The sequence below is a fragment of the Papaver somniferum genome, unplaced genomic scaffold, assembly GCF_003573695.1.
Source record: "Papaver somniferum cultivar HN1 unplaced genomic scaffold, ASM357369v1 unplaced-scaffold_117, whole genome shotgun sequence".
NCBI lineage: Eukaryota > Viridiplantae > Streptophyta > Magnoliopsida > Ranunculales > Papaveraceae > Papaver > Papaver somniferum.
The window spans coordinates 1,449,329-1,521,417 of record NW_020620714.1 but is presented as its reverse complement, the minus strand read 5'-3'; the positions used below and the strand labels follow the sequence as shown (position 1 = coordinate 1,521,417).

General features: G+C 35.6%; 1 protein-coding gene, 1 long non-coding RNA gene and 1 pseudogene across 2 annotated transcripts; all 3 read left to right on the top strand.

The window, feature by feature from the left end:
• Nucleotides 1-32,035: 32,035 nt before the first annotated feature.
• Nucleotides 32,036-32,135, top strand: LOC113330270 (annotated as a pseudogene).
• A 9,257-nt stretch (nt 32,136-41,392) lies between these two features.
• On the top strand, nt 41,393-42,283 carry LOC113329888. The gene is made up of 3 exons (XR_003349980.1): nt 41,393-41,460; nt 41,593-41,630; nt 42,236-42,283. It is a non-coding gene; the product is annotated as an uncharacterized LOC113329888 (long non-coding RNA).
• Nucleotides 42,284-51,489: 9,206 nt separating this feature from the next.
• LOC113329555 (codeine O-demethylase-like) lies at nt 51,490-53,010 on the top strand. The gene is made up of 4 exons (XM_026576419.1): nt 51,490-51,753; nt 51,850-52,085; nt 52,261-52,588; nt 52,694-53,010. Exons 1-4 carry the CDS (start codon nt 51,490-51,492, stop codon nt 52,967-52,969), a joined length of 1,104 nt encoding a protein of 367 aa, XP_026432204.1. The 3' UTR covers nt 52,970-53,010.
• Nucleotides 53,011-72,089: the final 19,079 nt, after the last annotated feature.

The window sequence follows — 72,089 nt, the reverse complement described above, 5'->3', positions numbered from 1 at the left end:
AATTCCTACTAAAAATGATCATAATTCGAAACGTATAACACAATCTTCTCAGATAGTTGCACTATGGACATCATACTCGGTGTCAAACTAACCACATGAAAAGATCAAGAAGATGGATATAGAGAAAAATGTAAATGGTTTAAAGGTGAAAGGTGTTTCCCATATTTGTCTGAAGGCCTCTGCCAAGATGAACATAACCTAATGGACTGAAATACCGGTCTGACTAATATCAACACACTGGCATATAGAAGGGAACCAGTGGTCAATAATCCTAACTCTAGGTCAACACAACTGGCATATACAAGGGTACCAGTGGTCGAATTTATTGAACACACATTTATTTAAGAACTAACAACATGATTAGATCTTGTGGATCCAAGCGCATGCTTCTTTTCAGCAAATTACATGGTAATTCCAGTGGATCCTGCATTCCACGCTTGTATAGGCGACGGAGACAGGGAGAACACACACACATATTGCTATCCAAGTGTTAATATTTATTCCGATTGGTCTATTGGTATGGTCTTTTTTTTTTTTTTTTTTTTGGGGGGGGGGGGGGTATCTCAATCACTCTATGTCACCCTAGCAGTGGTAAAAACTTGAATGGTGTGCCCCACCAAATCACTTAAAAAAAAAAGAAAAAAAAAAGTGAAAAGGACTCAACGAGATATGGCGAAACTATCATGTTATTTCTAACACCTGAGCTCTTTGCTTTTATGAATAGACTCTATATATGTTTCCATCTAGTCAGATTGGTTCCTCAACTTCTAAAACCAAAATTCTTCCATCCACTTAGATTGGTTAGTGCTATCCTTAATAGGCATAAAATTCTAGGCTCTGGAGTTTATTTATTTCAACTAAAAGCTAACAAAAAGTTTCTTCCCCACCTCCAAACTTAAATATAACATTGTCCTCAATGTTTATAATGAAAGAGCAATACCAAAAGAACAATAACATGAGGAAAAGGTAAAGAGTGAAATCCGAAAGATGGTACATGGGAAAAGCGTAGCAATTGTTCTACGGAGATTAAGGAAGAAAGTAATATACAACATACAAACCGCCTCGATGGTCAATCAAGGGTAAACAGGGTCCTCCAGAGGGACCTCCTCAACATCACCTGTAGGCAAGGGTTTCAATATCTGACCGTTAACCTTCGAAGAATTACTACCATCCGGTGACTCAATTTCAACATCTCCATGAGGAAAAACAGTGCGAACAATAAAAGGACCCGTCCACCGAGAACGCAACTTCGCAAGGAAAAGATCTAAGCGGGTATCATACAGAAGAAATTTTTGACTTAGAGAAAATGAATTTCTTAAAATATTTCTATCGTGCACAAGTTTCATTTTATTCTTATACTCCTCCGCACTATCGTACACATCTCTACGAATCTCTTCTAACTGATTGAGTTGGAGTTTCCTATGGGCTTCTGCCTTGTCAAGTGAAAAATTTAGCTGTTGAATAACCCAATAAGCTCTATAGGTAAATGACATGCCTTTCCATAAACAAGACGATAAGTCTACATTCCAATGGGAGTCTTAAACGCAGTACGGTAAGCCCATAAGGCATCAGTAAGCCTATAAGACCAGACTTTCCGATTAGGATTATCTGTTGTCTCTAATATACATTTTATCTCTCTATTGGAAACCTCAACCTGACCACTAGTCTGTGGATGATACGTGGTAGCTACCTTATGTGTAATACCATATTTCTTCATCAAAATCCTAAAAGGTCCATTACAAAAGTGCGACCCTCCATCACTAATTATAGCTCGCGGTGTACCAAAACGTGTAAGTATATTTTCTTTCAAGAACTCTATCACAACCCTTTGGTCATTTGTTTTACATGCAACCGCCTCAATCCACTTAGAAACGTAGTCTACAGCGACAAGGATGTATAGATTACCAAAAGAATTAGGAAGCAGACCCATAAGTTCAATACCCCACACATCAAAGAATTCAAAAATTAAAATAGGGTTCAATGACATAATGTTCCTACGGGAAATGGTTCCTAATTTCTGGCAACGTTCACAAGTAACACATGTGGGAGTCTTTAAACAACAACGGCCAATAGAATCCACACTTCAATATCTTATCAACAGTCTTCTTAGCACTAAAGTGACCCCCACAAGCATGATCATGACAAAAGGAAATAATACTGGACTGGTCAATCTTAGGTATAAATGTCCTAATAATCTGGTCTGGACAATACTTAAACAAATAAGGATCATCCCAAAATAAATGCTTAACCTCGTCTAAAAACCTAGAACGATCTTCTTTACCCCAATGTTGGGGCATTCGACCAGTAACAAGACAGTTCACTATATTCGCATACCAAGGTGATTGGGTAACAAAGAACAGTTGTTCATCAGGAAAACTATCCCTAACAGGAGGAGAATCATCAGAGGTATCCACAACAAGCCTAGACAAGTGGTCTGCTACTACATTTTCTGCTCCTTTTTTGCCTCTAATGTATAATAAAAATTCCTGTAACAATAGGATACATTTAATAAATATAGGTTTAGTATCCTTCTTAGAAAGAAGATACTTTAAAGCAGCATGATCAGTGAAGATAATGACCTTAGAACCTAAGAGATAGGGTCTAAACTTGTCTAAGGCAAACACAATGGCTAAAAGTTCCTTCTATGTAGTGGTATAGTTCAAGCGGGCATCGTTCAGAGTTTTTCTAGCATAGTAAATCACATGAAGTAATTTGGTTTCTCGTTGACCTAACACAACACCAATAGCATAATCTGAAGCATCACACATGATCTCAAAGGGTAGGTTCCAGTTGAGTGCCTGGACTATCGGGGTAGTAGTGAGTAAAGTCTTAAGCTTCTCAAAAGCCTTTAAACAAGCACCATCAAAGACAAACTTAACATCTTTTGCAAGCAAATTGCAAAGAGGTCTAGAAATTAAGCTAAAATCCTTAATGAATCGACGATAAAAACCTGCATGCCCTAAGAATGACCTAATATCTCTTACGGTTTTTAGGTCCTGTAAAGTTTTAATAAGGTCAACTTTGGCTTTATCTACCTTTATACCCTTGGAAGATACAATATTCCATAAGACAATTCCTGAACGAACCATGAAATGACATTTCTCCCAATTAAGCACTAAATTTTTCTCCTTACACCTAGTCAAAGCTAATGACAAATGATGCAAGCACTCATTGAAAGACGAACCAAACACTGAAAAGTCATCCATAAAGACCTCTAAGAACCGTTCTACCATGTCAGAAAATATGCTCATCATACAACGTTGAAAAGTCGCAGGGTCATTACAAATCCCAAAAGGCATCCGTCTATACGCAAAGTTACCAAAGGGACAGGTAAAAGTGGTTTTTTCTTGGTCTTATGGGGCAATCATGATATGATTATAGCCAGAATAGCCATCTAAAAAGCAATAGTGACTATGTACATCCGATCTCTCTAGCATTTGGTCGATGAAGGAAAGGGGAAAGTGGTCATTCCCAGTGACCTTGTTCAATTTCCTATAGTCAATACAAACACGCCAACTCGTGGTCACTCGGGTTGGGATTAACTCATTGTTATCATTCTGGACTACAGTAATACCGGATTTCTTGGGGACAACCTGAACGGAGCTGACCCACTTACTGTCTGAAATGGGATAGATAATGTCAGCATCTAACAACTTAAGAACCTCAGATCGAACTACTTCTTTCATATTAAGGTTCAGTCGACGTTGAATCTCTCTAGAAGGTTTGGTGTCACTCTCTAAATAGATCTGATGCATACGAAAAGTAGGACTTATACCCTTAATGTCTTCTATGGTCCACCCTAAATCTTCTTTGTTGTTTTGAAGGAAGGTTGCTAGCCTACTTTCCTGATCACTATCCAAGTCGGATGATACAATTACAGGTAAAGTTTCAGATGGGCCTAAAAACTCATACTTCAGAGTATCTGGCAATATTTAAGGTACAACTTAGGAGGCTCTTCTAACGAAGGAACTAGGGTAGACTTAGAAACTGGTAGTGGTTCGAACCTAGGCTTTCATCCATTACTAGTACCTAACAAAGTGGATGAATCTAACAAAGCATTCACCTCATTAATCACATTGTCATCATCAAAATCAATCCCAAAGTGAGCTAGGAATTTATCTAATGCATCTTCTAATAAAGTGTTTAGTAATGACTCCTCGACTAAAGTTCCTATCATTTTTACCTCTTCTACGCTTGATTCATCTAGCTCGGAGGGTAGCTTACTAATATTAAAAATGTTCATCTCAATAATCATATTACCAAAAGAAAAATTCATTATACCATTTCAACAGTTAATGATCGCATTGGATGTAGCTAAAAATGGGCGACCTAAAATCACCGGTATTTGGTTCTCTAGGTCAGGGAAAGGTTGGGTATCTAGGATAACAAAATCCACAGGATATATATAAACCTGTCGACCTCAATAAGAACATCCTCGATAACACCACGAGGAATTTTAACATACCTATCAACTAACTGGAGTGTTATCTGGGTAGGTTTCATCTCACCAATTCCTATATTAAGGTACACATGATATGGTAGTAAGTTCACACTGGCTCCTAAGTCGAGCAATGCTTTCTCGACACGGTACTTACCTATTGTACAAGCAGTGATAGGGCACCCTGGGTCTTTATACTTAGGAGTAGTGGTATTATGAATAATAGAACTCACATTACTAGCTATGAAGGCTTTCTTCTGGACATTGATCTTACTCTTTCGCGTACACAAGTCCTTAAGGAACTTGGCGTAAGAGGGAATCTGCTTAATTGCAACTAATAATGGAAGGTTGATAGTGACCTGATTAACCACTTCCAATATATCATTAAAGTTGTACTCCCTATTAGTTGGAACTAGCAGTTGTAGGAATGGGGCTATGGGAACAAAGTCGGCTCAACAAGACCCTCGTTAGTCTCTTTAGAGACTCTATCAATCTCTTCATTATCTGGATTAGAAGGGTGAACTACAGTGTGTTCACTATCAGGAATGGAAACCTTATTGTCTATTTACCTACCACTCCTAAGGATTTTGATTGCATTTACATGATCAGATGATTTTCCTCCTATTTCATGAACTCCTCTCGGATTAGGTTGCGTCTGACTAGGAAACTTGCCTCTCAAAGTCTCGTTTATCTGGATAACCTGGGTTATTAACTCAGAAATATCTTTGGATTTAGCATAACCTATATTCTTACTATCTTCTATTACTTGAGTAATCACTTGGTTGTTTTATTCAGAGTTTTTAATAAACGAGAAGAGAACGTCTTCTAAACTTGTGATCTTTTTATCTGAAGGGTTCTGAAACTGGGTTTGACCTGAAGAGTTTTTAAAACCAAAACCTGGGGGAGGCTGAGAATTACTAGATTGGCCTTGACTCTGTCCCTTAGACCAAGAGAAATTATGATGGTTTCTCCAACCAGGATTGTAGGTTTCTGAGTACGGGTCAAACTTTTGATGGTTTTCAAACCTAGAGTTGTTATAGATAGCACTGGCTTTCTCCTCACTAACCTGACCTTCCCAAAAAGACTTATTGGGTTCTGTTTCACAAATAGATATTTGGGAGGTTCTATTCCTATCATCAAGTTCCACACGAGACCTACTTTTGGACTGATTTAATTCCAGGGCTTATAACCTTCTAGACAAAGCAACAAACTTAGCATCTGATCCAAAGCTAGTATCCACCACATTAGTGCTACTATTATTGACCAAGAGTCTTTTAGGGCGTTCAACACTAGACTCCCACTGTTGGTATATGCATCTTCAACATTTTTATTTGTGAATCCACCAACACACAAAGATTCGACCATGACTTTGGTCGAATAGTCTAAACCTTCATAAAGAATCCCTACTAGTTTCATTTTATCAAACCCATGGTGAGGACATTGTGACAAGAGATCATTGAATCCCTCTAAAAACCTATAAAGAGATTCTCCTTCCTGTTGCATACTAGAACTAATTTTCTGCCTAACAGATGCAGTTCTATGCTTAGGGTAAAATTTCAGGTAGAACGCAGCAGTAAGTTCATCCCAAGTTTCTATTGATTCATACGGTAGGTTATGCAACCATGACTTAGCCTTATCTCTTAAGTAAAAAGGAAACGTCCTAAGTTTTAGGATTTCATCACTAAGGTCTTTAATCTTAATTGTTACGCAAATTTCCTCAAAGTCCCTAATATGAAAATAAGAGTTCTCATCGTATTTTTTTAGAAATATAGGAACCATACGAATTGTAATAGGTTTCAACTAATAATTTGCCTTAGTGGCAGGCAATTTAATGCATGAGGGTCGGTTGGTCCTAGGTGGAAACATGTAATCTTTAAAAGTTGCCATTGTTGGCACAACTGAAGTACTAGGGGTACTTTCATCATTCAGAGATAAGTTTTCAAAAACAAAGCTCTCAAAAGAAGAATCTTCGAGCTCCCTACTTCCACAAGAAGAACTACTAGGTTTTTCACTAATTAAACGACCTAGAGTATCTCTTTTCCAAGCCCGTTCTTTTAGAAAGTTGGGCATACACTAAAAAAATCAAAAAGAAATAAAAATCCTAACAAGGAAGGTTGTTCTAACAAACACACAGCAGGCTGACTCCACCAAAGAAAACCAAAAGATTTCTAGCAAACAAAAAGCATGATGGCTCCACTTAGATTGTTTCTAGAAAATCTTCTATCTTTCGAAAGGGAATTCGTTGCAATTTAAGCAAACCCCTCTGGAATCAATCCGAGCTAACGTAAGTGAAACAGAGACGAGGGAAGCTCAATGGAGATTTGATACCCAAGGTCTCACCGGCATTACAAGGAGGAATGTTTCAACTTACAGAAACCTTCATGAACTTCGAAGAATGCTTAAAGAGAAACCAATATTTTTCGAACGAGTTTCTTATTAAGCTCGTTACCCTATCGGTCTCGTTCTATTCCAAATTTTAAAGCTTAGGTTCGCGTTAAGTATCGTTTTCCTAAGGCGGGCAAGAAAAGAACAGTGATGAAATCCGAACCCTTATCTTGTATTGTCCAGGCCTTGCCCTTTACTAGGAAATTAAAACATCCGGTTCAGTCCTCAACAAATATTCACCTTAAGGCAGACAGTAAACCCGCTGACAGGGGATTCGCGGGTGTTTCGAAAGACTTACCTCTAGTACCAGACGGGCGAAGAACCGCTATAGTCGACTCGGGCCACTGACTCCGCTGTCAGTGTGCGAACCCGAGGGGCCGAGACGATATCGTAATCGCCATCCTTCCCTGCAAACAGTTTAATAATTTCTTTTTTTTTTATTAAATAACCCTTTCGTAGGGTTTTTAAAAGAAATTAAGTCCATGGCCAAACTAAATGCAAAAAGAAAAAATTACAAGTATTTACTAATACAATTCTAAAAAAAATATCTAAAAAAAAATTAAAATAATAAAATTAAATCCTAAAAAAATTATTTATTTGTCTTCTTTTTTTCTTCTTTTTTAGCTTTAAGCTTTGTTCCAAGTCCTTAGTATCCAACTTCAAACCTGTAAATCAAAGACACACACAAAGAAACATAAAAAGGAACAAATGAAAATAAATAATAATAAAAATATAAACCTAAAAATTCTACCTAAAGAAGAATCTGCGTCGGCGGTGCCAAAATTTTGATTGTTTTTCAAAGTGTTGTAGTAATAGTGGTAAAAATGGATTCTTTTCAAACTTGAGAAGAAAATGGATTTTCAGATTTAAATAAATAAAGCAAATTTGATTCAAAAAGTGATGTTAAGATTTTGGAGAAACTGGGACTAAGGGTTCCACTTTTCTACCAATTTCAAAGTTATGTTATTATTATTCTGCAATTTTACCCCTCTAAGTGATTCTAATTATTGCAAAAAATAGATTTTATAAGAGAGAAATTGTAAATTGAAAGCATGGAATATCAAGAACTCAAGGTTAAGCATATACCATCAATTAAAATAACAATTGCTTAATAAAAATCATTGGAAAAAATTTTATGCATGGCAAATAATCATAAATTATTAAGACAAAAATTACCACTTTTTCATTGGCGAAATAGCTTCCTCTGTCGCCCCAGAGGATGGGTTTAGCTCATCATTGTGTAAACTTTCTCAAAATTGATATTCATTGCTCAAATGGTGCTTACAAATGATGAAATGGAGAAAATATAATCAAACTTGGGAAGCTAAACAAATTATAAGTGTTACAAACCACGCTGCTACAAAGAACGATAGAAATAAACTGCTGCTGTCACTGTTGTTCTAAGACCCTCGCCTGGTGTCATTATCATTGTTGATAAACGACTGTTTTTTGAAGTCTGTTCTTCGTGTTCTTCCCCTTCGCAGCAGCAGAACAGAAAAATTTTCTTCTCTCAATCCTAAGCTCTGTATTGCTCCCTATCCTCTCCTATCACTTTCTTCCCCTTCTCTTCGACCCCAGAGACCTTATATCCAACGGGTCGACAAAATCCTTGTAATAATTCCATAATAATCCGGCAGTGAAAGAAAATATTCTCGAATATTTTATTTCCATTTTCTGATCTTCACACGTATATTTCCTGCCAGAACTCTCCAAAAATGTTTATGCACGTTCCAAAATGTTGCTCGAGCCATCATACATGAGCAGAACACGTTCAAAACTTCTCCAATCCTGTGAATAACTTCCTCATGTACGTGTTTCCCTGTTTTCAACTCGTGAATTAACTAGCCAATTCTGGGCTAAACGAACACCCAAACCAGCTTTGTTAGGGCATATCACAACTACCCACGAAATTTCAGCCTTTGAATCTCACTAAATCACGTCCAAATGTTTGATCAAAATTCTGCAAGTTTTCATGCATGTTTTCCCGCCAAATTTCGTTTTTTTGAAATGAAGAAGGTAAAGTGCCCTGAATCCAAAACGCGGGGTGCCTTTATCCTCTGGGTGCCTGGGGGTTCCCATATCCAAAATGAGGGTTCCTTTACCGCATTTTTCTGGGGTGTCTTTAACACTTTTTCTGGGGTTTTTCCAACATATTTCTGGGACGCCTCCGGTGCATTTTTTGGGTGCCTCCGGTGCATTTATGGGGTGCTTTTAGTAATTTTCTCCAGGGGTCCAAATAGCACTTTTCGAGCAACTTTTTCCACACAAGTGTATTTCTCCAAAAATACCTAAACAAACACAAAAACACCATAGTAAGAATAAAAATGGGTACTAACAATATACACAATAGAGATGAAAATAGACACATAAATGCGTCTCTCAGATAGTTAGCACACAAATTGTGTCTCTTCCGTTATCTAGAACCATGTTTCCATTATCCATCTTCACAAGAGAGTTGTGTAGTCATACGAGTTGTGTAGTCTATGGGATGTATCCATGTCAACAAACAAGCTTTTTTCAACGGACATACGAGTTGTGCAACCACTATCCAAAAACCACACTTCACTTTTGGAAATCACCATAGAACTTTGACAAGAATAAAATAATTTTTGTCTTTCTTCTTTTTCTTCCCCTCTACTGGCTTGTTTTTCATATCCTTTGTATCTGCAATCTTTCTCCAATTGTCCATAGTTTTTACAATGATGACATTGGGGTTTTCCTTTATTCCAACAATTCTTTTTCCAAATGACCATTCTTCTTGCAAAAATTTCATCTTGGTACTTGAGACGAATCACTCTTTGTGTAGTCATTGGAGTTAGCTCCTCCTTTCTTACATTTTCCCTTTCCTTTGAAGCTAGATGAAGCATCACCCTTGTACTCATTTTCTTTATTGCTGAATTTTTTGATTCCAAGTTGAGTTTTGATTGAAATGTACTCTCAATTGATTTTTCAGAGTGTCTTAACAACCTTTGTTCATACACCTTCAAAGAAGCCCATAATTCTTGTGACTTTCAGGTATAGAAATATTTAGTCTCTTCCAAAACCTCCACAATTGTTCACATTTTTCCGGCAAGCATATCAAAATCTTTTCACAAATTATTCTTTCTCGCATCTTCTCACCACACATCATCATATTATTAATAAATTCAACAACTGTAGAAGATAAATCATTTAAACATTCATTATCATTCGTTCTAAGGTTCTCAATATCTCTTTCATATGAATGTAATTTTAATTCTCTTACCTTCTTATTACCTTCATACTCTTGTTGTAGAAGATCCCAAGCTTCTTTAGCTTTACATGAATGGATTATTCTTGGTAGAATGGTGTCTCCAACTCCTTGTTGTGGGTACATGGATGCTTTTGAATTCTTTTTCCTACTCTCCTTAAGTAAATCCCTTTGGGGTTGCTCTAGATTTGATGTATCTTCAATATATTTACCCATATTCAACAATCTCTTACACTTCTTGAGACATGAACAAGGTTTTCATTTTGATTGTCCAAAGATCATAATTTTTTTCTCCATGAAAAAGTGATATTGAAGGTTGTTTAATGTATTGATTTGAGTAGCTACTTGTTGACATTCATTTGATTGAAAATTTGGATTTTTTCTTTTTTAGATCTAGATTTTGAAAAGTTTATTTGTTGCTGATTTTTTTGATTTAATGGGTATTGACTGATTTTTTTCACTCACCAAGATTGAATTAATTATTGGTTTTATGATTGAATTAGTAAAGATATTTGAAGTAATTTTGTTGAATGGAGGTGAGGGCTCTTGGCTTCTCTCTACCTCTTCTACTCAATTATATATCATTATATTTTTTTCTCTTTCTTCTTCTTTTTATTATATACTAGGCATACATAAAACTTAATACAAAAGCACGTGGAATACTCATGTCCACTCACTAATTTATTACTAATTATTATTACACTTCTTATACACTCTAAACATTATGTTTACTAACATATTATAGTAGGAAATATCATTTAGTGTGATTTATTTGTTTTGCACTCGTTCACTGTCAAATTCAGTGAGAGACAAGGTGAAAGAGTGGGAGTATAAATAGACTAAGAGGGTGATCATTAGCCGCTTAAGAAGAAAAAAATTACCCAGACGGCTTATCTTTAACCGTTTTGGATATATTTAGAGATTTTTATTAATAAAACAAGTGTTGGACCCGTTTTTTAGAGTTTTAAATTAAAAAAAAGCTAAAAAAACATGCTTGAGTGGCAGATCTTTAGCCGCTCAGAGTGTTTTTTCCCTAAACAGCGGACTTTCAGCCTCTTAGTGAATACTTTCGACAACTCATTCGTCTCAAAGAGTGTTTGAGTTGTTTTTGATGAATAAGTGAGTGTTCTCACTCTATAGAAGCACCTACTTTGATCAAATCTAGTGGAACTCATTCATATTGAATGATAACCCATACTCCATAGCCCTTGCTCTAACAATAATATATTAGAGTTCATTTGGTCCAGTTGACTTCCAGTTGAATTAGTCAACTGTCTGCTTGGTCCTAAAAATTATGATTTGGTTATAAGGTGACGCAATATTCTGAAAACGACCCGGACCGACCGGTCGGACCGAAAAACCGAGCACCTGTCTATTTTTCGGTCTGATTCGATATTGACCGAATAATTATGTAAAAGAACGACTTAATTTTTCCAAATCGGATAACAGAGTAGGTTTAACCATTAATCCATATAACCCAGTACGGTCCAAAACGGGTTAGACCCTGTGTATGTACCAAATAATTAAAAATTTTAATTTAAGCTCTTCTGAATCTGCTCATCTTCTTCACCTGACAAAGGATTTACCGGCACTTCTTCGGCACAAAAGTAAATCTTCATAGGATACATCTTCAATTTTTATGATCATAAATGGAATTGAGATTCAATTTTGACTTTTCAGAAACCAACACGGATTGCGGTTGCACTTTAATAGGTTAGGGAAAATAAAATTATACCCCACCAGGAAACACAGTTGACCTTCGTTAGATTAGAGAACCCAAAAATCCTTTCTTGATCATAGACTCGGGGTAGTGAGAAATTATAATGGTAAAAATAAGTATTAAAACGGACACTGAAAAATAAAACAAACATTAACAAATAGATAAACAAAGTTAAAGTACATCTATGAACCATTAAGAAGAGGAGCAAAGAGTTCTAAATTTTTAGAGTTTAGAAAAAGTATTTATCTTTCTAGCCTTCTAGGATATGTACTTTACGTTTCTAACCATAGATGGGGTACCCCTTGGATGAGAAAAAGAGATGTTAGCAAGTATTATGATTTAGTGTTGGTCATCGAGCTCTGAGAAAGGGAACGAGAGGTACTAGCTTTTTATGTGTTTGACCCGGTTGCTCGGGTTGAACCATATGACCTTTGACCCAATAATTTTACTGGTTTGACGACAAGATAGGTTTTTAGAATATTGGGTGGCGTCATGGATGATGTAATTGTCATTTTGTAATGGCAGAAATATCCTTTTGGGACCATATATACAAAAAATCAGTAGAAAATATTTTATTTTCAAGATTCATTTTCTCTCTCTTCTTTTCTTTTTAGATTTAATTTCTCTCTTCTCTCCGTTTTTTTTCTTTTTATTTCTGCTGCTGTTTATTTTTTGCAAACGATGAACATGATGATGAAGATGAAGATTTATTGTTGTTGGTGCTTTTGAAGATGGTGGAGACGATAAAGACGAAAAACATGACGATGAATGATAAAGATTTGTGCGTTTTTCTTCTTTTTTGTTGTTGCTGGTACTGTTGAAGATGGTGGAGACGATGAAGATGATGAAGACGAGGGAAATTTGTGATGAAGATTTTGATTAGAATGAACTTTTGTTGTTGCTGTTGTTTGAAGATTATGAAGACGAGAATGATGATGAAGCTCTTTGAATAGAGTGAGCTCTATTTTTCTCCTTCATTGCTGCTATTATTGTTGTTGAAGAAGATGAAGATCTAATTAGGTTTCCCTGCTGATGTTTTGTTGCTGTTATTTTTGATGTTGCTGCTTTTATTAAAGATGAACTCGTGTTTTGAATGAAGATGAACTCGTGTTGATGAAGATGAACTATGATTTTTATGGATTTTTTTGTGTGTTTGAATTATTAGGTGTTCATCTTGAAGAATGAACTTAATTTTAGGTTTGAATTAGTTAGTTTTAGATATGTGTTCATTTTGACGAATGAACTCTGATATTTGTTCACAATTATGAACTTTGGATTGGGTGTTCGTTTTAAAGAATGAACTCCGATTTTTGTTCATAATAATGAACTTTGATTGGGTGTTCATTCGGAAGAATGAACTCTGTTTTTTTATAGGTTTTATCAGGTGTTCATTTGAAAGAATGAACCCTGTTTTTATATATGTTTTATCAAGTGTTCATTTGAAAGAATGAACCCTATTTTCATATAGATTTTATCAGGTTTTCATTTGAAATAATGAACTTTGTTTTCATATAGGTTTTATCAGGTGTTCATTTGAAAGAATGAACTCTTGTTGTTATTCATAATAGTTGAGTTTTTGTTCTGTGTTCATTTGAAAGAATGAACTCTAAGTTTTTTGTTTATATAACAAAATTTTCTTAGAATTTAATGAAGTGTAATGAAGTTCATAGAATATAATGAAGTGTACAGTTTTCATGAAACAAAATAAAATCAAATCTACAAAAAGACTGATAGTTCATCAAACAAAATGAACTGCTACAAGTAAATAAATAAGAATTAACACGGAAGGGTATTTTTGTCTGTTTTATATTTCAAATATATGAACCAAATAGGAAACGGGTTTTCCCAAAGGACCAAAAATACTTGGGATCACCTATAAAAGGACCAAATGAATTTTTCGCAAACCAATAAGGAAATTTATTGGAAGGTCCTAGGCCCATATAGTTATTTATAGAAGGGTCCAACAATAATTTCCTTTTAATCGGGAGTCCTAATTTAATTAATTAAAATATGAAAATGACGAAATACCCCTTCTGATCAAACGTGTGTGCCTATACATCCCTAAATATTATTCGTTTTTCTTCTCTCTCCCATCGTAAACTTCGTTCTCTGTTTTTCCCCTCTCTTTAATTTTCTTCTCTCTTCATTGTTCATCAAATCAATAAAGTAAACAAGAAAATAAGATCATGATTAGACGATGATAACGTTGTCGACCAAGATTATATGAAACAATAAAAACATACATCAACAATGAAGAAAAACCATATGAAAATCACCAAAAACCTATTTTATCTACATATATGATAAAAGAATACAGTATATATGACTTAGACGTCCTGATTTGAGAAGTTAGAGAAGAGATCTACATACACATCCGCTGAAAAAGTTGTAGATTGATAGAGGAAAAAGGATTCTTAAAACTATGTTTTACTGCAAGTGCACAGTGCCAGTTGAAGATAGTATGCAAATACAGGTAAGTCCACAGGGACAAGGGAGGTGATATGCTGATTTCTAAGGTCTTCCTAACTTAAACTGATTCTAAAGATTAACAGTGACTAAGATTTGAGCAAAACAAAGATATGATAAGTACTAGGGTGGTTGAATCCACCTCCTAACCTTAGCTAAATCAATTTAGTCTAAGTATATTCTTGTCCCATGCAATGGACACCAGTCAAGATTCAAGTCAGCTGTTTATCCTGGGTAGTCAGAATTAGATGGCCTAATGTCGACTAAGGTAACTAATCCCTAGCATAAGCTGTCTTCTTACAACACAACTCATCACAGATCAGTTTGATCTCTTAAGAATGAGTTGAAGCAAAATATAGAGTTGTTCTATCTACCTATGTTGCATAGCAAACTAAAGGTGAAAGCAATATATTGTAACTCAATGATTAAACCATTCATCTATCAGTTGAAGCTCAACAAGAGTAATACTCAGAACATAAATAACTTAACATCAGGTTCAGGGTTTCATCTAAACCCTAGCAACTGAATTAAAACATGTTAAACTAATTGGGGAAGAACATGCACTGTTTGAAATTGGAAATGGAATTGAAAACAAAGTAAAAACCTAAAACTATCCTATTAGTGCACTGGCTAGCCCAGGCATGGCTATTACAACACCCCAAAGTCTTCAATTTATAGTTACAACACTTACCCTAAAAAATCCCCAAAATCAGAAAATTAGGGTTTACAAAAATCAAAATAAACCTTACCTAATTTCTGATAAGCACTCAATATCCCCAACCGATGCTTCAGCTTCTTCGATTGCGTCTTACCATGCTCTGATTTCTTCTCTAGCTTCACCTATTTCATCAACCCCTAACCTAGGGTTTCTGAGAATAGAAGGTTGAGAAACTGATGTAATAAGTGGCTAGAGAGTTGGTGATAGTGGTGGTAGTGATAGGTTTTAGTGGTTGAAGTGTTATGATGAAGGTGGTGGCGGTATGGAAGCTGCAGACGGAGTTGGTGGTGGTGGCGTCGCTGTGCAGAGAGAAGAAGGAGATGGAGATGAGATGGGTTCAATGGAGTTTGAGGAAGGAGTTGTTTGGATAGATATTTTAGGCTTTGTTGTTGAGCGGGACAGAGAATTTTGATGTTCAGCAAAAAGAATCCGTCGGATAAAAAGATCTGGATTGAATCGAACGGTAGTACGGAGATAGGCGTGGATCGACCGTTAGATCTGTGATACATAAAAACTGACGGTTAAGATCGGGGTTAGGTGTTATGATGTGAGATAGGAACTTCAAAGTTTCATGTACTATGGTGAATCGACCGTTGGATGATGGAATGGATCCAATCTGACGACTAAGAAGGGAAGCGGGTTTGGGTCAGATTTTAGGCTTTAGGATATGGGTTCGGGTTTAGGAAATGGATTTGGGCTTGGACAATCTTGAGCCCACTTCTTCTTTAAGAACAAATTATTCCTTGTTAAGCCCATTTTTATCCTTAAGTCTTCCATACCACATTTTTCACTTCTTTTCCGCTAGAGTTTCCGTCGGCTTTCTCCCGTGTCTTTGCTCTTTTCGCTCCGCAACTCAACTGGTCTTTATTTATCACCTAAAAGTACAGAATTAAACAATATTAAGTAATTATCCTTGAAGAGAGTAAAATACATAATTCATTACAAAAATAGAATTAATGGTATGCAAAATGGGATAAGTGCCAATAAAATGATAAGAAATAATGAAATATTTGGCACCTATCATATATATAAAAAGGTATGAATCCGCAAAAAAACCCTAGTTTTTCGCTATTTCGGTGCATATAGGATAGTCTGTTTAGCTTTTGAATGTTCAAGTCAAAATCTAAATAACTGAAAAATTGAAAAGCTTTTGAGTGTTTTAGGAGATAGATTCACCAGTAAATAACTGAAAAGCTGATGAAAAGTGCTGGAATAACCAACACAAATGACATGGGGTTTATGTTTTTAGTTTTCTGTAACATAGATCAATCCATTACATATGTCCAATACTAATGAAGGTGCTTGAATAACCATCATAAGTAACATGAAGTTTGTATTCTGTGTTTTAGGAGATAGATTCACAAGTACGTAACTGAAAAACTGATGAAAAATACTTTAGTAACCATCATAAGTGACATATGGTTTCTGGTTTTAGTAATCTATAACATAGATCCACCAATACATATATATGTCTAATACTGGTGAAAATACTTGAATAACCATTAAAAGTAACATGCAGTTTATATTTTGTGTTCTAGGATATACATTCACCAGTACATAACTGAAAAACTAATGAAAAATACTTAAATAACCATCATATCCATTGGATTGTTATTTGCAGTAAAAGAAAAAACAGAAGGGTGGAAGCTAAAATGATAGAGGCTTGCAATGCGCCTACTTCATCCAATCTCCTTGTTCGTTTGAAGGTCCTGTAATATACACGAATCATGTAAAAATTGAATACAACACTTGGTTGTTGGCAGGCCTCGAAAGGTGTATAAAATGAAGCACAATAAAAAAAACTGGGGCCTACAGTAATACCGCAAGTGCACGGTCGTCGGTTGTAGCTCGTGCAAGTACGGGTCGATCCACAGAGATCGGGTGTGTTTTGAGTTTTCTAGCTAATTGGATTCCTAAATTTGCTTTTGGGCTATGAAGCCTTTTGGCTTAAATTGGGCTTTAAGTACTAATGGGTTTGAATGCCCTTTGAATGAATTGGGCTCTGTAATGTGAACTATGGGCTTGGGTTTCAGTGAACTGATTTGAGCTTTGGGCTCAACATTTCAACTGTGAATTGGGCTTAACAGTTCACTGTGAATTGGGCTTAACAGTTCACTGTGAATTGGGCTTAACAGTTTACTAGGCTTTGGCCTTAACAGTTCACTGTGAATTGGGCTTAACAGTTTACTAGGCTTTGGCCTTAACTGGGCTTCAGAGGCTTTTGGGAGTGAACTGAGCTTTGGGCTCAGTTGGTTGGGCCTTTAGCCTTTGGTTTCACTGAATTGGACTTGGGCTCAGGAGTGAAGTGAGCTTTGGAGCAGCAGCAGCAGGCAGAAAAAGGAAGGCAGCAGCACAAGTGCTGCACAGCAGGTAGTAGCAGCAGCAGGAAGCAGGGTCAACAGCAGCTTGGCAGCAGCAGTTGCAGAGGCAGCTGCAGTGTAGCAGAAAGGAAGGCAATGCAGCTGCACAAAGTAAAGAAAACAGCAGCAGTGCAACAGCTGCACAGCAAGGCAAAGAAAGAAAACCAATACAGCAGTGGTAGCAGTGTGTGAAACTAGTAAAGACTGTGATGTTAAGACACCACAGTGAGCAGTGAAGGTAAAACAAGTGAGCAGTGAAAGTAAAACAAGTGAAAGAAAACAAGAAAACAAAGCTAAACAGTTGAAGATGGAATTGTGGATGAGAATGAAGTAGATTATGGATGGGAACTAGGGTTTGAATTCACTCTAACTTCTACTATGTATTCTCCTATTGAAAGTTAAACACAACTATGGTATTCTTTCCAAAGTACTAACTGTCTTTCTAAGGTACAATTAGTCAAAAGACATATGAATTCAGCTTAAGTTGCAGCTTATCAACAGCTCATGAACCTAACTACAAAGTATACTTGGCATACATTGTGAAAGTGATCTGATGATGAACTAAGTTCAAGTCTTTCCTAAACTTGTTTAACCTTCTAAAGCAATATGATCAATGTACTACACAATAAGAAATTAGGGATTCATCAAGTCCCTAGCATGATGGATTAGAACATGACAAACATTACACTAAACCTAAACACTAACAGGACATGAAAACTAACAGAAATTAAACATTAAGCTAACAGTGAATTTATACAACTAAGAGCATTAGACTAACAAAACACCAAACAATTAAACACTAAAACATCAAACACTACACAGTGAACAAGAACCCTAATTATGAAATTGGATTAAAATTGAAATTTGAAATTAAAATTAAATCTAAAATAAACCCTAATTGATGGTTACTTGGATGACCCAAGAACAACTTCTACACCATACATCACTTCCCTTTTATACCCAAATTATCAAATTAGGGTTTACACCCATTTTCCCCAAAAATCTTCAATCAACAGTACAATTAGGGTTTTGTAAATTAACAAAAATTAACCTACACACTGACCAAAATAGCTTCAACCCATACTCGTACGATGCTTTCTCTGCTTTCCATGTCGCTCCAAGTGAAACCCTAGCTCGAGATTTCTTATCAACTCCATACCTAGGATGCAGAGATATGAGTTTGATAAGAACTCTAGGCTAGGGGGAAAGGACTGATGGGTATGGGTTTCTGTGGTGTTGGGAGGTGATGGGAAGGAGCTCGAGACGAACTGGGATGGTCGGGGAAGATGGTGGCAGGGTAGAGCAGGTGGTGGTGGTTCTGGAAATGGTCGGGTGGAGAAGATGAGATCGATGTTTTGGGAAGAAGGGAGTGTTTGGGTGGTAGTATAGGGTTTGGTGCTAATGTGTGAAGCGGGATCATCTGGTTCGATGTTTGGCGAGCTGATCCGTGGGATGTGACGATGGTAGGTAGATCGGACGGCTAATAGAGAAGCAGTTTGTAGCGACCGTTGGATGTGGAACACAACGAAGTCAACGGTGCTAGATTAGGTTAGGTGCTGTAGTGTAAGGCGGAGATATCAAACGTTGATGAACAGCAAGGGAGCGACCGTTGGATTCAACTACCATCTAATCTGAAGGCTTGGAATTTCAGCGCTGTGGTGCTCGGCAGAGACTTCAGATTTTGATGATCTATGAAGGAGCGACCGTCGGATGCTTCTGAGAACTGATCTGATGGCTGAGAACGGAGGCGCTTTTGTGTGTAGAAAATGAGGTTGTGCGCACCATTCTTCGCGGCTTCCTCTGCGCAATTTCTCCCGGCTTTTCACTACTTTTCTGCTCTTTTCGCTCCGCGACTCATCCGAACTTTATTTATTACCTAAAAATGCAAAATTAATTAATAAAAATATTTATTCTTGAAAACAATGAAAATACAGAATATGGGATAAAATGTAGAATTAATGCATAAAAGATGAGTTAAATGCCAACAAAAAGGGATAAATATATACAATATTTGGCACTCATCAAATACCCCCAAACCTGAATTTTACTTGTCCTCAAGTAAAACAAAACTAAGGAAATCCTAACTATACCACTGTCGCTGGTCTCTCGAATGCATTTAGCGTATGCACTAAGCCTTTTAAACCACTAAGTGTCCCTAGTGGACGAGTTGAAGTCTCGTGAAGGTTTACCAGAGGTGTGCCTACAAAACCTAAGGACAAAATAAGCTCAGATTCCATCAAATGTGACATGTGCAAAACAGTTAAGCTCACAGCAAAATGGAGATGTCAATCTAGCTATCGAAGGCACAATCCTAGCACTGATAACAAATAAGGACATGTGATAAGAGTGTAAAGTGTATCTACACATGTGTAAAGAAAGATCTGAAGTCATGACTACTAATCACCAAGAGATAGTTTCTCAGGCTAAGAACTGAGGTCGAAATCTAGCTAGCTGTCCGGACTTTACGAGAATTGTGAATGAGTTGGAGGTATTTCACAATTACTCGCGTTGTACATCAATGGCATACACCCTCCTTGCTTATTACAATGAAACAACAAAATGACTCTTTACATGACTCTTATTTACATTGACTATTCTCTTTTTATTTTTGGAACAAGAGATGATGGAATTGATAAATACTTGATTTTTTTTTTTTTTTTTTTTTTTTTTTTTTGATACAAGGAAACACTTTTGATACAAATACAAAAGGAAACAAAAATTACATGACACTTTGCAAGAGGTAGCCCTTTTTGATGCACCCAGTTAAATTCGATGGTTGTCTTTCTTAATGTAACCTCCACCTTCTATCCCAACCAACCAAAGAACAAGCTAGTCAAGTTTCGTTCAGTATTCTAAAGTGATTGGCAATCGTAACTTCCTATCCAACACCTTGAAGATCGAGGCCATACATGTATTGGTAGATCGTGCGCGTGCAAATTTCTTATCACTATGTGAATTGTGCTAGAATCAGGGTGCCTAAATATCTAGACTAAGACTCCTAATAAAAATACATATTTGCACAAGAGTCAACATTTCAAGGTAAATGAGCTCCATTTTTTATGATTTTTCATTTTTTTAATTTTTTTGAATTTTGATTTTTCAATTTTTTTGGAATTTTTCAATTTTTTTCAATTTTTTTTGGAATTTTTCAATTTTTTCAAAAAGAAGAAGGAGTTCGTTTTCAATTATAGCAAATTATCATGGTATCTACTCTATACCCCCAAACCTAAACTAAACATTGTCCTCAATGTTTCAAAATATGGAAAGAATTAAAATGCAACATATGGAAAGGGACATGCTGAGTAGAGTAAAAGGAGAGAGAATACCCGATTTCGGCGAAAGCAGAATTAAAACTCCGTTATTCAAGGCAAAAAAATCCAACATATTTCAGCCGAGATCATATTGGATTAGCAAAATATATACAAAAGGAACAAAAGGGTTTTTTTTAAGAAATTTTATCTACTGGATTATATACAAAAAATTCACCATACACTAACAATCTAAAGAGTTGAGGATCAACCCAAAAGAAAAAGTGTAGAGACAAAGGAAGTTTCAAAACACTAAAATTGGACTTAAATGGGAGTGAGAGTGAAAAACCGAATGAATCAACCCTAAACCAAAATTGTTTAACAGGTTTACTTTTAAGCACAAAATCTAACAATTTTAAGGGTTCATGATTCAAAAGGTCTAACTCATAATGGACTGTTTTCGGGATGGGCAAAGAAATGCATTCCAACTGTGGCTCTTTAAAAGTGTTATATTTTGAAGCAAAATAGTCCAAGAGGACTTGGGAAGCACACAGTTCCAATCCTAGATTAGGAATTTTCAGAAAAATCGGTTTGACAATATGGGTACAAACCAAATCTAGGTTGGGTGGAAGGCCATCAGATTGTGACTTAGGTAGAAGAATAGGCATATCATTATCAATCAAATCAAAATTTCCTAACTCATCTACACATGTCACATCATGCTCACAATCATCAATCAAATTGGCAAGATCACAATCAGAATTATCAACATCATCAACAGATTGATTTTCATGCATCGGCAAATCAGGGGAAACATCACATGGAATACTAGAAGAAATATCATGCATTAAGGTCGGGGCAGAGAAGCCTAATGTATTTGAACCCAAAGGTTCCATAACATTTTCAGTATAGACATGTTCTTCTAACATAACATCATAATCATCATCATCATCATGATAGGGATTTTGCAATCTAGGATAATTTTCAATCCTAAGGTCGGAGCTATTACAAGAATAAAACTCTAATTCATGGGGGTGATTCATATCATGTGGTGTTGTTCCTGTTTCCCTAACGGATTCCCATTGATGGGTTTTCTCTGCAATCTCGGCTAAAAAATTCCATGCATCATCCACAGATTTATCAATAAACTCACCATTACACATAGACTCAACCATGGTTCGAGATTTAAAGTCTAGTCCCTCATAGAGGATGACGACAAGTCTCCACTTCTCAATTCCATGGTGCGGACATTCACTCAACAAATCATTAAAACGTTCAAAATAGTGAAAAACAGTTTCCTCATCCAATTGGACAAAACAATTGATATTTTGACGAATAGCGATGGTCCTATGATGTGGAAAAAAAATTTGGAAAAATTGATTAGTGAGTTGTTCCCAAGTGGTGATTGATTGTGGTCTCAAACCGTAAAACCATGTTTTGGCCCTTTCCTTTAAAGAAAATGTAAACAGACGCAATTTCAGAGAGTCTTCGGACATATGATCAGGTTGCATAGTCCGACAAATTTGTTCAAACTCTCTTACATGAGTATAGGGGTTCTCAGAATCGAACCCTCGAAATATAGGAAGTATTTGTATCATGTTTGCATTTATTTTAAAAGGGTTATTGGTTTGAGGTAATACAATACATGATAATGGAATTTGTATTGATAGATACATGTATTCATGGAGAGCACGAGGTTGGTCCATTTTGAAATGACAAAAAGCCCACTATTTGGTTTTTAAAGGGTTTTCAAAAATTTGGTTTTTGACGGGTTTGGATTTTTGGGAAAAATTTGGTTTTGGTGGGATATAAAAGAAATTTGGTTTAAAATTGGGAGCAAAAGATTTTTTTTTTTTTTTTTTTTTTTTAAAAAAAAAGAAAATAAAATTAAGAAAATAAAATTTGGTTTTTGAAATGGGAGCAAGCCCACTGTGTAAGCCTCTAATGAAATGGAAGGAAGGCTGCGGCTCAAGAAACACTAAGTTTTAATTTTGAAAGTTTAATTTGGCCCAGTTGGTTAAGGCCCGACGTTTGTTTTAAAACTTTGGTTTCGAGGTCCACTCTTGAGTGGAATACAAGTCCACAATCAGTTACAAGCTCAGCTGGGTTTAAACCCAGAATACAGAATACAAGTCCAATGGAAGAATTTAAACAAGCCCACACAAAATAAATACAAGCCCACAAATTAAACAACAAGCCCACAAATAAATTATTACAAACCCAAAATAAAAAGATAAAAAGCCCAAAAAATTGGGTTAATTATTACAAGCCCACAATTAAAGAAATTTGGAAGCCCACAGGTTGGGTTCTCTCAATTGAATGAGTTTAGGCTTACCTTTTTAGCACAGCCCAGCTGCTCTGATATTGTTGCAAAAACCCAGTTGGGTTTTGGTTCTTTTCCTTGGTGGCGTCCCAGCAGAGGAAAAACAGGTTCAGAATAGCAGGTCCAACAGCAAATGAAGTGAAGCAGATGCAGATGCAAATGCTATGCAGTGAAATGCAAAAATAGCTAAAAAAAACACAAGAAAAACACAGCACCAATCCCCGGCAACGGCGCCAAAAACTTGACAGGCTTCTAAAAGGTCCTAAAAAATTATCCCCGGCCAAAAACTTGGTGGGCCCGGAGATATGTATAAAATTGAGCGCAATAAAAACGGGGGCCTACAGTAATACCGCAAGTGCACGGTCGTCGGTTGTAGCTCGTGCAAGTACGGGTCGATCCACAGAGATCGGGTGTGTTTTGAGTTTTCTAGCTAATTGGATTCCTAAATTTGCTTTTGGGCTATGAAGCCTTTTGGCTTAAATTGGGCTTTAAGTACTAATGGGTTTGAATGCCCTTTGAATGAATTGGGCTCTGTAATGTGAACTATGGGCTTGGGTTTCAGTGAACTGATTTGAGCTTTGGGCTCAACATTTCAACTGTGAATTGGGCTTAACAGTTCACTGTGAATTGGGCTTAACAGTTCACTGTGAATTGGGCTTAACAGTTTACTAGGCTTTGGCCTTAACAGTTCACTGTGAATTGGGCTTAACAGTTTACTAGGCTTTGGCCTTAACTGGGCTTCAGAGGCTTTTGGGAGTGAACTGAGCTTTGGGATCAGTTGGTTGGGCCTTTAGCCTTTGGTTTCACTGAATTGGACTTGGGCTCAGGAGTGAAGTGAGCTTTGGAGCAGCAGCAGCAGGCAGAAAAAGGAAGGCAGCAGCACAAGTGCTGCACAGCAGGTAGTAGCAGCAGCAGGAAGCAGGGTCAACAGCAGCTTGGCAGCAGCAGTTGCAGAGGCAGCTGCAGTGTAGCAGAAAGGAAGGCAATGCAGCTGCACAAAGTAAAGAAAACAGCAGCAGTGCAACAGCTGCACAGCAAGGCAAAGAAAGAAAACCAATACAGCAGTGGTAGCAGTGTGTGAAACTAGTAAAGACTGTGATGTTAAGACACCACAGTGAGCAGTGAAGGTAAAACAAGTGAGCAGTGAAAGTAAAACAAGTGAAAGAAAACAAGAAAACAAAGCTAAACAGTTGAAGATGGAATTGTGGATGAGAATGAAGTAGATTATGGATGGGAACTAGGGTTTGAATTCACTCTAACTTCTACTATGTATTCTCCTATAGAAAGTTAAACACAACTATGGTATTCTTTCCAAAGTACTAACTGTCTTTCTAAGGTACAATTAGTCAAAAGACATATGAATTCAGCTTAAGTTGCAGCTTATCAACAGCTCATGAACCTAACTACAAAGTATACTTGGCATACATTGTGAAAGTGATCTGATGATGAACTAAGTTCAAGTCTTTCCTAAACTTGTTTAACCTTCTAAAGCAATATGATCAATGTACTACACAATAAGAAATTAGGGATTCATCAAGTCCCTAGCATGATGGATTAGAACATGACAAACATTACACTAAACCTAAACACTAACAGGACATGAAAACTAACAGAAATTAAACATTAAGCTAACAGTGAATTTATACAACTAAGAGCATTAGACTAACAAAACACCAAACAATTAAACACTAAAACATCAAACACTACACAGTGAACAAGAACCCTAATTATGAAATTGGATTAAAATTGAAATTTGAAATTAAAATTAAATCTAAAATAAACCCTAATTGATGGTTACTTGGATGACCCAAGAACAACTTCTACACCATACATCACTTCCCTTTTATACCCAAATTATCAAATTAGGGTTTACACCCATTTTCCCCAAAAATCTTCAATCAACAGTACAATTAGGGTTTTGTAAATTAACAAAAATTAACCTACACACTGACCAAAATAGCTTCAACCCATACTCGTACGATGCTTTCTCTGCTTTCCATGTCGCTCCAAGTGAAACCCTAGCTCGAGATTTCTTATCAACTCCATACCTAGGATGCAGAGATATGAGTTTGATAAGAACTCTAGGCTAGGGGGAAAGGACTGATGGGTATGGGTTTCTGTGGTGTTGGGAGGTGATGGGAAGGAGCTCGAGACGAACTGGGATGGTCGGGGAAGATGGTGGCAGGGTAGAGCAGGTGGTGGTGGTTCTGGAAATGGTCGGGTGGAGAAGATGAGATCGATGTTTTGGGAAGAAGGGAGTGTTTGGGTGGTAGTATAGGGTTTGGTGCTAATGTGTGAAGCGGGATCATCTGGTTCGATGTTTGGCGAGCTGATCCGTGGGATGTGACGATGGTAGGTAGATCGGACGGCTAATAGAGAAGCAGTTTGTAGCGACCGTTGGATGTGGAACACAACGAAGTCAACGGTGCTAGATTAGGTTAGGTGCTGTAGTGTAAGGCGGAGATATCAAACGTTGATGAACAGCAAGGGAGCGACCGTTGGATTCAACTACCATCTAATCTGAAGGCTTGGAATTTCAGCGCTGTGGTGCTCGGCAGAGACTTCAGATTTTGATGATCTATGAAGGAGCGACCGTCGGATGCTTCTGAGAACTGATCTGATGGCTGAGAACGGAGGCGCTTTTGTGTGTAGAAAATGAGGTTGTGCGCACCATTCTTCGCGGCTTCCTCGCGCAATTTCTCCCGGCTTTTCACTACTTTTCTGCTCTTTTCGCTCCGCGACTCATCCGAACTTTATTTATTACCTAAAAATGCAAAATTAATTAATAAAAATATTTATTCTTGAAAACAATGAAAATACAGAATATGGGATAAAATGTAGAATTAATGCATAAAAGATGAGTTAAAATGCCAACAAAAAGGGATAAATATATACAATATTTGGCACTCATCAGTTGTCTTGGTTAACTGACTAACCGATATAAGATTAAATTTAAAACTTGGAACATGGAGAACATCAAGTAATTTGATTGTAGGTGATAAATCAATATTACCGACATGACTCACATATGTAAATGATCCATCTGGTAATTGTACCTCAATTTTTTTATCAACCACTGCATAAGTAGTGAAAGACGATATAGAAGAACAAATATGGTGTGTAGCACCACTATCGACAATCCAAGTATTCATGGAGCAACCAAAAAAAAACACGCGGTAAAGAAAGAGAGATAGGGTTAGGGAACGTACCAGCAAAGTTCACATCCTGGGAAGCAGCAGTGCTGCTGGTCGGATTCAGCAAATTTAAAAGCTGGGTATATTGTTCAGCAGTAATCGTAGGTACCTGGACAGCAGCAGGGACCTGGACAGGGGCATCAACAGTTTCCAAAGCATGGGAATCAGCATCCTTAGAGGAATCATTCGGATATCCATGTAGCTTCCAACAGACGAGACGAGTATGGCAGTGTTTATTGCAGTGATCGCAATACGGCCTCGGGCGTTTGTTTCCATTGGTGCCGCTGTGAACATGCCTAAACTTCGAAGGGGAACGATGATGCCTGTTGTCTACCGAACAGTGCTCAGTGCCGCAGACTCAATGTTAGGGACAACAGCAGAATTGAGTCCCTGCTGCTCTTCTTCCTGACGGACAAGGTTATATAATTTGGCATCCGATGGTAATGGCTCAGTGACAAGAAGTTGGCTTCGCAAGGCAGAGAAACGATCTTGAAGACCCTGTAAAAATTCCATGGCACGGTCTTGATGATGGTGTTCAAGGAAAGACTTACCAGCATGACAGATACACGGTGTAGTATGTCGAAAAGAATCCAATTGATCCCAAAGGGTCTTGAGCTGTGTGTAGTATTGAGCAACAGGTAGATGCTCCTGTTTGAGGTGAGAAATCGACTGCTTGATAGTGATGTAATTTTAATTGTTGTAGAAAAAGTGGTATAAGATTCGTTCAACTCGAACTTGTGAAGGGTTTTCGAAAATTAAATAAAGTTGTTTCAAAGATAATAAGAAAATACTGAGACCCTGGATTCCACCATTAACCAATTAAGTGATAAATTCTAATCAATATTCATGCAATTCTTTCTTTTAAAGTGATCTAATATTTTGCCTCTAATAGATTTTTGAATTAATAGTTGTAATCACAAAGCATGAAACATCAAAAGTTTTAGAACCAAGCATGATCCATCAAAAATATTCACAACTACTCAATAAAAATCAATTTTCTATAACCACTCTATGCAAATAATCATGTAAAATAATTGCAATAAATAATTAAATAGAATTTACCACTTTTAATGGAACAATGTCTTCCTCCGTTGCCTCGGCTAAGGGGTTTATCTCCTCATATTAATCACATGCTCAAAATATACGGTTATAGCTCAAAAAGTGTTTATAAGAGGTGAAACAATAAAACAGAAAAATTGCAACAGAAATAACTGTTGCAAAGGCGTTGTTCAATTGTTACAGTGAAAGAAAAGGTGACAGACAGTTCAGCTGTTACAGAGAAGTGATGTTGCGAATTAGAGACAATGTTCTTCCTTGCAACGTTTGTTCTTCAGCAGCAGTAGAAACACGTAACTTCCTGCAACTCGATCTTCTCAGCTCTGTAGTGCTCTAAACTACTCCAAACTCTTCGTTTTTCTTCTAGGGGACCTAAGCATCTTATTTATACACAAAAGGGTCATTGAATCTTTCCCAAATCGCATCAAAATTCTCTTTTTCCTTTCTTAGCAGTCACGACAATAATCTCTTCCCTAATTCGTTTCACGCGTTTCTGAGCTCTCCCAATTATATCAAACTCCTCCTTAGATAGAATATGTATCTTTGGAACGAATTTCTTGCCTTTAATCTCTCTGAATGTCTAAAAACAAACTCGACAGGGACCGTGTTTCCCTTTTTACTCTGTTTCCTTTTTCTGGCCATTCCAGCCCAATTCGATCGATCCAAACGCATGTATTAACCCTTTCTAGCCATAAGAAGTCCAACCCAATCGATTTCCAGTGTTGAATCTCCCTGAAACAGCTCCAAAATTCGAGTCCAAATTTGCCAGGCGTGAACTCATTTTTTCCCTCCAATTTTCTAATTTGAAACGTGAAGAAGGAATTCCCCCTATCCAGTTCCGGTGTCCCTTTAGCAGCTTCCTGGAAATAGGTCACCCCTTAGTAATTAGGTTACCCCTTATCCAAAATCGAGGGTCCGTATAGTAATTTTCTCCCACGAGCTCAAAAACAACTTTTTTAGCCAATTTCACTGCAAAAGCTTATTTCTCCAAAAACACCTACAAAGACATAAAATAACCAAATAAGTACAAAATCGAGGACTAACAGTATATACAATTGGGAAAAATTAGACACATAAATGCGTCTATCAAATACCCCCAAACTTATTATTTGCTAGTCCCGAGCAAATCAAAACTACAAAATAAAATCCTAACTCACTGTCGCAGGCATCGTCGATTGCATTTAGCCTATGCAATAAGCCTTTAAACCCCTAGGTGTCCCTAGTGGCCGAGTTATAGTCTCGGGAGGGCTTACAAGAGATATACCCACAAAACCTTTACTCCAGACCTTAGCTATCTACGCAGAACCTTGGAAGGAACTAAAGAATCTCCTTGGATGGCATACTTATTGACTACAGGAGGAAGTACCCTGATGCGAAATTCCAATTGATGTACACGAGTTTGCACTAAAGCATACTAAAATTCATATAAAGTGACAGAGCTCTACTCAGATAGTCGCACTATGGACATCAATATCCGGAGTCAAAACTAAATCACATGGATAGATCAAGAAGATGGATATAGAAAAACATAGATGGTTTTGATGTTTACTAAGTGAACGGCGTTTCCCATGAAATCGCCAAAATGAACCTATCCTAATGGATTGAGATATTAGTCTGACTAATATCAACACACTGGCATATACAAGGGAACCAGTGGTCGATAACCTAACTCTAGGTCGACACAACTGGCATATACAAGGGTACCAGTGGTCAACTTTATTGAATTTATTCCTTTTGTTCAAATGGTCTGGTCTCAATTTTTTTTTCTTTTTTTCTTTGTTTTTTTTTATAATAATTTTTTTTTCAACTTTTTGGTAACTACCATTTTTTTTATCTCAATCACTCTAATTCACCCTAGCATTGGTAACAACTTGAATCGTGAGACCCACCTAATCACATAGAGAAACATAGTTTAAAAACAAAATAAAATAAAAATAGAAGTGAAAAGGACTCAACGAGATATGGTAAAACTATCATGTTATTTCTAACACCTGAGCTTTGTGCTTTTATGAATAGACTCTTCTAGATGTTTCCATCTAATCAGATTGGTTACTCAACTCCTACGATCAAAATGCTTCCATCCACTTAGATTAGTTAGTGCAATCCTCAATAGGCATAAATTTCTAGGTTTTGGAGTTTATTTATTCATACTGCAACTAAAAATTTTCTCCCATACCCCCAAACTTAAATCTAACATTGTCCTCAATGTTCTAAAGATGAAATTAAAAGCATGAACAAGGAGAAACAGTTACCATTGAAGCAAAAGAGTTAAGGAAAGATATTACCGTGTTGCATGAGATTGGGTTACCTCCCAAGAAGTGCTAAGTTTAAAGTCTTCATCCAGACATCAAGTTTCATAAAATGGCTAGTTACCTTTCAAATTATATATCAGTAGTCGAAATAACTGTGGGTCATCAAAACCAAATAAAACTGCCACTAATATGAAACAACTGCACAGGATCAGAAAAATAACATAAGGAGCACAACCTCATTGAAAGTTTCTTGCAAGACAATTGGATTGGGATTCATATGAGTGTCTTGAAAAATAGATTCATCCGAAAAACGGGACTTTAATAGCTGGATTTCCTTTTGGATAGTATCAGGAGGACCTGTTTGAGGAGTATGAATAGACTCAAGTGATACCTCATATGCAGTAGGCTCGAGTCCCAAGTTAGGGACTTCTATTTGACGATCACTACCCCCAAACTTAGAATTTTGGGTGTCTCTAAATAGACTAGTCACAATATTCCTAACTTATAGACCATCAGGTTCCTGAAAAAGGTCAATTGCTTTCTCTGAATTATAATGGGGTGGTTCATCCTCTAAATTCTTTTGAGGTATACTAGCTGTAGGACTTATATGTTTCATATCGTGTATGGTCAACCCTAGAGTTTCTTTATTGTCTTGAAGCACGATTTCTGGCCTGCTGTCCTGATCGGATGCTATAATCACAGGCAAAGTCTTAGATGGCCCTAAGAATGCAGATTTAGGGTCCAACTTAGGAGGCTCTTCGAAACAAGGGATTAAGGTAGACTCAAAAGCTTGTAATGGTTCGAATCTAGCTTTCCATTTATCAGGATCTAACATAGGAATAGAATCCAACATAGCATTCACTTGTTCAATGTTGCTATCTTCGTCGAAATCCATGTTAAAGTGGTCTAGACAACTCTCTAATGGATCTTCCGATGCGATATTTGGTAATGACTCCTAAACTAAGGTTCATATCATGTTCACCTCTTCAATGCACGTGTCATCTAGCTCAGAATATAGCTTATTGACATTAAAAATATTTAACTCAATAGTCATATTACCAAAAGATAGATTCCTAATACCATTTCGACAGTTTATGATCGCATTAGACGTAGCTAAAAATGGGCGACCTAAAATCACAGGTATCTGGTTCTTTGGGTCACGGACAGGTTGGGTATCTAAGACCACGAAATCCACAGGATAAATAAACTTGTCGACCTCAATAAGAACATCCTCGATAACTCCTCGAGGAATCTTGACATACCTATCAGCTAACTGCAGTGTTATATGACTAGGTTTCATTTCACCAAGACCTAGCTGTAAGTACACATGGTACGGAAGTAAGTTCACACTGGATCCTAAGTCAAGTAAAGCTCTTTCTACCCAGTGTTTACCTATTGTGCAAGCAATGGTTGGGAACCTGGGTCTTTGTACTTTGGAGTGTAGTGTTCTGAATGATTGAACTTACATGACTAGCTAAAAAGGATTTCTTATGGACGTTAAGTTTTCTCTTTCACGTACACATATCCTTAAGGAACTTGGCATAAGCAGGAATTTGCCTAATTGCATCTAATAAAGGAAGGTTTATGGTAACTTGCTTAAAAACCTCCAATATGTCATTAAAGTTCGATTCCTTCTTTGTTGGTGCTAACAGCTGGGGAAATGGGGCTCTAGGCACATGATCAGACCTCTCAGGAACCGAGTCAGCATCATTGGAAATTTTATCAGTCCCCTCAGTTAGCGGTCCTGAGGGATGAGATCCTGAGGGGTGAACTACAGTATGTTCACTATCGGGCATGTTTACCTGATTGTCTACTACTCTACCACTCCTAAGGGTTCTAATAGCATTCAACTGATTCGATGGTTTTTCACCTACTTTATGAGATCCTCTAGGGTTGGGTTGAGTTTGACTAGGAAACTTACCTCTTTCTCTTAAAGACTCATTTATATGACTAACCTGGGTTTTCAACTCGGAAATAGCCTGAGAGTTAGCCTGACCTATTCTCTTATTTTCTTCTATACCTTGAGCAACAGATTGATGAAACTGCATAGTGTTACGCGTTAACAAAGAAAGAGACTCTTCTAAACTCATAATCTTCTTATCCGGAGGGTTCTGAAACTGTGCCGGGGCTGAAGTATTCTTAGTATAGCCAAAACCTGGGGGAGCTTGAGAGTTACTAGACTGACCTTGATTCTGTCCCTTAGACCCAGAAAGGTTGGGATGGTTTCTCCAGCCAGGATTATAGGTTTCTGAATATGGGTCAAACTTCTGACGGTTATCAAACCTAGTGTTATTATAGAGAGCATTGGCTTGCTCTTCAACAGTATTGCCTTCCCAAAAAGGCTCTATTCTACCACTAGTATGACCCACTTCTAAATCTTCTAACCTTTTTTCTATAGCAGCAATTTTGGCATCTGATTCGTAGCTTTCTTCTACCCTATTAACGTTTCCTCTGCCTAGAAGAATTGTTTGCTGGGGTACCCTATTACTTTCCCATTGTTGGGTCTTTTCGGCGATTTCATGCAAGTATGTCATCGCATTATCAACTGTTTGGTTTTCAAACCCACCTGTACACATGGACTCTATTGTAGTTTTAGTGGGATAATCTAAACCCTCATAAAGGATCTAAACTAACCTAAACTTTTCTAAACCATGATGAGGACATTGGGCTAATAAATCATTGAACCTTTCCAAATACCTATACAAAGATTCTCCCTCCTGTTGTGTAAACGTGCAGATTTGCGTCCCAATAGACGAGGTTTTGTGCCTAGGGAAAAACTTGTTCAAAAAGGAGGATGTAAGTTGTTCATAGGTTTCATTTGATTCGGAATCCAAACTATACATCTACGACTTGGCTTTATCTTTTAAGGAAAAGGGGAATAACCTGAGTTTTAAAGCATCATCATCAAGGTTTCTAATTTTCAGGGTACTATAAATTTCCTCAAAGTCCCTAACATGAAAATAGGGGTTTTCATTTTCTTTCCCTAAAAAGATTGGGAGCAACTGTAAGGTTCCAGGCTTAAGTTCATAATTTGCTTCAATTTCAGGTAACTTGATACACGAGGGACGAGTAGTCCTAGTAGGATTCAACAAGGCTTTCAAAGTTTCCATTTCTGGCGCTATTGGACTATCAGGGATTTTCTCTTCAAACGGACGTTCAAAAACGGAATCTTCACGAATCGGACTCTCTAAATTGAGGTAATCAAGACGCTTAGAACTATTAGGTTTCTCTTTAACAAATCTACCTAGGGCGTCTCTTTTACGTTCAGGCATGCAACAGAATAAGGAAGGGAATTCTATGCAAACACAAAACAAAGCTGACTCAACCAAATCAAACCTAAATTTCTAGCAAACAAAAAGCATGATGGCTCCACTTAGATTGTCACTTGACCATCTTCTATTCTTTCGAAAAGGAACTCGTTACAATCTGAGCAAACCCCTCTGGAATCAATCCGAGTCAAAGTAAGTTGAATCAAGGCGAGGGAAGCTCAGTGGAGCTTTGATACCCAAGGCCTCACCGGTTACAAGGCGGCGCAGTCACGCATTCAACCCACAGAAACCGTCAAGAACTTCGAAGTATGCTCAAAAGAGTAACCAATATTCTTCGAACGACTTTCCTATTAAGCTCGTTACCCTATAGGTCTCGTTATAGTCAAAATTTTAGGCTTAGGTTCGCGTTTGGTTTCGTGTTCCTAAGGCGGGCAAGAAGAGAACGGTGATGAAATCCGAACCCTTATCTTGTATGGCCAGTCCTTGCCCTTTACTAGGAATAAAAAGCAACCGTATTCAAGTCCTCAGCATATATCCACCTTAAGGAATACAGTAAACCCGCTGACAGGAGATGCGCGGGTGTTTCGAAAAAATTACCTCCCGTACTAGACGGGCGAAGAACCGCTGAAGTCGACTAGGGCCACAACTCCTATGTTATGTACAAACCCGAGGGGCCGAGGTGATATCGTAATCACCGTCCTTCCCTGCACACAGTTTGTATTTAAACCAACCCTTCCTTAGGGTTTAAAAATAATAATGTCCAAAGTCCAATGTCCAAGTGTCCAAAAAGAAAAAAAAAATTACAAAAATAGCAAACCCTAATACAGTTCTCTCTCTCTTTTTCTTAATAAAGAAAAATAAACAAACCCTAAAAAAAATAAAAAAAAAATATCTAAAAAGAAATTGTCTTCTTTTCCGTTCTTTTCACTTTAATCTTTTGCTCCAAGTATTTATGCTTTAAGTTCCAGTCTTTACGAAATCACCAAACACCTTAGCTCAATTCGCTTTATGATCCAAAACCTGTAGACAAAAGACAAATACCCAAAAACGTAAAAAAGAGCAAAAATAATAAAAACCTAAAAAATAAAAAAAAAAAACTAAGTCTAAAAACCCTAAAAGCAAATCCGCGTCGGCGGCGCCAAAAATTGATGTAATTTTAATTGTTGTAGAAAAAGTGGTAATAAGATTCGTTCAACTCGAACTTGTGAAGGGTCTTCGAAAATTAAATAAAGTTGTTTCAAAGATAATAAGAAAATACCGAGACCCTGGATTCCACCGTTAACCAATTAAGTGATAAATTATAATCAATATTCATGCAATTCTTTCTTTTAAAGTGATCTAATATTTTGCCTCTAATAGATTTTTGAAGTAATAGTTGTAATCACAAAGCATGAAACATCAAAAGTTTTAGAACCAAGCATGCTCCATCAAAACGATTCACAACTACTCAATAAAAATCAATTTTCTATAACCACTCTATGCAAATAATCATGTAAAATAATTGCAATAAATAATTAAATAGAAAATTTACCACTTTTAATGGAACAATGGCTTCCTCCGTTGCCTCGGCTAAGGGATTTAGCTCCTCATATTAATCACTTGCTCAAAATATATGTTTATAGCTCAAAAAGTGTTTACAAGAGGTGAAACAATAATACAGAAAAATTGCAATAGAAATAACTGTTGCAAAGGCGCTGTTCAATTGTTACAGTGAAAGAAAAGGTGACAGACAGTTCAGCTGTTACAGAGAAGTGATGTTGCGAATTAGAGACGTTGTTCTTCCTTGCAACGTTTGTTTTTCAGCAGCAGCAGAAACACGTAACTTACTGCAACTCGATCTTCTCAGCTCTGTAGTGCTCTAAACTACTCCAAACTCTTCGTTTTTCTTCTAGGGGACCTAAGCATCTTATTTATACACAAAAGGGTCATTGAATCTTTCCCAAATCGCATCAAAATTCCCTTTTTCCTTTCTTGGCAGTCACGACAATAATCTCTTCCCTAATTCGTTTTGCGCGTTTCTGAGCTCTCCCAATTATATCAAACTCCTCCTTAGATAGAATATGTATCTTTGGAACGAATTTCTTGCCTTTAATCTCTCTGAATGTCCAAAAACAAACTCGACAGGGACCGTGTTTCCTTTTTTACTCTGTTTCCTTTTTCCGGCCATTCCAGCCCAATTCGATCGATCCAAACGCATGTATTAACCCTTTCTAGACATAAGAAGTCCAGCCCAATCGATTTCCAGTGTTGAATCTCCCTGAAACAGCTCCAAAAATCGAGTCCAAATTTTCCAGGCGTGAACTCATTTTTTCCTGCCAATTTTCTAATTTGAAACGTGAAGAAGGAATTCCCCCTATCCAGTTCCGGTGTCCCTTTAGCAGCTTCCTGGAAATAGGTCACCCCTTAGTAATTGTTACCCCTTATCCAAAATCGAGGGTATGTATAGTAATTTTCTCCCACGAGCTCAAAAACCACTTTTTTAGCCAATTTCGTCACAAAAGCTTATTTCTCCAAAAACACCTACAAAGACATAAAATAACCAAATAAGTACAAAATCGAGCACTAACAATATATACAATTGGGACAAATTAGACACATAAATGCGTCTATCAGATAGCATACAATTTTGTTGCATTGGATTGAGAAAACCGTCTCTTCAAATCCATCCACATCTCATGTGTAGTATCGAAAGACATGATGCTACCACCAATCTCAGGTTCACAAGAGTTGCAACCCAACTGCCAACAAGGTCGTCACAACGTTGCCAGTATTGGATATCCGCTGGAATGTCTGGTTTGACAACAGTGCCATCAACGTATCCTAGTTTGATGTGGATGGATTTTTTATTGTTGGTTGAAAAAGAATCCTCTAACCCAAGTGGCATAATTATCACTTGTAAGAGCTGGTTGAAAAAGAATGGTGGTAGGATTGTCTGCAGGATGAACATAGTATGGACTAAAGGGATGAAGATGAGGGTTATTATCAGAAGAACCTTTGTTATTGTTGCTGGTGTCTACGGAGTGATCAGGTATGTCTCCCATTGATGTTGTCGACTTGTGTAATAAATGTCGCTGATGCCTGACAATTAAAGAAGCGTCGCTGTTGCTGGACTGGAGATGACTTGTGGAAGCAACGTCACTGTTGCTTGACGATGGAGGAAATGTCACTGATGCTTGATGATGGAAGAAACGTCACTGTGGCTTGACAATGGCAGAATCGTCGCTGTTGTTTTTTTTTTTTTTTTTTTTTTTTTTTTTTTTTTTATAAACTGACGATGGAAGAAACGTCGTTGTGCAGGGGGATTTAGGCGATTAGGGTATGAATTTGTTTGCTGTTGATTGGATCAAGGTATGAAGAACATGACCTAAGGAAAACCTAGCACTAAGATACCATGAAGAAGTTAAAGTTTGGAGACACTGTTTATGGTTTCACAACTGTAAACCTATGAGTTTTATTCTCAATGATATTTATACAGAATCAGATTACATAAGATTTTCCTAATAAGTTACAAAAGATAAAGATATTCACAGAATAAAAAAAAAAATGACTATATCTACGTAAGACGGAGGAACTAGTAAACTAGGAAACCTATTAAACTGGGAAACCTAAACTAATTGCCAGATAAGTCGTTAACAGTTTGGAAGTGAACAAATTAAGATATACAAAATGAAAATCAAAACCAAACCAAAACCAAAACCAAAACTAAAATCTTTTATTTCGGAACAACTCCAAGGTAAAATTAGAGACTATTTCGTGAAGAATTACTTCGTAAAAGTGTGGGAACAATTTTTACATCGATTTGCCAGACTAGACACAACTTGCATAAAGATAAGATAATTATCTCGAAATATTAAGATATTCGTCATCTTTAATATTACTCTCTGTTTGGTTTACAGTTTTCATATGATCCCTACATTCATATGAACCTTGAAAACTCTAGCCCTAGTAATGTTCAATAACTCATCTTCTCCTAGATCAAACGAAACTTCTAAAAAGCTCTGTTATTTATATTTTTAAATTTATAATTTATTGATTATAATTGGTATCACTACGGGAAAAATATACATCTACAACTGGAGATTTACAACACTTCGCTATACATTGTAGAAAGTCCTATGTTTTACAACTGGTTTCAAAGGAAGAGTTGTCGTATATCATCACTACCAACTCTTAGGAATAAGGGGTTGCGCTAAGAAAACAAACGATAACTCCTTTAGCAAAACTGTTGTGACGACATTTAGGTATAACAACTTTGTTTCATAAGTGTAGTGACTTAGCCTATCACAATTCTCACAAGTGTTGTTGAAGAACACAAAAATATGATAATGAAAAATACGTTAGAGGGGAGATTCGAACATGAACCTAATGCGTGGATGTCTAGCTCATCAACCATCCTTACAGTTCACAAGTTTAGTTTGTTTTTTTTTTAATAGAAACGTATAACAACACTTATAAGTGTTGTTGAAGTTAAAATATAGAATGTGGGAAAAAATGAGGTTTGGGGGATTCGACGGCCAGGTTTCGATCTTGGATCCGGGTACGCATACAATATGCAGAAATATGATTTTTTTAATGTTTCGTAGAATATCTCGAAGGAATCTTACCTGTAAATGGAATATTCTGATGGAATCTTATCTGTAGATTGGTGAATTCATCGTTCCTATAAAGTTTTCGACTTATAATAGTCCACTCGCGACCAAGTATCGAGCTCAGAGCCTGGTTCAGTGTCTAATTTGTGGTGTGTTTAAGGTTTCGGAGAATATTCCGATGAAATCTTACTTGTAGATGGGTGGATTCATCGTTCTTACGCAGTTTCCGACTTATTGTAGTCTACTCGCGGCCAGATTTTGAGCTCGTAGCCAGGTTCAATGTCGAAGTTAACAAATTTGTGGTGTGTTTAAGGTTTCGGAGAATATTCCGATGGAATCTTAGCTGTAGATGAATGAATTCATCGTTCTTAGGAAGTTCAAACCGACATTGAGCTTCAAATTTATCGATTCGATGATGTATCATGCTAAGTTTGAAGTCAGAACTCTCCCAGAGCTTCATGATTCATAGTTTCTATGTCGTTATACCATATTTGAAGTTCGAATCGACTCTGAGATTCATATTTATTGATTTCGATGATGTATCATGCCAAGTTTGAAGTTAGAACCCTCCTGAAGCTTCATGATTCATAGTTTGTTTGTCGTTATACCGAATTTGAAGTTCGAATCGACATTGAGATTCATATTTATCGATTTCGATGATGTATCATGCTAAGTTTGAAGTCAGAACCCTCCCAGAGCTTCTTGGTTCATATTTTCTATGTCGTTATACCATATTTGAAGTTCGAATCGACTCTGAGATTCATATTATCGATTTCGATGATGTATCATGCCAAGTTTGAAGTTAGAACCCTCTTGAAGCTTCATGATTCATAGTTTGTTTGTCGTTATACCGAATTTGAAGTTCGAATCGACATTGAGATTCATATTTATCGATTTCGATGATGTATCATGCTAAGTTTGAAGTCAGAACCCTCCCAGAGTTTCTTGGTTCATATTTTCTATGTCGGTATACCATATTTGAAGTTCGAATCGACTCTGAGATTCATATTTATCGATTTCGATGATGTATCATGCCAAGTTTGAAGTTAGAACCCTCTTGAAGCTTCATGATTCATAGTTTGTTTGTCGTTATACCGAATTTGAAGTTCGAATCGACATTGAGATTCATATTTATCGATTTCGATGATGTATCATGCTAAGTTGGAAGTCAGAACCCTCCCAGAGCTTCTTGGTTCATATTTTCTATGTCGTTATACCATATTTGAAGTTCGAATCGACTTTGAGCTTCATATTTATCGATTTCGATGATATATCATGCTACGTTTGAAGTCAGAACTCTCCCGGAGCTTCATGATTCATAGTTTCTATGTCGTTATACCATATTTTAAGTTTAAATCGACTCTGAGATTTATATTTATTATCGATTTCGATGATGTATCATGCCAAGTTTGAAGTCAGAACCCTCTTGGAGCTTCATGATTCATACTTTATTTGTCGTTATACCTAATTTTGAATCGACATTGAGATTCATATTTATCAATTTCGATGATGTATTATGCTAAGCTTGAAGTCAGAACCCTCCTGGAGCTTCCCGATTCATAGTTTGTATGCCATTATGCCACATTTGAAGTTCGAGTCGACACTGAGCTTTATATTTATCAATTTCGATGATGTATCTTGCTAACCCTAGTTAAAATAAACCGAAAGCAAAAAAATAAAGAACAAAAGCACAAATCGAAATCACAAAAAAAGAACAAAAAAACATACAAAGAGCTTCATATTTATCGATTTCAATGGTGTATCCTGAGAACCCGAGTCTTCCGGTGTGAACTAAAGCTACTTCATGACATGTATGGATAGTCGAAATTACTTCACGACTTATGTGACTAGTCGAAATTCAATCCGGAAGCACATAGAGAAAGCACAAAGAAACACACAGAGAAAACACACTTTCCTTGATCCGTACGACAGTCTCAAATCAAATCTCCACCGTCCAAAGATATCCCTAATCCGTATGACCATATTTAAATCAAATCTTGGCCGTTTAAAGATAGGTATATAGAAGATCAAAAGAAAATTTCTCACAGTTTCTTCATTTTCCTCTCTTATCTTCGTCTCTAACCTTATCTTCCGCCTCCCTTGCAAAAGAAAACCCTAACTCACCACAGAATCTAATTCTCGATCACTCTTTTATGTAAAAAAACTTACGGAAGTTGTAGATCGGTTCTTTCAAATTGCAATGGCTTCTTTGAAACTAGGGTTTTCTCAGTGAATCGTTAATTGAGTTAGAAATGGAGAAATTAAAGATGGGTTTTGTGAACACAGTATGATGAGGAAGAATTAGTGATTGATGTGTGAGTTTTGTAACTTAAATTATGCGGTAAAATGTTTTTGAATCTCCAAGTTCTGTTATTGATTTTTGTGTTTTTTTTAGTTTCTCAGGAACCCTAGTTCCCAATTTTGTTTTGTAACTCTTAGTTCCTTCTAATTTTGTTATGAATGGTCTTCCTTTTTAGCCATTTGTGGTCTAATTGCGGTCTATTTTATATTTCTTCTGTCTTCTAAGCTCTCTATTTTGAATCTAATTTGATTCTTATTTCCTTTACATCAGGACGGAGGAAGGCTTAAAGTCTAACTTTCGGAAGGACTCTCTGAGGATTGCAGCTTAGATGTACAACCTGTAATTAAGTACAGACAAAATGGCATTATCTTTTAACACATGGAAGTAGAGATAACTCAATCACTCATTCAGGTATATACTGACAATAAAAAGTAGCTTCAATTTACAAATCTGTTGTATTTCTGATGTGTTGGTATGATTTTAATGTTGGAGGGGTGTTTTGGGTGTGAGAAGGTATTGACTGTTTGATCTGGGTTGATACAGAACACCACCAAGCTGGTTGGAGATTTCTTCTCCTGAGGTTGCTGTTGGAATCGGTCATGATCTTATATCCACCAGGTGTTTTTGCTGGTAATATCGGTCATGATCCCCACATACTGTACATGCTTGGTGCTGTGCAAGTCTTAGGTCTCCTTGACAAGCTAGATGTGCTCCGCGTTAACTGCTTACAGAGGGTTATCTTTGTTTTTACGAATAAAAGTGCTTTTTTACTCCAAAATTGGTATGTTATGTATTCAGCTTTTGTTTTTGGGTTCTGTTTTTGATCTTAATTTTCGTTTATGATGAACAGTTTGATAACCTCTAAGTATGCTGTCACTTTCCTATGGTTTTGATGAAGGATACTGATGTTATGGTTGTTGTCTTCTGCGGTTATGGGATGTTGGAAAACGTTGAGCTCGAGTTCTTAAACAGGCTGGAACTCATGTAATTGTTACTGAAATTGATCTTATCTGTGCTCTTCAAGCTTGGATGGAAGTTCTTCAAGTCTTGAACTTAGTATGGGATTGTGTATCATTTACATGTCTGCAACAGTAATAAAAGCATAATTGTGAGTACTATTTCTGACGACTCTTCTCTTGCGTATTTATTTGCAATGCTGAGGACCATGAGATTCTGCCTTTAAAGTAGTAACCCACCATGTTTATATTCCCTTTTCAGGTATTTGATCTCTCTTGGCTGGTTATCGTGGCTGTGATGATCATCTTGAAGGTGAAGTCTCAAGTCTTTTAAATTTATTTTAAAAGTATTCTCAACAACTTATTAATTTCATTTATGAGTGTTGATTCTGTATATGCTTTTCTGCTTCCCGGGCTACGCAAATCAGATAGTGTCACTGGGTAGGAGAAAGTTCAGCACAGATTTTCAGACTGCTAAAGGCGTTGATGTTCTTTGGATTTATAGTGACGGTTAGCATCCTCTTTATGTTTGTGAATCTTAAAGTTGGTGACATCTTTGCGAGCAAAGAGCACAACAGCTGATCCAAATGGTACCCCTTTTCTTCTCTTATTGACATGAGAAACAAACCACACAGATAGATAAAGTTATAGTTAATGATTTTCTGATACCAAATTGTGTAAGAAACCTACATGGCCTTTTTATTTGTTGTTGTGAAATTTTAACTGCTGTTTTACTAGAAATTCAATCGTGGTATATGATGCAGCATTGATTGATGAATGGAGAATACACAAGAAGCAAGTTATGGCTTCATGACCTTGCTGGAAGTGAGAGATTAGCCAAGCCAGACGTTTAAGGAGATCCGCTGAAAGAAACTCAAATTTTTAAGAGATCCTTATCTGCACTGGGAGGTGTGATAGCAGCGCTGGCGACCAAAATCCCACATATTCCTTTCAGGTCATCTTTTATGAGGATATCTGATGAAGATACAAATTTAATATTGTTAATTTTGCTTGTTTGATATGATTATAATTTTCTACTTAATGCCAAACTAACATTCTGATTTTTGAATATTCCCAATTTGTGCAGGAATTCAAAGCTCACTCACTTGCTCCAAGATTCTCTAGGTATTTTTCATTCTTCCCTAATTAATTTTGAAGTTATTGAAACTGGACTGAGGATTGAGTTTCTCTATTGCTTATATTGCATATGCCATAATAATTACCACTCCAACTAATCACATCAGCAATAACATCCCATGGAAAATTTTCGGCCATCCTTTGACTTTATAAGATCCCATGGAAATTCTGTCATGAGAACAAAAACAAATCAACAATCGCTGCTACGAAATGAACAACCAATTTTCTTAACCATTAGGACCATAATGTAGCTTACAATTCCAAAGTGGAAGTCCGTGGCAGCCCGCTCTATCAATTTGTAGTTTTTCCATTTTTGTTATTACTTCATCTTGTTTCAGGTTCAAGCTGTTGCATGGAATTCACATCTGCCTAATTATTTTCTTAGTGTGTTTACTTGACTCTTGCTATGTGAGCATTCCCACATAGCAGAAAACTGTAAATACAGTTGCAACAACCTAGTATCACTGATCTGAAAGCCTAACAAATGCAAATATGTGGGAACCTAGGATGTCTTTGATGAAAAACTTAATGCTTGCAGAAACTTCAGTCTGATTTTTCAGTCTCTCATATGTGGTTCAAACTTTGAATTGTAGGGTGACAATTGCTTTTCAATAAAGCAACAACTTGTAACATACAGAAGCAGCTGTATACTGGAGAATGTGGACCAAGTTGAAGAAAATCTCTTGCCATGAGTCTCGAGTCCAACCAACCATCTTCAGCATCAGTTTTCAATAGTTGGTTGTATATGAATGAATAGTTACTCTTTTGTACTTTAATCAGCACCTAGTTGTTCCATCTATGGAATAAATTTGCGCACGTACGATTTATATGATATTTTTAGTCATGTTCAAAGAATCTATCATTTTATTTTCTTTCGTTGCGCAACACACTTTCATACAAGGTGATTTGAAGTTAGCTAGGTAATGCAATTGGAGTGGTAGGTTAACTTGAATGAATGTAAATGTGCTACACTGGCATGTTAATGTGAATGTGAAATACTTTCGGCAATTCATGCAATTCGGTTTCAGCTATAATTTTTTTTTTCAAAATAGTTTTATGCACACAACTTCTAATAAGAGTTGTATTCCATATTTCAACTACACATACCAAAGGTTGTGAAAAATGTCTTTACGACATAACCAGGTGCTGTCCAAGATAGTTCGACAATTCATACAAGTGTTGTGCAAATATTATTCATAATACTGGTAATTGTTGTTGTATATGATTCTACGATATACTACTTATGTTGTCCACGATTGTTCTACAATACAAGCAAGAGTTGTGTTAGGTTATCAAAAAAAAAATCGAAAGAGAATCACAACATTGACAAACTATTGTCGAACCATGAATCACATCACCCTTTACAACACTTGTCATCCATTGTAGAAAAACTTGGACTTTCTACAATACCCCCGTTCCACAATGCATGGAATGGAGTTGTCGTAGGGATACTGCAACTCTTATCTTGTGTCGTCAATGATGTTTTTTCCCGTAATGTATGTTTCTAAGTTTGATCAATTGTGTAGAAAAATACCTCACTAAGAATAAAATAATATGTTTAATCATTAATCTCAAAAGTTTGAAAGATCAAAGGGAAAATTTAAGCTTTGAATTGTATCGAAGCTATTATGTATGTGCGTTTTTTTTTCTTCAGTATGAACAAGATGATTAGTATAGGCTTAAATGCTCTTTTTTTAAGTCTTGTTCACCATTCAAAATCATTTATAAACAACGATGTGATATGATTCATATGAATCTAGAATTCTGCACTCGTCATGGTTAATCCAAAGCCACCCATCAACCACTGTCCACGCTTTTTAACATCTTATTGTCATGCTGACGCTTTGGGGAAAAAAAGAAAAAAAAATCTTATCGTGCTAATCATGATGATGACATAGAAAAGTATCTACTTACATCTAATATCAGAATTTTCAGCGACATCTAACTGAATTAAATTTCTATGATATTCTATTTTTCCATATGTTAAACGCTCGACTATTGGTAATTCCAAAACACATACTTGAACTAATTTGTTTGCCTCTTCGTTAAAGTGATGAACCGTCAAATATATTAGATTCTAGTGCTATTATGTTTTGTCATGAGATTTTGTCAAAATATTTTCTCGGTGGATCCGGACCCAAAATATATACTTAAAAAAAAAGTGGAAGATTAGAAACTCATTGTGTTATAAAGCAGAAAGATGTGGATAAGTGTCGTGCTTGTCGTTATCTTGGTCTGATTATTAAGTGTGTATGGGGTGTGAGGGAGGAATAAGAAGTTGTCATTTATCATTTGTCATTTCTATTAATTGTTTGTAACTAATTAATGGTCTGATTATTTGAAGAGAGGATGTTTTTGGATTTCAATTTTAAGATAACATGTTTTGAAGTTTAATTTCACTGTTCGTCTTCCTCGTAAAGTAAATAAAATTATATCAAAAAATAAATCTTATGTAAATCACACTATGTCATTGGAAACAGTAAAAATCCTATGATTTCTATCCATTATTTTAGTGATTTCAATTTCTTGAATCCAAATGGCAAACATAAAACAAAATCCTAATAAAATGCAACCATCTTAATTTGATTTTGATCACTATCTATACAATCATATTATTACCATTTCTTGTTCCTTTAGAACCTGCATACACTAAAAACCCTAATTATCAATCATTTAATCCATCCCCAACTCAACCAAATCCACTTTCATAATTCCATAGTTTTTTCATGGATTAATCATGAACAAAAACTAAGTTTATCATGCATTCATGCATCCAAGTTTTGGATTGGAACAAACTAAAATTACGAGTTTTAATTTTGATAACGAGTCAAATTGAGCTTCAATAATTAATCGAGGAGAAGAACAAGAGGCATCATAGATGGTTTTGAAATCCTTAAAATTGATACATTCTTAAACAGTTAGAGACGCTTTATTGGGGTGGGGGTGGGAGGCAACTTGTTATTCGTCCCTCACACCCCCATCTTTAGACGGAAATATCCTAGAGTTATCGGTGGGTTTATGGGAAGAGAAAAAAATGTCCGTATATTCAGGAACCTATGGGGTTGCAGTGCCATATATTTAGGGCTTATAAGATGATAAAATAGTGTCGTGAAGTATTAATCTCAATTACCCCTTATCCTACTTTTTTTTCTAATTTCATTAATAGAAATCAAAAATACATGGATATACCAATTTCAAATAGTAACAGGAAACTTTTAATAGTACTTTATTAAAAATTACGACAAGAAAAGGAAATGGAATTCCAAGAAATGACTTAATAAAAGAATGAAATAACCAATTTAGTCAGAAAGAAGATGGTCTTAATTATATTTGTGGACCATTTGATAAATTGTCTTCTTGATAACGTAACGTTTCAATGTTATATGAGTAATATGCAAGCTTATTGACCGGAGAACGGAGAGTAACCTGAATACGGCGACGTACACAACGAATCACATAAACAATATTAAATATCAATTAAAATAAATAAAATCACCGTCGATTAATTTATGCTAATAAAACTAACACAACATTGGTTAAAAAGACCAAAACCAACAATTCCTGGGTGAAAAAAACATGTAAGATTTGATACTGTTTAAATGGACAAAATTTTAAAAATAGACAGGATGTAAACAGTATCATCCTGCCCAAAAAAATTTGGTGTCCATTTCACCCATATTAATTTTTAGTCGTCCATTTGAACCATGTTTTAAGAATATTTGGACATTTGATCCAAATTCCGTAAAATTAATTACCTAAACTAGTTAGTTATAGTGGTTAGATTATATTAATGATTTTAACTGCAACAACTTAAATATACGCTATTGGAGCGATTTATATTTATTGTTTGAAAGTCAAAAATTATAAGAAAAAAACTAAACTAATTACGGAAAGTAAGTATTATACGACCCAACCATAAATTGTACTCTAGGACGGATTTGCATAGGATATACATTTTACAGTTGGGAAAATTTTCCCTTATAACTAGATTTTATACAAAGAATTTAAGAGTAATAAAGATTCATTAAATCCAGATGCATAAAGTAGACGAAGTTGATTTCTTTTTTATCATATGTATTTGATATTATTGTCACTAAATTGACAAAGACGGAGATTGTTAGGGCATTGCTCTGTCAAACTCAAAAATTTTGGTGTGTAAAGCTTGTTGCCATTTTTAATATATCAAAACTATGTATTGCTTTATAGTCTACAAAAATCATCCTCAGACTAGGAATAAAGCATGATACTTGAGTAACAGAATTCACCAAGCTAAGAAGTAAGTCAAGTTAGTTCTTAAAGTTCACAAATTGTTTTCCCAATTCACGAACTTGAATGAGATTTCATTATGGATAAAATATGGATTTAGCTAATTTTGGATTCGGATACAATTACAACTGTAAATAATTTTTCTCTCTAATGTACTTCATTTGTTTCTAATCAAGGAAATCATGATCCTTATCCCGAATGACTTAGCCAGAAATCCAGCAGATTTATTCATAACCATTTTAGATAACTGTGTTTTCGCATTTTGTACCCCATATTCAAGATTCATTTTTTTGTAATTACTGGGCACTAGAGGTGACGAAACGGATAATCCCAGATCTATTCAAGAGAGTAAACTAGATGACTGTTAAGCAGTGAAGGGCCGACGAACAGACGAACTAAGGTGCGGTTATAAACTTCATGTATTATTTCATATGTGACAACAATCCTTTTTTTTTAGATTGAAAGCGAGAATTTTTTATAATATAGAATGTACCATGAAAGCTACCAGAGGTATTTGAAGAAAGAAAAAGAGAAAACTAAGATTATAATAATGGTGTCCCAATTTTGGGCAGAATAAAAAAAGTTCAGGTGAGCATTGAGACCAAGCGCATAATACCAAGTAATAACTAGAGACTTGGATTTAGTACCCAAGTCGGAATGTTTCTTTAAACTGTCATTATCATCAAAAGTATGTGCATTTTTTTCTCTCCAAAATACACAAAAGACAACAGTTGGAATAGGACACCAACATTGCTTACCTGTACTGGAAAAATGATTGGAATCCCAGCAATGAGTAAGGTCATATAAATTTTAAAATGACCATGCCCAGTTAGATGGAGTTAGCATCGACCAAATCCTATTAGCAACTCTACGGTGTAAGAAAATATTGTCTGTTGTTTCATTTTCATCTCCACATAGAATACAACCATTATAAAGTGTAATTCCTTTGGTAGCCAAGATATCTGTTGTGTTTAATTTACCATGCACGACACACCAAGTTAGAAAATTTACCTCTGGATGGATATTGTACTTCCACACAAAAGTGTAAGGAAAATTATCAACTTCCATATCAGCATTTAAATCGGCGTATAAATTCATCTTCTGATAACTCGGCGTATAAATTTATACGGAATATTACATATAACTTGTAGCAAGCACGCGAACCGATTATCTTTTGAATCTTAAAATTGAAACACTAACTGTCATCCAAAGTAATATGTTCAGCTAAGGAATTAAAGTTTCCTTTATCCAGTTAATAAATGTCTAGAAAAGAAACAGAAAGAGCTGCAAGGCAAGCCCACTTATCATGCCAGAGGGAGATTAAGGTGTCATACTGCACCGTCAGATTTGAATTTTTTTTTATAAATTTTCTTGTTTCAACAATGGTCAATGGCCTTCTAAAAAAACATCATAATAAGAAGCGACTTTACCGAGAACCCAATTGGAGAACTTAGTCCCATGTTTTTCTAAAAGAATTTGAAACTACAGATGATTCTTCTCAATACCGAACCTCCATCACCACTCTGAAAGTAAAGTAATATTCATCAACTTAAGATCCAGGATACCTAAACCACCTCTTTCTTTTTAAGACTTAACCAAATCCCAGTTGATCAGATGAGAACTTTTGGCACATTCCTTATGTTCCCAAAGAAAGCTTCCAATCTTTCTCCCCAATTTTGCTATGACTGAAACAGGTGATTTGAAAAGAGAAAATTAGTAATGAGGTAAGGCAGTAAAAATATGTTGATAAGAGATAGGTTTCCAACTTTAGACACAGAGATTTAATTCTATTGATAAAGCTTTGTGTCAACTATTTCAATCACAGGGTTCCATAAGGCCTTGGAGTTTGACTTTTCCTCTAAAAGGAAACCAATATACATAAATGGTGTTGAATCAGTTGAACACCCTAATTTAGCATCCCAAGTAATTAAATCTAAAATCCAACCAATAGGAATTATCCAAGTCTTTGAAGTATTGATTTTGAGACCTGCAATAAACTCAAAACAGTACAGAGAAGAGAAGGGATTATGAAGTTCCCCTTTGTTGTTGTCCAATAAGAAAATAGTTTCATCTGCATAATGAAGATAATCCATTATAATGTTATTCTGAGTACACGAAAAATCACTGAAAAACTTCAAGTTTGCATCTTTATAAAAGTATCCAGAGAATCCTTCCATAGAATTTTTGAAAATTAAAGGAGAAATCGGTCTTCTTTCCTTACTCCTCTAGAACTCTTGAAATAAATAAAACAAGACCCATTGATCAAAATGGAGAAATATGCAGTTGACTAGTAGAATCTAACCCAATTGCACCACTTTGTACTAAAACTTATTCTCTTCTTAGCCATCTCTAGATAGATCTAACTAATTCTATCGAAGGATTTATCAATATCTTAAAGATGATTCCAGGGTTACTAGAAGAAAGTCTAGAGTCTACCAATTCATCGGTAATAAGAGTAACATCAATGATTTTCCTTCTTTACACATAGGCACATTGCACATGGGACATAATATTATTCATAACTATCTTGAGTGTAGTAAATAAGACCTTTGAGATAATTTTATAAACACTAGTTAGCAAACATATTGGTCTATGATATTTCACAGTTTACATACAATCTTTTTTTGGCACTAATGCAATAAATGTAGAGTTAATCAAACAAGTATTGCGAAATTCCTTCACAGTCTCCATGATGTCCACTTGAGAAAGCTTCAACACTTGTAGAATAATAATAAATGGTAGCCATATGGTCCAGGTGCCTTGTTATGACCAAGATCCTTAATTGCATTGTAAACTTCGTCTTCATAGATCATTTAATTCAATAAGAAATCTTCAGTTGAAGTTCTATGATCAAACTCCGCATCTTCTAAAATTTGATTTGTATCACAACATAACTTTTACATCGTTAAAAATAAGAAAAAAAATTGAAATATATATATTATATGTAAAGAATAAAATCTCATACAGAATAAAAAAAAATAGATTTCTCTCCCCTCCCTCCCTCTTCTTAGAACGAAAAAGAGGAAAAAACCCTAGTTTCCTTCTTGCTCAAGTATAGCCCATCTGAGACTAGTAAGTAAGGATTTCTAGTTTTTAAGTTTTAATTAGCTTTGGTAATTATAGGTGTTATTCTCTTTTTAGTTTGTTGTTTTTATTTAGACTAAGGTTATTATTATTTGATTTTTTCTTAATTAGGTTTTTGTATTTCGCTTTTTGCGGTTATTTCCTTCCCTGTTTGTGGGATTCTAACCTTCCCTTTTGTGGGATTCTTTCTATTGTTGAAGTTTTTTTTCGTGATTACTGATTTGAGTTATAGTATTTTGGAGATTTACAAGGTTTTCACCTGATTACTCTCTGCAAGATGACAAGGTATTTGGAAAATTAATCTTATTTTACAAGAGCATCTCTTATCCAACAGGAAAATCATTCAAAATTGTTGGTTTTAATTCCTAACATTATTCCTTCTCTCTCTCCATACAAGAATTTCGTATGATTTTTGTGGTATCTTGATCTTTCTCTTCTCGATTTATTTGCTTATTGTATCTTTCATTGTAATAAGGTATTGACTTTTTTGTTATTTATTATACTTGTTCTAGAAAGCCAAAATCTAAACCAAAGCCTTTTGTCCCGGAGCAATTCCAGGATAGGCTAGAGACTATCTTGTGAAAAATTATGTCATAAAACTGTGGCAAAATTTTTAAGTCGGCTTGTCAGCATAGACACAACTTGCATAAAGACAAGAAAAAGTCATTGGCACACTTCGTTCCTTGTTGTTTTTCGGTACAAGAGATGAAGTATCCATCATTTCAATGAGATTACGCATTCGCGACCGTTAAGGTGATGGATCCACTTACCCCCTGTCCATGCTTGTAGGGCTACGGGGTGAATCCCCCTTAACAATCCTACGAGATGAAGAGTTACGGAAGGGAGTCCACCCCTTCACAATTCTGCAATGGTGGATTACATGTTCACGGTTTATGCCGGCTTGCTAAAGGAATAGTTAAAAGTAATAGGGTCAGTTCACGTATCTCGCATGAGTCTCTACTCTCCACACATTCCTGTCGAGCGCCAACTCTCTCTCTAATCCTCACCGTGTCAGGTTCCATATAATCGGTTCATTCCATGTCAATTTCGGTCGATCTCTACGTTTTGTTCTTCCTCCCGCATGTTGTAATGCGTCCTAAAAGAATCGGGGCATCAAGTGGTCTTTGTTGGAGGTGCCCAACCCAACGAAGCCGATGCTGAGCGGGCATGTGATGGTGCCACCCCAAGCTTAAAGTAAACAAACTCATTTCTGATTTTGTCAAGTTTTCTATGTTCGCAGGCCCACTTCATGTAATTAATTTTTAATATGAATGATTGGATTAGTTTGATATCAAAACAATATGTAAAAGTCGATGATAATGGGCCCTTCCTATAGTGATAATTGCTCCCTTTGAAGTAGCTTGTTTCTGATGGCATGATCACCATACTTTTTTTATCCATCATTCCTGCATTACTCTTTGGACCTGGTAAACTTATTACTAATAAATAGGAAAGTTTGATATTTCAAATTCATCATTAAAAACGCCAAATAAAGCAAGCTCATCATCCACTCAAGCATTCTCATGTGTAAATGCCGACAATACATATAATAAAAACGGATTTAATTAGCTTTTTCAGAAGTACTACTCTGTCAGGAGTAAAATATATCGAACGGGATCGGCTACCAAACCTTTTGACATATATATCTTCATAAACATTTTAAATATTGGGATGAGTTTCCTATCAGAACATGCATATTTTTCAGGAGCCACAGCATCATCGACATCAACTAATGTTTTAATTCCATCACAGAAGAAACCTTTACATTCATGTACTGCACTTTATAATGTTTATCAATAAATCTAGTTTATAAGTATGGGTTCTGTAGATATCTAAAGTTAAGATGGGTTTATCGATCATCTTTTATTCTTTTTGATTCCATTGTTCTAATATGTAAATGTTTATTATTAAAAAAAGTAATTTTGTATAAACAAAGAAACGATATTTAAAAAAAATGTACTGTTAGCTGAGACCATTGGTTGAAGGGAACGATAATCATCTTTTTAATAAACGGAAAATTGGTCTTTTGTCCAAATTTTTTTAAAATATGGTTCTAATTGATGAGTAAAATTAAATATGTATGAAATGGATACCAAAAAAATAGCAAGAATGAAACTAAATTCATCCTATCTTAAATTTAAAAAATAACGAGGATGAAACTGGATGTATGCTGATGTAAATTAAAAATAAAAAAAAATAATATCTGAAAATGTGTAGTATGAAACTGTTTACATCCGGACTATTATTACATTTTTGTCCATTTAAATAGTATCAAATTTTACATGTCTTTTTCAGACAAAAATTGTCGTTATTGGATTAATCGACCAATTTGTGTTTAATAAATCCAAAACACCCGTCATTAATTAGAAAGTCATTATATGCGTACGAGTGGTCTATATATATATTCACCGTGGAGAGAAAAAAAATACAAGAAGAGCACCCTATTCTGAATTCTGATAAGAAAGAAATATTCATCATCCATTTAGAGAAGAAGTTCATGGAGACACCAAAACTCTTGAAGATAGCTAATGGTTTGTCAGTACCAAGTGTTCAGGAACTTGCAAAACTCACGCTTGCAGAGATTCCATCTCGATACATACGCACTGACGAAAACCAGCTGTCTAAGAGTGCATCTAAAATAATAGATCATGGAACAATTCCTGTCATCGATATGCAGAATTTACTATCTTCAGACAACGTAATTGGAAAGTTGGAATTGGATAAGCTTCATTCTGCTTGCAAAGAATGGGGCTTCTTTCAGGTTTATATATATAATATGTCAATATAATTTGATTGTGTGTAGTAGTAGTAGTAATTGACGTACTATTTAGTGCTAATTCCTAGCTTTATGTTTCAGTTGGTAAACCATGGAGTCGATGCTTTGTTGGTGGAGAATCTAAAATCGGAAATCCGAGGGTTTTTTGAACTTCCAATGAGTGAAAAACTGAAATATGGAAAAAAGGATGGAGATGGGCAAGGCTATGGACAACTCAATATTGAATCAGATGACCAAAAACTTGATTGGGCAGACATGTTTTCCTTGTTTACTCTTCCGGTACATTTAAGGAAGCCTAATTTATTTCTACCTTTCAGGTTATCATCATTTCTCTCTTTTTTTGAGTTTTCAAAGTTAGGCCCGGGGATTTTCCATTATGAGTTTCTTATGAACTCGTTTCCAAAATATGTCGTGCCAATCCAAGCATCACGCATTCCCTATAATATTACATGGAACAGATAATTCCCTAATTTGATTACCTCATTTATGCAGGGGGACACTAGAATCCTACTCATCAGAGATGAACAAACTATTCACGATTCTTTTTGAGATGATGGAAAAAGCTCTAAAAGTAGTTGAGACAAAGGGTATTAGAGAGTTGCTTGAAGATGGCACGCAAATGATGAATGTGAATTACTATCCCCCTTGTCCTCGACCAGAGCTTGTAATTGGTGTTACATCACACTCGGATTACAGCGGGTTAACAATCATCCTTCAACTCAATGAAGTTGAAGGATTACAAATAAGGAAAGAAGAGACATGGATTTCAGTCAAACCTCTACCTGATGCATTCATAGTAAATGTAGGAGACGTTTTGGAGGTATTTAAGATAACTAATCTACGGGTCCATGTTGTGAAAATTGGCTTTTGAGTCCTAGATGCAAAAAATTGCATAATTGCTTAATGTTTTCTTTACCTTTTACAGGTAATAACTAATGGAATTTACCGTAGCGTCGATCATCGTGCAGTAGTAAACTCAAAAATGGAGAGGATCTCAATTGCAACATTTCATAGCCCTAAACTAGAGTCGGAAGTAAGACCGACATCCAGTTTCATCACACCAGAGACACCTGCTTTGTTCAAAACAGGTAGGTTTGGGGATCTTATGAAGGATAATTTTTCAAAGAAGCTCGATGGAAAATCATTTCTTGACAGGATGAGGATATCTGGAGCAAGTGATGAATACAATGGTACTACATAATTGTACCCACAAACGTATAAGTTGCTATTATTATGGGTGATTGGGAGATTTATCGAATAATGTATTAGATTGAAGTTTCTCTTTTCTTTATGGTCTGTTTGGATCAGGGGTGATCATAGTAACGTGAGTTATCATAACAGTAACTCTCCTATCATTGTTTTTCTATTGTTGTGTTAGATGACATTGCTCTCTATCTCTAGCTGGTATCTGTTACAACATTTGATCGAGTCCTTTGTTTTTGTTGGTTGTTTGGGTGATTAAAAAAAGATGTTTGTGGATGATTTTGTTAATAGGGAAGTGGGAACCTATTTGGTTCTTCTCACTCTCTATTTTCATTTAAATTTGAAGAGATAATACACTTTTTCTTCTACTTGGTCTATTAAGGACCTTACAAGGAAAATGTGTGGATGTCTAATATCCACTCATTTGAATAACACGTAATTAAATGTAAAGTTAACACTCCTATTACACTAGTTCACTAACATTACATTACTCAACAATTTCCTCCTTAACGTGATGTTCTTCTACTCCTAGTAGTTCACGAAAATATTGAAATCTTCTATTGACCAGTGCCTTGGTGAATATGTCCGCCAATTGGGCTTCCGTCTTGCAATACTTGAGTTCTATCTCACCATGTTTAATTGATTCTCGAATGAAATGGTACTTGCGTTTGATGTACCTTGCTTTACAATGCTCAACCGAATTAGTGGACATAGCAATTGCTGATTTGTTGTCACAAAATATTACGGTGGTTTCTTCTTGCTTCTCTTGAATGTCTTCCATGATTCTTCTTAGCCATACAATATGAGATGTAGCTATTGATGCCCAAGAGAAAAAGCATACCCCGATGTACTCTTCATTTCATCAATACATCCTCCCAAGTCGCTATCACAATATCCAACTAATTTGACATCCAAATTTCTAGAATACATGATTCCAAAATTCATTGTTCCTTGTATGTACCTCAACAAGCTCTTTGCCAAGCCAAGATGTAGATGACTAGGTGAACTCATGAACCTAGAAAGCATACTTGAAGAAAACATGATGTTGGGTCTTGTATGTGTAAGATACAAAAAGTTTCCAATAAGACCTCTATAGTAAGTCTCATCAACCTTTCTTCCTCCATCATCTTTCTTGAGTTTCTCATTTACTACAAGTGGTTTTGATGTGGGCTTACAACTAAGCATACCAAATTTCTTCAACACCTTTTTGGCATACTTGCTTTGAGAAATGAACACTCCATCTTCACTTTGGTGAACTTCAATACCAAGGAAGTACTTGAGCAAAGCCATGTCACTAATCTCATATATCATCATCATTTCTCTCTTGAATTGCTTAATCATATGAGCATCATTACCTGTAAAGATAAGATCATCAACATACAAAGCAACGATGATAATAAACGTACCTTGTGTCTTTACATATAATGTAGGCTCACTCTTTCTTTATTGAAATTTTTCCTTTTTAAGTATCCATCTATCTCACTATAACAAGCTCTTGGTACTTTCTTGAGACCATACAAAGCTTTCTTCAACTTGTATACTTTGTCTTCTTCTTCTTCCACCACGAAACCTTGTGTTTGTTCTACATAGACCTCTTTATCGAGTTCTCCATTCACTTCCGATTTGACATCAAGTTGATAAAGTAATCAACCTCTTTGGGAAGCCATAGAAATCACGGATCTAATGGTGTCAAGACGAGCAATCGGTGCAAAAGTCTCATTGTAGTCGATGCCCGGTTGTTGTAAATATCCCTTTGCCACCAACCTTGGTTTGTTCCTTTGAACCGATCCATCCGAATTGTACTTCACCTTGTAAATCCGCTTCACACAAATAACTTCTTTGTCACTTGTCCTTGCTACTTTCTCCCATGTGTCGTTATCATTAATGGCAACAACTTCTTCTTCCATGGATTTTATCCATACTGGTTCTTTTGATGCTTCTTCAAAATTTTCCGGTTCAACCATACAATAGTTACATCTTTCATACACTTCACTCAACCTATGCATCTTCTTTGGTGCCGATGGTGGTGATGTTGATGCACTAGTACTTGGAGACATACTTGGAGATGCTCATTGTCTTGTATTTGAAGGTGTTTGAGGTAGTTCTTACTCATTTGCTTCACCTTATTCAACTTCATTTATTGGTGAATCTTCTTTCTCTTCATCAACAAAAATGGTTCTATTCTCAATTTTACCTTCTTCCCAATTCCATGAAGTTCATTCATCAAACAAGACATCACGACTTGTAATAATTATGTTTTTCTTCAAGTTAAACAATCTATAACCTTTTGATTGGAGGCTATTGCTTAGATATACACATTTCTCACTTGATTCATCAAACTTTGTTCTTTTCACTTTAGGAATTTGAGAATAACACACACTACCAAAGACTTTAAGATGCCTTACCGATTATTTTCTACCACCCATGCTTCAATTGGAGTTTTATCCCATACACATTTTTTTGGACACCTATTCATCAAGTAGACATCGATTTTGACGGCTTCGGCCCAAAACACTTTAGGCATACCCTTCACATGAATAATGGACATCACCATCTCCATCACGGTTTGGTTCTTTCTCTCGGAAACACCACTTTGTTGAGGAGTATAACCTACGATTAGTTGCCTTTCCAAGACTTCGTCTTCACAAAATTTGTCAAAGTCTTTGTTTTTTTACTCTTTGCCTCTATCACTTCTCAAAACTTTGATTTAGTGACCAATTTTCTTGTCCACAAGGCTCTTGAACTTCTTGAAGATGCTAAAAACTTCGGATTTTTGTGTCATGAAGTAAATCCAAGTCATACAACTAAAATCATCAATGAATAAGATAAAATATCTATTACCTCCATGAGTTGGTGTCTTCATTGGTCCACACATATCGGTATGTACCAAACCAAGAAGTTATTTTTCTCTTCATGCTACACCTTTTAGGAATGGTTGGCAATGTTGTTTCCCAAGTGCACAACCTTCACATACTCCATCCTTGTGGTTGGTATGTTGTGGAAGTCCTTGCACCATTTTCTTGTTGGGAAGCACCTTGAGACTATTTAAATTCAAATGCCCAAGCCTTTTATGCCATAACCATGTTTCATCAATGGTTTCCGTCCTCAATGCAACATTCTTCTCCTTTTCAAAGATGATTGGAAAGCTTCTATTTTTCTCCATCTTTATACTCTTCATGTCTTGTCTCTTGTGGTTGTGCTTCTTGTTATAAATGGTGGAATATCCATCTTTAAAATGAACCATATAACCAAGCTCCACAAGTTTCCCATCACTAAGAAATTTTTTTCCAAATCCGAAATATATAACACATAGCTAATGTATTTTGCTCCATTGATAGTTTGCACAAAAATTGTACCTCTTCCGTTAGCTTGAACCATGTTTCCATCCCCCATCTTCACTAGAGAGTGTATGGATGTACCCATGTTAACAAAAAAGCTCTTCACAACGGAAATATGAGTTGTACAACCACTATTCTCAAACCACACTACACTCTTTGAAGTCTCCGTAGCACTTTACAAGCATAAAACAAATTTTTTTTTTCTTTTTTCTCTTCGGTTCTACCGGCTTGTTCTTCACCTTTGTACCTACAATCCTTCTCCAAATGTCCATGCTTCTTGCAATAATAACATTGGGGTTTTCCTTTGTTCGAACAATTCTTCTCCAAATGACCATTCTTGTTGCAAAAATTGCATCTTGGTGCTTGTAAAGAATCACTCATTGTGTAGTTGTTAGATTTTCATCCTCATTTCCTTCATTTTCCCATTCCTTTGAAGCTAGATGAAGCATCACCCTTGTACTCATTTTTCTTCATTGCTGAATTTTTTGAGTCCAAGTTTAATTTTGATTGAAATGCACTTTCAATTGATTTTTCCGAGTACCTAGACACCCTTTGTTCATACACCTTCAAAGAAGCCCATAATTATTGTGACTTTAATGTAGAGAAATCTTTAGTCTCTTCTAAAACCGCCACAATGGGTTCAAATTTTTCCAGCAAACAAATCAATATCTTCTCACAAATTCTTCTTTCTTCCATCTTCTCTTCACACATCAACATATTATTAAAAACTTCAACAACTCTTGAAGAAAACTCATTCAAACATTCATTTTTAGATTCTCAAAATCTCTTTTATATGAATGTAATTTTAATTCTATTACCGTCTTATTACCTCCATACTATTTTTGGAGGATATACCAAGCTTCCTTAGCTATAGGAAAATAAATTACTCTTGGTAGGATAGTGTCTCCAACTCCTTGTTGGATGTACATGGATGCTTTTGCATTCTTCTTCATATTCTCCTTAAGTAAATCCTTTTGTGGTTGCTCTAGAGTTGATGTATCTTCAATTTCATCATACCCATCTTGAAAAATCTCCCACACATCTTGATCTAGTTTTTTCTTTTGATGGACCAAAAGAAACAAGGTCTTCATTTTGATGGACCAAAAATCATAATTTTCTCCATGAAAAAGAGGTATTGAAGGTTTTTGAATGTATAAACTTGAGTTACTACTACTTTCCATTGATTTGGTTGAAGATTGATTGAAGAAATTGGTTTTTTCTTTTCTAGATCTAGTTTTTGGAAGTTTTGAATGTTGCTGAGTTTTTGATTTAATGGGTAAATTTTTTTTTTCCACTCACCAAGATAAAATCTAATAGATCTAAGCTCTGATACCAATTGTTGGTTGTTTGGATGATTAAAAAGAGACGTTTATGGATGGTTTCATTAATGGAGAAGAGGGAACCTATTTAGTTCTTCTCACTCTCTCTATTTTCATTTAAATTGAAGAGATAATACACTTTTTATTCTACTTGGTCTATAAAAGACCTTATAAGGAAAATGTGTGGATGTCTAATATCCACTCATTTGAATAACACACAACTAATTGTAAAGTTAACACTCCTATTACACTAGTTCACTAACATTACAGTACTTAACAGTTTTCATTACTGCTTTAGATTATAATAAAAGATTTTCCAAGAATAGTATTTTTTTTTGAAGCATCAGGAATAATATATGTATGTCGATTACCACTAAAAAATAATAATAAAGGAAAAATAAAAAATTCATATACTCTTATTGTTTGATGCAAAATAAATTTAGAATTATCCTCAAATATCACTCGTCTGTATCCGAAAGAGAGATACTCCATTTCCTCGGTTTCTACTGCACCACTTACTGGTGGGGGAAAAGTCGTTTTAAGACATTTAGGTAGTATTGTATAAGCGATTTATACGACACAAATTTCCGCTGAAAGTGCCGAAAAATCAGTGTCTGACTTATCAAAGAAAAAAATAACCATTGGTTACATAATTCATAACTGAATTCAGTTTACACTTATGGTGCATTTGGTTGCGGAATTACAATTATACTCTTTGAGATGGGATTCATGGCACTAGGGGATTTGGTGGAATTACAATTCATTTCGCTTATTTGGTTTTCCAAATCACTCGAATTCACGTTTCCCATTGGATTTGTAATCCTACGAATTCCTCCATTTTAAATCCGACCCTCCCCTCAAAAAGCTTCTCCGATAGTAGGTAAAAAAGAAACCCTGCGTGGAGGCCATTATTAGACCTAATTTTTTATGCTTTTCATATTGGGTCTAAATAAGACTATTTTCCTAAAACTCATCTCCAATAGTCAAGGTTGTACCATATATTTTAGATTCAAATAAACATAAATAGCGTAGAAATTTTCTTGCGCATACGGTGGAATCTTTTTTTTATGGTTTTATATGTGGTTATATAATAACTTTGAAAGAGGGGTATAGGTATCAAAAAGTTTGAAATACTTTAATAAGTTTCATGTTAACTAAATCATAACTAACATAACTAACTAATGGTATGCTTTAAAAAAAAGCTAACTAATGCGGGTACCATTAGTATTTTCAGGGGTATATAAAGGAACGTCATAAATGGGGTCTATAATCATATATGTCATTCTAAAACAAAAATTTCACCCCCTATTGGAGATGCCTAAAAATTAGCGGGGAAAGTTGGTAAGGAATTCATAGACCGGCCTCTTTTTACCATTATTAAACTCTATGCTCACAAAAAAAATATAACGTATAGTAAAATAAAAATATATCTTTTTTATCTTCAAAAAGATTTAAAAATAATATTTTTATTTATCTTCAGAAAATTAATATATTAATTTATTTGATAATATCCTCAAACTAAAAAAATAATAATTTTATTTATCTTAAATAATAATAATTTTATTCATATTAACAAAAATGAATAATTTTATTTATCTTCGGAAAAAAAATATTTCGGATAATCTTTGAGATTGAATTAATTGAGGATAAAAACTGTATATATGCATGTATGTACAAATTAAAATGTACCAAAAATTTTAAAATATTTATCCGCTGCCAAACGGTATACAGGATTATAAATATGGAATGTATACAAATCAAAAGATTTTTGTTGATTTACCAACTGCAATAAGGGTTTATATGGTTCTTGGAATTTGTAATCCGATGGATCTACGAATCCCCTGGAAAAATTATTTCCCCAGCCAAACACACTATTAACTTCAAAATCACAAAAAAGGAAACAATAAATCAAATCCTAAATTCATATAAGTTATATCTAAGTTCTAAAGTTTATAAAGACAACTGACCAACAAAAAAGGGGTACTGTTGGGTGACGAACTAAGCCAACACTTCTATATCGACAAACCTACAACAAACCAAAGGTTTAAACATCACTGAGATACAAAACAATTGTGAAAAATTACTGAAAAATGAATATACTATATTGGTGGACCTATATAGATGTACAACAATCAGACAAGCACTATCATACAAGCACCATTTCCTACAGGATGAGCAAAAGTATCAAGAATCAAGGATGACATTATAGAAAGATATGGATCTCCAGTGCTTATTCCGTTCGTACAATTTCAACTTTTAATATCACTTATAATAATAATTACTAGTAAATGAAAGACCTAGCGTTTGTTTTGGTTCAAGAACTCACATTATGCAAACCTTAAAGAACAAAGTAAGACACCATCATCTGAATACGATGCATTCTTTGACATTCATGTCCACTATTCAAAGATTCTTAGCTAAAAAAAGCATTGTTGTATCCCGGAAGAAATATATAGTAAACGGAATCAGAACACACTCTTCAAGAAGTAAACACAATCAACCAGTTTCTATAAGAAAATTCAGCATCTTGCAAGTTCAAACTTCCTAAAGCGAAAAACTAAGAGATGGATACAAAAAAAGAAAAATAACTTACCAGCATGGACAAGAAGTAGAATTTTTGTTGATTATTAAAAGATGATATCATCCGAGAAAGATGGTTTTTGTAAACGATCACAGTTCATACCATCGTGTTAGAAATGATTATTAACTCTTTTTAGAGCATTGCATATCTTTTTATATGACGGATCCCTTCTGGAATGAGGTAAGGCTAATAATCATCGGTTCCTTTTGCGGATTGTTAATACATGAAAAGTTGTTACCCTACAAAAAATGGTATCCGTAGTATAAGTATATAATAGAGATGGGGACTTGGGGGGCCTATAAAGTCAAAAAAATGGGGTCTAATTCAAGGCCCAACGAAGGAAATTTTGTTGGGTCTAATCCAAGGCCTAAAAGCATTAAGAAAGTCATAAAGTTAAGAATTTACCTCTAGGTCTAGTCTATGTTTCTATAAGGAACGTGGTAGCTTAGTAATAAAGGAAAGAAAGGACATGTTTCATGATGGGGTAAGAGATGAAAATGAAAGGGAGAATAATAGGGATTTGTAAAGGATCTTTGGAACTTCCCCCATTAGGCATAGGTGTGGTACTTAGTATGACTTGTACTGGCCTTCTATCCTTTTTCACCTTAAATAAGTTGGTGACCATAGTGGGGGGCTTAATCTCTCATCCAGCAAGATCCCACGAAGTACCAGTGAGAACCAAGCAAGCTACTTGCACTTCATCGTAGAAGGCGTTGTCATAGAAGAGGGGTAGGAAACAGAGACGAAGATGGAATGATCCCGCACAGTGGTCATCATGCCAATCGTGCAAAGTGCTGGAGTAACCCATAATTATGCAAACCTGCTCAAGGGGAATAGTTTTGAATCTCGATGAATCACAAAGTCCGAGAGGAAGAGAACTTTTTGATTTCTATTTATCTTTTTCTTGATCTGAGATAACAAGAACCTCGAAGATCAATAAAAACAAGATCCAGATATAAAAAATATCAGGTAAAAGATAGTCTGGCATTGCTTCACAAATCCCTAAGTGAAGTTCTTGAGTCATAACCTAGAATGTAGTTCATGAAGAACCTAAGTTATAGAGTACAACTATATCTTAGCAACAAGGACATAGAAGTGCCACGGATTAACAATATTTGTTGCACGAGTCTCTATATTATATATTTTCAAGGCTCTAGATAGCTTTGAATTTAAGCTAAGATATATAACTTGAGATTCAAACAAAAACTTTCTCAGTATATATGAAATTTTTATTATAAATTCATGTAGGAATGTGAGAAGTCCTCCTTGAAATCACAAAAAAGAATAAACTATGGTCCAGGGTTCTAGAACTGTGTATAATGATAGTTCATATTGGTAAGTATGCCTTTTGAACTTACAAGCATAAATAATGTTCATTAATACTCAAGACCTAAACCATGATTCACGAACTGTTAGAGAACTGCTCGATTGAACCCGCCAAGCCTTGGTATGTCAAGGTTGGTTATCACATTTTAGTAACAAAACTCATAGGTCGCTTGATACTTAAATTACTAGATTCATCTTTATTAGGTTAGACTAGAAAGTCTTGAAATGTTGAGACATACAAGTATTAATCTGAAGACCTGAAGAATCTGAAGACATCTCGACATCATCCTTCCACTTGAGGTTAGTAATCCATGACTTGACTTGTTTCCATTTCTATGTCGTTTCTTTAAAGTAATTTTTGATTGAAAACATAACATGCAAAGTTATATACATGAAAATCTAGTATTAAAGACTTGATCATCTTATTATGATCAAAGTGTCAAGGAATAATATACCAATAGTTGTGAATGCTTTGTATTGGTACATTATATTACAAAGTATAATATTTATCTCTTGAACTTCGTAATTGCGACATCACCATAATCTTTATAACTTGTTAATATATTGTGTAGCGAACTTAGGTTTGATTTCATTCCTAGAAAACTTTATTTAGTTATATGAGTTTAAGGAAGTAGACTTACGAACTTTTTTCGTAGTTGAAAGCTATCAATGGGATTGAAGGTCCGATTTCCATTGAAGTTCTAAGGTTGGACCGATCCTAACATATATATGGAATCAAGGTAGAACCGATCCTAACTCACGTTGGTAGTCAAGGTAGAACAAAACCCTACCTATATTGGAAGTCAAGGTAAAACTGATTCCTACCTATATTGTGAGTCAAGGTAGAACCGATCCCTACCTACAATTGGAGTCATGGTAAAATTGTTCCCAATATGAAAAACCAATTTTCTTAGTCACGTACGCTTAGGGTTTATGTGATTTTGGAAATTGGGTTTGCAAAAAAGAAAGTTCAAGATGTCGACATAATGAGTGATTTGAACATGAGATGAAATCTTATTATTAATTAATTGGTTAAGATATTCCTTGATACTCAAGGTGATATCCGAAACTAAAATGATTAAGAATGTTTTTGAGATTTTCAAATGAATATGTTTTGTGCTGATTTTTAATTATTGTGATTACTTATCGCCTGCATCTGTTTTGTAGGAGTAAATAATCGACAAACCTAGGTGGAGCAATCCTAAGCAATGTCACACCAAGTCTAAGGAAGGAGTGAAGCACTAAATCGTACCTTTAAAGTTTGGCACGGAGAAAGAGGTACTTAAAATAACCCGTGAAGAAAGCACGTGTAAAGAAGAAACTCGGATGTGATTGAAAGGCGTGTGTCGGACGCTAGAGTAATAAATGCTCTTACAAGGTAGTTGGAGAAGATAAGAAGAATTGGGAAAGCATGACAGGAGATATCAGATCATGCAATATCAAGTGACTTGCATCAGGTAGAAGAATATCGGGAGTCATACTCACCAAGGTCAGATCAACATCTCGGACGAAACTTCACTCATTACACGAAAAGAACATCAAGAAAGATAAACTATGACTCACACTGTAATTTGGATGTGTCTACATGTTAGCCTATAAATAAAGTGCCTTGTAGAAAGCTACAAGAGGTAAGAGAGAAATGGAGGAGAGACATAAAAGGCAATAAAGAACACTTTGTGTGAGAGAGATTGTAGGTAAGAACCATCACTTGTAACCTTGATTTGAGTAATAAGATCTTAATTTCACCCCCGTGGATGTAGGTAATCACGTAGAACCACGTATATCTTGTGTTCATGTTCATCTCATGTTTATTTACGTACTACGTGTGTTTGAGATCCATTGGATGTAGTAGTAGGATTTTCCACATCTACATCTTTCATCCACTCTTATCATACAAAATTTGCTTATCTGAATTGCTAGAAGACTTGAAAGCACGAACATAGTCCATACATAATTGGTGTAATACTAAGAATATGTGTATAAATCCAAAATGAAATGAAGATGAATAACAAATCATATTTTGTTAATGAGAAACATAATGCAATTTTCACATCGTTTGTGATACAAAACTTTACATCCTTGTAAACATTTCTGACCTTATTAGAGGCATATAACTAGCTTAAAAATTCATATTAATTCCTATTTTTAAAATTATAGGGTAGAAAATTGATGGTTACAGGCACTAATTCACAACTTGTATCTTGAAAGCTCAAATGAGTAACTTAGTTGTCCTTGCAATCACAACAGAAAATATTGTATAAAATGTTTCTCATCATATTCTGCAACCGATAAAGTTTAGACTTTGTACATGATCATCAACAGAAAAAGAACACAATCCATTAAAACTGCAAAATACTCAATTCAATCCTCACACTCGACTGCTTATATAAAAATTATGCTAATTTCTTTGAACTCCATTACGAGAAGGGGGGGGGGGTAAGAAGTGATAGAATAGATGACCAATATTGGTTAGTAGGTTTTATAAGAGAATAATGCTACGTAGTATTGATTATCCTCAAGGTCGTTGCTGTCTCTGGTATACAGAATAAAAAAATATGCAAAATGGATTAAAAGAAAGTACCAACCCAAAAATCAAATTAAAACAGAACAAAGAAGAAAAACCCAATCCCTATTTGTTCCAAATTAAAAAACCTTCATCTAAAACATCAAAATAAGTAAAATAAACAAAGAGCAAAAACCCAAAACCTCATAAAATAATAATAAACATACCTGACTCCCATCTCTTTGGTTAGAATTAAAAACCTTTTACCTGCAAAATGTAATAATAAGTGAAATCAGTGGTGATATCTGGATGAAATCAATCCCAACAATTAAAACAGCAAAAATAAAATAAAATAAACATTAAACTGATATCCAACTAAAGAGAGTTATGCTTTGTGTGAAATTTAGGTGTCCAGAGAGAAAGAGAAGAGGCATGATTAGGGTTATAAAGAGAAGGAAAAATTTATATATTGATGTCTAAAAGTCGTTTCAGCAGTCAGAATCATGAAAATCTAATGGGGATTTTTTTTCTTATTAAACACATTCTTTTGCCAAATTTGGCATAAGTTGCCATTACAAGAATGACTAAATTTGGCGTAAGATATTGTGTAGCATCTCTGAATTTATTTCGAAAATATATCAAACCATTTTTAGCCTTAATATAAATATAGATGGAAAAACATGCGCTATCTTAATTCATTTATTTTCCGTTTTAGACTTGTTAGCAAAATATATGTAAAGAATAAAGTGTTTATTAAGAAAAAATAAGATAAAAAAAAGGTTATATCAGGTGATTTCTACAAATTTCCTAAACGTGTTAATTAAGAAATCTATTATAGGGGCTCCAAGGATTTGATTTTGAGGGTTTTTATGGATTCAACTATCCTAAATGTGGATAAGGGGACCTAATTTATTATCAAAAATATAGAATTAGCATTTGATAACCAAAATAATATCAAATCGAAACATAATTAAATCAAAAAATAAACCCAAACCCAAAAGAGAAAAAAAACCGTAGCTTGTTCTCCTTCATCGCTTCTTCTTTCTTTTTTTCCGTTTTTTTCCTTCAACGACGATTAATTGTCGATTCTCAGCCACTAATAAATTTAATTGGATAAGAATCGAAACCAGACCCTTTTTTATTGCTTTTGATCCCATGAATAGGTTAGATTCTATTAAATTAGATATCGAAAAATTAGCTTTAGAACTGAATACAATTAGGAAATATTGATTTCCCAACCGTAGGATTGATTTACGGTGGGAAAATATTGATTTGCTCACCTTATAAATTTTCTACGGTTGGGAAAATATGAACTCCAACTTATATAATATTTACGGTTAGGTTTTTCTTCGGATATTAAATTTTTTAAAAAATCAAAATCAAAAATTTTCCAACCGCAAGTGGTTATTTTTCACAATTTTCCAGTCATAAGTTACCTAATTTTGTACATGGTTGGAAAACCTAACCTTAAGTTATCCTAACTTCGTATACGGTCGGGAAATATGAACTCCCAACCGTATATTTTAGATACAATTAGGAAATATTCAATTTTCAAAAAATAAAAGATCCGAATTTTTAATTTTGATTTTCAAAATTAATTACAAATCAAATGATTAATTTAATCTTACTACTAATATTATCATTAATCTTTCTTATTTTAGTTAACCTAATCATTGGCCTTAATTAATTATGGGGTTAAAAGGTTTTTGAGATTATTATTTGATGACCCGAATTTTCGTCATCTTGTGAACCGTCAAAATCAAAATCTCGGAGCCTCTATAATAGGTTTCTTAATTAAGGATATTTGAACAATTAGACAAAATATATTAAACCGTGCCTCATGAACTTTTTGAAATGTTTTTGGATATATGTGAGCATATTAAAATTACTTTAAAAATCATAATAAGGATAAAAAAAGAACGCACGATTGGGGATATCAAAACTAATTGTGGGATAGAGGAAAAGGACAAAAACTGGATCCAAATATCAAATCAAGGTCACCTCTTATCTTAGTATTTGATGTAATTCCTAATCTACCCCTTAATAATCGAGTTTAGTGTTTAATTATAATTAGGAAAAATCTTAAGTATTTTTGAATTGATTAGTGTGTATTTTTATTTGTATTTGGGTGAGTGAGGTGAGAGTAGAAGGAGGGAAAAAATATATGAGAGGGAATTTTTTTTTTGTGAAAATGGAGGAATATTGTGAAGAGAGAATTGATGTTGCTGAATCTTTAGCTCAACTACAACCAGGATTGTATCTCCAATCTTCAGCTAATGACAAGAACTCACAATTGCAAGTATTTGTGGAACCAATACCCTTAGATGATGATTTTGATGAGCATGGAGAGTTACTTGAAGAACCAACCAAAGAGAGTAAACTAGTTCAACATACAAGCACTCCAAATACTCAGGTAAAGCTGATAAGAGGTTGAAAAATTGATTTTTTTTTTCTTTGAATCCATCATTTTTGCAGCTGAAAAAGATCGGTGCCGGCATAGACGTGGTATGAATACAAAGACGGAAGCAGAAATACTGGCATGACATTCATACTACGTCCATGCTGACAACTCGATATCCCACATTTGAAATAAAATCCGGCATAGTAATCAACCAAAAAACCATGCCGGTACAAAAGTTACTTTTTACCTACTACGGAATACGCTACCGGCGTGGTTGATTAATTAACATGAATGCTGGCACATGTACCGGCATGGTTCAATTTAACCTTACTATGCCAGTACCTACAAGAAACATAACGGAAGCAGTGTTTTTTAAAGCTACATCCCGACATGGTATATTGATTAAGGTCCACGCTGGGACACTGTACCGGCATGAAACCGTAGATAATGATCTTGACTGCACCTATGATTCCAGCATTGATGGCTAATGAATTGTGTATGCCGAAGAAAAAAAATGAAATTTGGTCATCAGTTTTGGTTCAGTTCGAGCATGCCGGAACTGTGGTCCGACATAGTATTTTAATTTATTTTGGAACTAATTGATTTTCTTTTCATTCGACCCTTAGGTTGTGACATATATTCATCCAACAAGTGCAAGACCGCTTGGTCGGGATACGTCGAAATACTATAAAATGCCTCTGGTGTGTTACCAACGAATACTTTTTACCTAGTATATTGAACTTTACTAATGCATTGCTTGTAATGAACCTTATAATCTCCCCTTGTTTTCCTTATGTAGGGAATAAAATATAAAGAGGAAGCAATTGTTTGGGCTAAAGAGAAAGAGACGGCTCTTAAATGTGTGTTGGTGAGGAATACTCAAGGTTCAAATAATCGTTTTGAGATGGTTTGCGAGAGAAGTGGAAAATACAAGGAGAAGAATAGCCATAAGAGAAAGGGTTATGTATATCCAAAAAAGAATAATAGGGTATACAAGAATCGTACGGGGAACGATAATTTTCCACATAAACAAAATTACACATAAAATGAAAGATCTCAATCTAATTGCAACTAACATCATTTCTTGGAAGGAGATTCAATAAACAAAGCAGCCTCGAAATTCCTAAACGGATCTTTTCTCCACTTGGTATATGCGTCCTGAGCTTGATACGTATTCCCTCTGTATCTTGCAAGAAAATCGTTGTATTTGCGACATAATTTAATGAGGGAAATTGTCCGATTCCTTACATACTCATCCCCGTAATCCATTTTGCGCTTCTTGCACTTATCTTCCTCAAACTTCGGCATATAAGGACCACTACTAACAAGACACTAAAAAAGATTCAATGGGCGGTGATCTTTCGGGAAATATGATACTATGTAGAAATTTTTAATCCATTCGGTTTCTTCCTCAACATCCGATTCTATCTTCGCTTGTTTAACACGTTCATATATTTCCTTAGTTCCTTTGCGATATTTTTCTTCTATTGACGCTTATTCTTCTTCTATTCTTCTTTTAAGTATCTCTTCTTCCATTGCGTCAATTGATTTGGTGGCTTGTTCCTTCCTTTTAAGTTCTTCTTGTATAATGGCAATTGAGTTGGTGGTGGATGATGATTGATTTCCTATCGGAGTGGATAATTTGTTCTTTTTAAGTTTTTATTTTCCATTGCAATGATGAAACCGGTAGTTGGTGATGGATTTTCCATCAGAGATATGTGTAGGAGCTCACCTTTTTTTTTGAGGTATCAAGTGCAATTGTGTATCCATTCCTTTAAATAGATGAGGACACAACGGCTATTTTCCACTTTATCATTCCGGCATTGTCAGTAACTTAGATACCATGGCGGAAATGCTCTTTACTGGTTTATGGTTTAAGAAAATAGTCGTTGGGCATTGAATTCTTAATGCCGGCGGTGAACGGAGAAAGTTCGATATGTTGTTATTAAGTGCCGACATTATAATGTATATAAAACAAATGCCGGAATATGGTTTATTATACACAAAAACCATAACATTTTGACAATAAATTCCGACTTAGGATTATATATACTATCTATGCCGGAATTTTGTATTGAATTAATTTATTTCAAATATAATCCTTGTTGCAAGAAGCACATATGAACTTAGCACGTGCATCAAGCCTTTAAACCACTTGGTGACCCAAGTGGACGAGTTATAATCTCGTGAGGGTTTACATAAAGATCTACCCACAAAATCTTACCAAAAACTACCCTAAAAACCTAACCAAAAAGCACTAAACCTATCAATCTTCTTAAGAAGAATCCGTCTCTGATTCACCCAACTAGTTTTTTTGAAAAATAAGATCATTGGAGCTTCATTCTATATAATACCCCACCCCCCAATTCCTTTGGAAAAAAATTACACAAAGCACCCACCAAATAAGAAAAATCCTTATCTCGAGAAATCAATCCTCAAAAAATAGATTAAGGAAGCATGCTTCAAGCTTCACAAACGATGGGAGATTCATCAATCCCGGTACTGTAGTTTAAATTTCCGTTGGGTTCTCATAGTGACGGCATATAAAGTTATATAATTTAACATGTCGGGTTTCTACTAAATCCTCCAATTTAAAAACAATCGGAATCCGGTCATGGATATTTATACATATTACCAGGCCGGCACTGTTCAAAAACTATACAGGCACTTGGACCATTCATCTCAAATGTATGGCATGGTTTAGGACTTTTCTCTCCATGCCGGTATAAGTTATGACATGGAATTATAATCAACAATCTATGCCGGAAACAGTGCCGGATCTGTGCAACCTAAACATTTCAATGGCGGCACCTTGGTGGAAATAAAACTTACAAGAAAAACATTTTACTAGAAATACAAACATGTTCAACATAAACCAAACAACTAAATTTTGCTTAAATTTTCTTAATCCAGATATCATAAACCAAAACAACTAAAGATTTAATCAAAAAAAAGTTCGGAATTGTTCAAAACGTAACAACCACCATCCAAATGAAAAAAAAAACAACTAAAGAGTTAATCACTTGGTCTTTTGCTTCTTGTGGACCTCCACTTTCATCGTTTCCCCAAACAAAGCTTTTGCACTTGGGACTTCAATTTTATCGAGCTTTTCCTCGATTTCCTTCATGTCTTCAAGGGATAACATCTCTCCTTCCTTGTACTTGCAACCAAACATCTTCTTCAACTTTCCAAGACGATGTCGTTAGTTTCATAAATCCAACACGTAATTAGTATATATATATATATATATGCTAATATAAGATTATGTGTAAATTAAATGACTAAGCAATTAACAATACTTACTAGAAAAGGGTCTTATTATGTTGGGCCATCGTAGGTGGTGCCTTTGTAAGAATTGGAACATGAGGGATTTTCTGGGGTGGAGCTTGGATGTCGTCCGGGCGCACGACAAAAGGATGTGAGCATTCCAGGTAATTATCAATGTAGGTGGGATCGGCTTGATCAACGTTGTTCACAATCTCCAAATTACTAATATGTACCAAACGACGTGGTTCCCTATCCCTCCAATGTGTTGGTTCTGGAATTGGATCATACTCTATCCTAAACTTTGTGGAAGTTGTCATGCATTCAGTATGGTCAAGAGTGCACCTTTCAGTAGAGGATGTCATGAATTTAGGTAATTGCTTATATCCAAGTTGCCGCATCACACGTCGAGGATCAGCCATACCGTATCCCTTTGGGTAGAATAAATGCCCACTGTAAAATGCGACGTTATTAATCCTCAAAATTTGACGGTTTTTTCTATCCTCCCTGTAAGGGTCTAAAACAACATCTTTGGTAGTCATCTCGTCCAGAGTCAATCTCATATCTGTCAGTCAACGATTGTTATCGGGCTTCAGAATATTGTTGAACTCGTATCTTTTGGCTCTAGGCTCCTTTGGGTCGTCAATGTGTATGATCTTCAAGAAGGAGTAGTCCTTGAACAATGTTGGGAAGATTTCAAAAGCCCACACTTATACCAATGCAGAATGATACATATAAGAATCAGTAAATTATTTTTCTAAGTTCATGATAAGGGCACATATGAACAATATACATAAGAACATAAGTTTAAAAAAAATTACCTGGAGTAGAGTGAAATTCCCGAAAAATTGGTTTGTAACAGTCTTAAAGGCCCTTGTCATCTCCGTATCAAATGTTCCATTACCACAGTGCCCCAAAAATAGTTAAATACATCTTCCAACGGATCCAAGTATCGAAGGTGGTTTGCACTAACCCTGTTGCCACTAGTGTCAGGGAATACCTTACTACCCAAGATGAATAACAGGTACACGACGGATTTATAACGAATTTGTGCAGGGTCCCATCCATCCTTCAAACTTCCTTCCTTTATTTTTTCAAAGGTCTTCTTAAGAAGTGTCAGCTTGATTGTCTTTGTCCTACTATTCTTAGATACATAGAAGATTTCCGCAGAAGTTTTGTAGTCCCAACCCAATAGCTTGTTAGTCAGAGCGTGCAACTTCCGCCGTTCTAGGTCTGGACAATTATCTCCTTCTGCAATTGATTTTTCGATAACATTTAGTCCTAGAATGTTTTGAGCATCATCAGGGATCAAGGTTATCTCTCCAAACGGGAAGTGCATGGTATCAGTTTCACCATGATACCTTTCAATGGAGCAATTGACTGTCACAGAATCACACTTCACATAATTTTCAACCAAATCATATAGACCAGAATCCCTTACTATTGTTTGGACCTCTTCACATTCCGTAGACAAATCCCAATGAGACGCGACTTGATTTCGAAAAACACGCACAACCTACTTGTGATCCTACAATTGGGAGATAATAAGATTAAGAGATTTTACATAAATACAAAACAATACATATGCACAAGATAAAAAATTCCTACATAGATTTGATAGATATTACGATCCCACTGTCCTTGTAGCCAAATAACATTCTCGGATCATCAGCTTCACCCCCTAAATTCTACCACGATCAATGTCAGGTATCACGTCATCAGTATGAGGAAGGTGTGAACCTTTAACTTTTACTTTGCCTTTGCCCTTGCCTTGGGTCGGTTGTTGACTTGGCCCACCATATTCCTCTACAACTTCGCTTTGGGTTGCTAATTGACTTGAATGAACCTCATTATCTTCCTCATCACTTTCATATTCATCTTGCTCATCGTGCTAAACTGTTCCAGTAGGTTCACGGATTACAAGTCGACTACGGTCTGAATGACTCTCCAAATTATCCCTCTTGTATCAGCCCCCAAGCGTTTCTTGCGACCTTGATCTTTCCCTCGAGGAGGAAGAGACTGAGGAGTATCAAGACCATCTTTCCTTTTTTTTTTAATGCCAGCATATTTAGTTTTTCGTTTGTTAGCTTCATGGGATCTAGCCTTATATAAAAATACACACGAAATGAATATAAGACAACTCACTTTCAGTTTTAATACCGTCATAGATTCACGAAAAACAAACTATGTCGCGACAAAACACGACATACTAATGTAACAAATACATCAGGCCGGTACAAAATTTCGTCATTAAACAATAATTGTCGACAATGTCGGTAGTCTTATGTAATTCCTAGGTTGTTCCTGGATACGAAAAAAGCACTACCAGCATACACGTAAAAATTCAACTCCATCTCGTAACTAGGTACCGATACCGAATGCAACC

What these genes read in the sequence shown, in the direction of transcription:
- LOC113329555 (XM_026576419.1), top strand. Translation starts at nt 51,490, where the DNA reads ATGGAGACACCAAAACTCTTGAAGATAGCTAATGGTTTGTCAGTACCA. An exon ending in AATTTATTTCTACCTTTCAG is followed by an intron (nt 52,086 to 52,260) that starts GTTATCATCATT and finishes TCATTTATGCAG; the next exon opens with GGGGACACTAGAATCCTACT. An exon ending in ATGTAGGAGACGTTTTGGAG is followed by an intron (nt 52,589 to 52,693) that starts GTATTTAAGATA and finishes TACCTTTTACAG; the next exon opens with GTAATAACTAATGGAATTTA.